This window comes from Corylus avellana, chromosome ca7 (assembly GCF_901000735.1).
Source record: "Corylus avellana chromosome ca7, CavTom2PMs-1.0".
Taxonomy (NCBI): domain Eukaryota; kingdom Viridiplantae; phylum Streptophyta; class Magnoliopsida; order Fagales; family Betulaceae; genus Corylus; species Corylus avellana.
The window spans coordinates 21,470,576-21,540,946 of record NC_081547.1 but is presented as its reverse complement, the minus strand read 5'-3'; the positions used below and the strand labels follow the sequence as shown (position 1 = coordinate 21,540,946).

At 35.7% G+C, this 70,371-nt stretch overlaps 4 protein-coding genes and 1 pseudogene across 6 annotated transcripts; 4 read left to right on the top strand and 1 right to left on the bottom strand.

Annotated features, from left to right (window-relative positions):
* The first annotated feature begins 2,381 nt into the window (after positions 1 to 2,381).
* Positions 2,382 to 14,709, top strand: LOC132186785 (formamidopyrimidine-DNA glycosylase-like). Of its 2 annotated transcripts, none has more exons than XM_059600846.1 (10): positions 2,382 to 2,691; positions 2,924 to 2,975; positions 3,974 to 4,031; positions 4,762 to 4,830; positions 4,940 to 5,065; positions 7,441 to 7,491; positions 11,422 to 11,499; positions 11,757 to 11,856; positions 14,022 to 14,056; positions 14,145 to 14,709. In XM_059600846.1, exons 1-10 carry the CDS (start codon positions 2,463 to 2,465, stop codon positions 14,544 to 14,546), a joined length of 1,200 nt encoding a protein of 399 aa, XP_059456829.1. In that variant the 5' UTR covers positions 2,382 to 2,462; the 3' UTR covers positions 14,547 to 14,709. The 2 variants fall into 2 exon arrangements, with proteins under 2 accessions (XP_059456829.1, XP_059456830.1); XM_059600847.1 differs by lacking the exon at positions 11,757 to 11,856 and adding an exon at positions 11,604 to 11,703.
* Positions 14,710 to 15,387: 678 nt separating this feature from the next.
* Positions 15,388 to 25,914, top strand: LOC132186782 (formamidopyrimidine-DNA glycosylase-like; annotated as a pseudogene).
* Positions 25,915 to 27,974: 2,060 nt separating this feature from the next.
* On the bottom strand, positions 27,975 to 36,106 carry LOC132186783 (uncharacterized). Of its 2 annotated transcripts, none has more exons than XM_059600844.1 (12): positions 35,726 to 36,106; positions 34,669 to 34,744; positions 34,494 to 34,579; positions 33,566 to 33,659; positions 33,412 to 33,488; positions 33,031 to 33,158; positions 31,875 to 31,946; positions 30,704 to 30,774; positions 30,546 to 30,621; positions 29,088 to 29,231; positions 28,888 to 29,013; positions 27,975 to 28,170 (listed from the first exon to the last, which is right to left on the bottom strand). In XM_059600844.1, the coding sequence occupies exons 1-11, from the start codon at positions 35,999 to 36,001 to the stop codon at positions 28,974 to 28,976; spliced, it is 1,140 nt and encodes a 379-aa protein (XP_059456827.1). In that variant the 5' UTR covers positions 36,002 to 36,106; the 3' UTR covers positions 27,975 to 28,170; positions 28,888 to 28,973. The 2 variants fall into 2 exon arrangements, with proteins under 2 accessions (XP_059456827.1, XP_059456828.1); XM_059600845.1 differs by lacking the exon at positions 27,975 to 28,170 and adding an exon at positions 28,181 to 28,807.
* A 2,367-nt stretch (positions 36,107 to 38,473) lies between these two features.
* Positions 38,474 to 41,246, top strand: LOC132187039 (protein FAR1-RELATED SEQUENCE 8-like). The gene is made up of 2 exons (XM_059601192.1): positions 38,474 to 38,587; positions 39,092 to 41,246. Exons 1-2 carry the CDS (start codon positions 38,519 to 38,521, stop codon positions 41,201 to 41,203), a joined length of 2,181 nt encoding a protein of 726 aa, XP_059457175.1. The 5' UTR covers positions 38,474 to 38,518; the 3' UTR covers positions 41,204 to 41,246.
* A 1,973-nt stretch (positions 41,247 to 43,219) lies between these two features.
* Positions 43,220 to 58,236, top strand: LOC132187996 (uncharacterized). The gene is made up of 7 exons (XM_059602418.1): positions 43,220 to 43,320; positions 46,109 to 46,417; positions 47,064 to 49,110; positions 51,326 to 51,570; positions 51,898 to 52,042; positions 52,222 to 52,298; positions 56,132 to 58,236. The coding sequence occupies exons 2-7, from the start codon at positions 46,394 to 46,396 to the stop codon at positions 58,136 to 58,138; spliced, it is 4,545 nt and encodes a 1,514-aa protein (XP_059458401.1). The 5' UTR covers positions 43,220 to 43,320; positions 46,109 to 46,393; the 3' UTR covers positions 58,139 to 58,236.
* Positions 58,237 to 70,371: the final 12,135 nt, after the last annotated feature.

The window sequence follows — 70,371 nt, the reverse complement described above, 5'->3', positions numbered from 1 at the left end:
AAAAAATTATTTTTTAATTAATTAATTATATGGACATGTGTCAAACTGTGATTGGTGCTGACGTGACATTCCATCAAATTTTAGACGAAATTTTGACAGAAGAACCATATCCGTCTTTAGGCAAATCAGAGGGACCTCTTGTTATAAAAAGTAAACCCTAGAGGTTAAAAAATAAAGAAGTTAAACCACATACGTGAATAAGGTATTTAACCCTTATTATTATTATTATTATTATTATTATTATTTATTTATTTTCAATTTCTTCTTTCCTCTTCTCTTCCTTTCATTGTCTCCCCAAACGCACAAAAATACTTCATTCTAGCTCCCCGTTAAGAAAAGACAAGTTTTGAATATATGACGTTAAGAAAAAAGATAAATTTTGAAAAATATGACCATTGGGAAAATATCAATTTTTTTAAAATATGACCGTTAAAAAAATACAAATTTTCAAATATATGAATGTTGGAGAATGATTAAAAAGGCAATAAAAAAATATTTAAATTAAATAATAAAAGTGAATATATAGCTTGAAAAGCCTGATGTAGCTGGTCATTTTAACTAATTATTTGACTAGCTACTACAATAGTTAACAAATTTGCTGAGCATAAAAAATCAATCGGATTCTCTCTCTTGTTTGGAAATAGTGAAAAGAGAATATCTTTTGTCAGGATATGGTGTAAAGCCGGATCTGCCTACGTGCGGTAGTTATGCTGTTAAACCAACTAATGGCCCGAATTTAATCAAAAAAAAATTTAACCAAGCGTTGTCATTTTAATGGTGACATTTTCTACATTTCCTTCTCTTTCATACAATGCATAATTCCAAATCATTCCACAACCTGCAAACAGGGCAAGACCCATGATTCCCCAACCACTTGTGTATATTTCTTACCACTTCAACAAATTGACATGAATAATTTCAGTTAAAAGTAGAAAAATAGAATTTAAAAACTGATATCAATTGCTGGCCTCCATGATCGACAAGCTTAACATTTGATTTACCCATGTCATATATGTGCGTTTCTAGGTTCTTGATCTAGGATGTCCTCTGGTTGTGGGTCTCTTCTTAGGCCAACGAAGCCCAGGATGAAGGGTCTGAACTATGAACGGAGACGGGTCTCTGTTCCTCACCAGCCTTTCAAACATTGAAAAAATCTCGACACCTCAGGCCTGAATGCCATATGATTGAGGTTTCGAGAGAGATCTAGGCAAGTACAAGGGGTGAAACCGTTGAATAATGGAGAATTTTTTTTTTAGTGTAATGGAGATTAAGAGTAGACGATATAAGGCCAAAGAGGTGTGCGCCCCAATCTTGTGAGCACCATGCGAGAGGGAGAGAGAAGGAAATTAAAAAACTTTGGTGAAGAACCACTAAAAACGACGACGCTTGGTTGATTTATTTTTTATTCTTTTAACAGCTTACATGCGGTAGTAAAATCTACGTAAGCCAGATCTATGTAAAGCCCATCTTTTACAGCATCCTCTAAAAAAGTGATACATCAGCTAAGAAAACAAAATACAATAAACATGAGAACAACAGATTTTGTGAGGAAAAAAAAACCGTAATGTAACAAAAGAAACACCGCCTCTCCTCTGCCCAAAACCATCGCCTAATGGTATTAGATCTTCAACCTAAAGCCACCACCATAGACCGATTGGAGGATTGGGAGGGGCTCGTCACGTTGCCATCCACTATCTGGCCAGATTTGCATCGGTTTGGCCATCGTTTGAGCAGATTTGCATCCGTTTGAGCAGATTTGCATCGGTTTGACCACCGTCTAGCAAGATCTGTGCCAGTTTGGCTACTGTTTAGCTAGATATGTGCCGATATGGCCACCGTTTGGCCATCGTTGCCATCCTGAGTCGATCCGCCATGGCCTCTCCATCTCTCCTTCTCATCCGCGCGTTAAGTTTGTGCTTCGTGGTGGGCTGAAGCTTGGGCGGTGCGGTGGTGTTGGGCGGAACCCGACAATGGCATTAGGTTGAAGAGGTGGTAGAGCCTTTTTATTGATTATTTATTTATTTTTTTCCATAAGATCCTGTGCTCTCATATATATTGTATTTAGTATTTTTAAATAATGTGTCAACCTCTCATTAAAGATGCAAAATAATACTTCCATCCCAATAGTAGTGCCTAAAAATCAGTTCAAGTGAAATAGTAAAATTGCATGACTAAAATGTTATATGAATTTAAAAAAATTTAATAGCAAAAATTTTAAAAAAATATTCTTTAACTAAAATTTAGATAAACATTTGCTTACTCTTAAAAAGAAACAAAAACCAATAGAATTTTTAAAGCCATTTTATTGTATAAAAATTTTCAAAATAATTTTAAAATATTTTATTGTATACATTTTTCAATTCTCAACATGACAAGCAAAAGGTCAGAAAACGCACGCGCCACTCTCACTCAGTCTGAAAAAGCGCGCGAAAGCTCCATAGCAGTCCGTGCGACGAAGCAGAATGCCGGAGCTTCCGGAGGTGGAGGCGGCGAGGCGGGCCGTGGAGGAGCACTGCGTGGGGAAAAAGATAAAGAAGGCGATCATAGCAAACGACACCAAAGTCATCGACGGAGTCTCGCCCTCGGACTTCGAGGCCGTTCTCCTGGGCAAGACCGTAATTTCAGCCCGCCGCAAGGGCAAGAACCTCTGGCTCCAGCTCGATTCCCCTCCCTTCCCTTCCTTCCAATTCGGTACAGTGCTCTTCAGGAACCCTAAAAAAATCACAGAGAAGAACCTTGTTTTTCTTTTTTAGGGCGTGTTTGGTTTGTGTTGTATTGAAAAGAATGGTTTTTTTTTTTTTTTGAGAGAATCATAATAAACTAATATGTGTTATCTGTTTCTCCAAGTTTCCCTTGATTGTACGAATATGACCGTGTAATTGAAATGTGAGGTCCATGACCTGTGTGGTCTTATTTGTTTCAGGCATGGCGGGTGCTATATATATTAAGGGTGTTGCAGTTACAAAATACAAGAGGTGAGGCATCGTTGAAAATACATTGTACACAATTTTTCTGATAACATTATGATATAGAAGCTGTTCTAGTTAGTATTCTTAGATGGTTTTCGTTGACCCCATTAAGGGCTATAATATAATAGTTCCATTAATTTCTTAATATAGGAACTGTTCAAGGCATGTTTGTCACATTTTAACTTTGAACTTAGTGACTTATTTAAATAGATTAAAAGGAGTAGGGGATTTCATGCAGAGTATCAAAAATTAGTTGATAGTAGTTTTTATTAGTTATGCATATTTTCTTGGAAAGAAAAAGACCCTGGCTTTTCCAATGTTTCTCCATAAAGGAGAGAAATCATGTAATTGTATGGATATTTGTATTTTTAAAGTATAGCTTGTTACATGCTTAACATGCGTCTCTTAAATGCCAAATTCCAGCTTATAAATCTAGAGTTTGTAAAGTTTCATGTTCAAAACAACACGAAATTTTTGTGGCATTTTTAGAGTCTTGAACTTTTCAGGGCTGAAGCTGAAAATCTTTCTTTTGGAAATATTTTCTTGCGGTGAAGTTCTTTTAAGTGACTAGAGAAACTTCTCTGGCAAATAATAGCGAAGCATGCTTACCAAATCCATGGTACTGCTTCCTAAGTAAGCCTGAAAAGGAAAAACAAAAAAAGAAAGGAAAATCTCGTGTGATTAAGGAAAGCTCTACTGATTTTGTGAAGTATAAAAGTGAAACAGGTAATTATATGATTTAATGAGTTACAAGAGTTTTTCAGGAGCATTGAACTTAGTCTACTAGTGAAGCACACCTATTGTGTCCCAATTTATTAGTTCTGCCAAATCTGAAATTTTCCTGTAAATAGACAATTTCTCACAACGTTGGTCTCAAATTTCATCTGTGTTTATTATGATAACTATCTCATATTGTTAATTGTTCCAGATAGACACCTGTTTAATGATCGCCATTTGTATGATAATTTCCAGTTGTTAAATGTAATAACGGAGTGTTTGCACAGGTCTGCTGTAAATGACACTGATGAATGGCCATCCAAATACTCAAAGTTTTTTATAGAAGTAAGAATTTTGCTCCTTCAATGTATGGGAATATTTATGCTTGTATCCTCGTGTTTTTCTTTATTAAATTAATAATATGGGGTCATACATCATTGCGATTTTGAGAATTATTGTACTCTACATGGGATCTAGTGTGGTTCAGGTCATTTATGTACAAGTTTGTAGAATTAATGTCAGCTGAACTGTGTTTTTTTAATTAATAAGGAATCACATATTTATGCATATTCGTCTATTCTCAAGTTTTTCATTAATCTGGTTACATCTTTTTCTTTTTTTCTTTTCTTTTTTTTTATTTTTTATTTTTTTTATAATAATGAAGTTCCAAAAGTCCCTTATTAGTTAGTTGTAAATATCTCTTGGTCTCAATGTAATTAGATCTAAGAAGATGCAAAAGGTCTCATGGAGCAGATAATTAGATTTGTTCCATCTAGTTGTATTCTCCTTGTGCTTAGTATTGGAGTGGGTGGGCATTTGTATTGTTTGGTTCCCACATGTGGCATTTACACTCCATTTTGTAATAATTTATGGAATGATTTATTTTTTGTTTATTGACTTTCAATTTGATTTGATATTTCCATATCTACACATAAAAGTGATGAGAAGGCCCCTCTGCACTTTATAATGAGATTAAATTACTTAAAAAAAAAAATACGAAGGCACTTTTTTCACTTTGGGATCTATTTGAACACTTAATTAGGATTGTAAATTCTCATTGAATGTCCTTGTGCAGCTAGATGATGGTTTGGAGCTGTCCTTCACTGACAAGAGGCGATTTGCTAAAGTCCGCTTACTCAAAGATGTATCATAACATCACTTGCTAATGAGCTTGAAATTTCCACTGGTGTTTTTGTATTTTTATTATCACACGAAGTAGACATTTAATATTGCCAATGGTTTTGTTAATACAGCCAGCTGCAGTACCCCCCATATCTGAGCTTGGACCTGACGCACTTTTGGAGCCTATGACAATTGATGAATTTATTGAATCCTTGAGCAAGAAGAAAATTGCAATTAAGGCTTTATTACTTGACCAGGTTAAAGCTGTTTTGCTCACTTCTCTTGCTGTTCCTAAGACTATACTGCTAAGAAATCTCTGCTTAATGGTTATTAAATAAATTTATGTGATTTCTGTATCATGCTTGCTTTGGAACATCAGATTTAGGTATTTAGCATTGTGTTCTCTTCTATTTTCTCTAAATATAGTTAGATGTATGCAAATTGTTTTTCATCTTTAAAATTATCTGTATCTATGGCTGGGCGTCGGTTAAAGTTGGTCGGTGTCGGTAGAAAAATTTTTGTTTCGCCAAAATGTTGGTAAAGTCGGAAATTTCACCGACTTATTCCGCCAAATTTTTGTCCCGACACCGATAGGCGGTCGGTAAAGTCGGTTTGGTAGAGTCGGTCGGTATGTGAAAAAATTGAAAATTATCGGTGAAGTCGGTCGGTAAAGTCAGTTCGATTAACAAATTTTATTTCGCCTACCGAACCGAATTTGTCAAAAGAAAATAAAAAAAATGTTTCGCCTACCGCCCATTGGTTAATCGGTGTCAGTAGAAGTCAGTTGGCTATCGGTCAGTAGGCGGTCGAAAGTCCGTAGGCGGTGAATTTGCCTAGGCCTATTTGTATCTAATGTGAAATGTGAACAAAATGTCGTGCTGAATTATGTTCTTGGATGCATTGGCATATACTACTATAATTTGTGTGAAGTTTCATGCTTGCATAGGGTGTTATGACTTATGTGAAGTAACTGAGAGCTAACATATGGATGGTGAGAAAGATGGTTTAGAATTAAGGATTCGTGACTAAAATTGCAACACCACATGTGTACACCGCATATTCTGCTATATATACACATGGTGCCTAATTGGAATCTTGGTTGTCCCTTTCTATAGCCAGATATGCATAACTTAATTATTTGATTCCCTTTTATGCTTGATGGATCAAACTGGTTAGAATGGAAGAATCTGTTATGTACTTGATGTTGCTTGCCCTGTGTATTTCCTGTGGCTTTCCAATATTTGAAACATGGCCTAGATTCTAGGTTCTGATAACTTGAGAAGCCACAAAATAGTTTGTTTTTAAGTGATTAAGATGCAAAAGTGTTCCCCCAAATTGCTCGTTTCCAGAATCTTCTTACATTCTTTATTTGAAGTCATCACTTTTTGGATCAGCATTCGTACTTTGGTGTTTGCTTTTTATATTCCAATGAGACGCTCTCGATGAGCTTGGCACTTAGAGCTTCTGAGAGTCTGAGATCTATGTTCATCACTTTCTTGGATCTATATATTTAACCTGTCCATATTTTCAAACATGCCTTACAAGGTAGTGAGATCATTCTCTATGTTGAACCTCCTTGCACTTCTAAGACTCAATTTCAATGACTTTAAAATGGTGTAGGTAAGCCAATCCTAGTTGATAAGCTTCATAAAACAACATTAAACTCTGGATCTTGTAGATTTATTCAAGGACAAAGTAGAAGATCGAGAAGAATTAATCTTTTTATTTTAATTGTTTGCACTGAAGATCAATCAGTTCAATGTGAGACAAGCAATGTAGTTTAAATGAAGGCTTCATTTATGGGGAAGGCGAAAGACGGGTGTAAGATGTATTCTGACCTTTCTCCCCCTCCCCACCGCTACCCCCACCCCCCACCCCCACCCCCTTGTTGTAGGTAGAATTTGATCCTAGATCCATGGTATGGCGAGATTTTACCAGTTGAGCTAATTCATAGTTGACATCCCCTGAAGTAGTGTGACTTTATGTTCTGAGTGATGGAAAATTTTCCCTAAAAGAGTGGAATGACATTATGAGATCTGTATAGCTGAACCAATAGTTGGGTTCAGTCTTTGTTGAGTCGAGATGCAGACACCTACTTTAATGCTGGAAAAGTGAAATACTACCAGCTTCTTGCTAAATTTGGGGAGGCTTTATCTGAGGGACAAGCTGAAATATTAGCACGTAAACACATCCTAATTGAACTACCATTGAATCAATTAGTCACTGAAAGGGATTGATTTTTTGAAAGAAATAAGTAGTTGTTCAACAAGGAGTCTTCAAAAGCCACGAGAAATAATCATAATTAAAAAGATAAAAAGGAAGAAAGCAAAGAAATTCTAAATCCATAAGCAGGGTAAGCAGCCTAAAATGATTCTTTGTTAATTGACTTTTGTAATTTTCAGGGTCCATTTTGTTTTTCTAGAAAATTAGTTTTGTCAGACCTAAGTGCATTAGAATTATCTCTATTATTTTTCCTTGATGATCTTGAGATCCTTGTGTACAAACTATGCAGCGAAGTAGCAAAAATTAGAATGACTTATCTAGTTCCACATGCAAGTGTTTTTTTGAATGATCATTACTTCATTTTGTATACTTATTAATTTTTATTTTCTCATTTTGTAAATCTTTGCAGAGCTACATTGCAGGTATTGGCAATTGGATCGCGGATGAAGTGCTATACCAAGTCAGTCTGCCCTTTATATCGAACATCAATTAAATTTTATTTTCAATAAATATTTTTGCTTCTGATTTTGGTGACTTTAGTTTGGGAACTCATTGTGACATATTTCATTTATGCTTTTGAGTTTGTTATTTCTTCATAATTTTCTCCATATTGATGTATATAGTTTTTCTTATGAGTAAATGAATTTCATTAAAAACACAAAGGGGCACTCAGGTACATAGGAAGTATACAAGAGAAACACCTAATAAAAAAGGAAAAAGGATAAAAAAGTCATGAAAACTAGAAATATGAGAACACTCATGGGCAACCATCCATTGGTTTGGAGTGTTGAAGAAGAAGGCCTTTAATTCCACCACCATCCTTTCACTATCTTTAAAGCTTCTCATTTTTTTTTCTCTAGATACACCACATCAAGCAAGGTGGGATCATCTTCCAAACAATTTCACTTTGAGGACTACCACACTGCCCTCTCCAATAAGCGAAAGATATATCACTCAATGGGGCATGACCCACGCTAAATCAAAGAAGCCCAAGATAGAGTTCCATAAGGCACTAGCTATTTTGCAATGAAGTAATAGGTGGTCAACAGTTTTTCCATTGTTCTTGCACATGCAATGCCAATCTACCGCAATGATTTGCTATTTTTTGAAGTTGTCCAAAGTGAGGATCTTACCTAAAATGGTTGACCAAGTAAAGAAAGCCACTCTTAAGAGGGCCTTACTCCAAATACTCTGAGGGAAATGATTGCAAACATGGATAATTAAGACACTATAAAATGATCTAACACCAAATGATCTTACCTAAAGTGGTCTGGGCAATGTCTAGGCAACCTCCTCTAGGGCACACTAGGAAACTGGGCTTCTCAATCAGAAGAGACGAGAAATCTATCAATTCTAGACCAGAAAGGAAGATCTTGATTATTCTACCAAGGGAATAGTCCCCTTACAAGAGAAAGATCTATAAGACCCTGATAAAAAATGAAATCTGAGAATTCTGTCATAGTTGGACTAAACTGGCCCTCTCTCGACGTCTCACTAGGGAAATGAGTGACCTTAAAGTTTCCCCTAATCCACCAATGTTATATTCCACCAACTAAGCAAATTTGCTAATTCATCCCTGAGAAGCCTTCTAGCCCCATTAGAATTAGGGCCATAAACACCTGTAAAAGCCCAAGTAAAATGATCTTCGACCTTCTAAATGAGCACATAATAGTAAACTCCCCCACATGCTCATTGATTTTCTCCACCACCCTCCTATCCAACGTAAGCGAAATTCCAGTAGAAGCTCGTCTAGAATCTAGACAACAACAATCTACATGATGGAAACCCCATAAACCATGAACCACTCTACAAGAGACTTATGATCTAGTTTAGTTTTCTGAAAGCAAACCACATCCGCCTTCCAATCTCTGAGCAAATTCCTTATCCTTAGGTGCTTATCCCCCGCATTCAACCCTCACAAGGATAACAAAGGACTATGTCGAGTGGTGCTGTATGTGCAAGAAGAGTGGGGAATCCGTTGATCATCTTTTGCTTCATTACAACGTGGCAGCCGCATTGTGGAATTACATTGTTTGGGATAGAGTGGGTTATGCCGAGATGGATGTTGGACTTGTTGACATGCTGGGGTGGTTCGGTTGGTTGTGGTCTAATGAGGGAAGTTTGGAGGCTGGCCTGGTTGTTCGTAATGTGGTGTATTTGGAGGGAGAGAAACACATGGACCTTTGAGGATGTTGAGCTTTTGGTGGTTGAGTTGTGAAGGAATATGATTAATATGTTGCATATGTGGATGGTGGCACATCATCGAGTGGATGTTCCTACTTTAGTAGTTTTCATGAACTTATTTTATTCTTCTTCTTATTAGGGGCTCATCTTTGTATATTCCCAGTGTACTAGGGTTGCACCCCTCTGTGCTCTATTAATGATACTGAAATTACTTACATAATATATATATATATATATAAAAAAAAATAAAAAAATTTAGGCTTCATTAAGAACTGAGAAACCTCTACCCTTACCTCATCCACGACTAGAACTTCTACCTTTAGTGTCATAATTACTAGAGCAATCCAGCCTTTTTAACTCTTTATTATCTCTATTTGCCCATTCAGAAATGGAGGCTGAATCCATACGGAACGACTTGCTTTGATGACTGTCAACAATGCTATAAGCTCCTCTTCAAAACCTTGATAAGAATGCCCCACAACACGATAGATATCTGTTACTTTTTGCAAAACTCAGTATAAATATTCCGGCTCTGAGCAATCAGTTCTCCCGAACTCAACAGGGTGACAAGGATTCAGAGGTGTGCACTGTGCAGATCATGGCCTCCTACCTATTGTGGATTTCCACATCTAGGCAAGGCAGTGGCTCACTATCAAATTGGTAGTTCCCTTTTGCACAACCCAATTCCCTCCCAAACAAAGTAGACAGTTCGTTACCTCCTCCCTATCAATAATAGCAATGTCCTCTGGCGAATTCTTAGAGGATGAAAGTGATGAAGAGGGCATGTAGTCCGCTAAAGAAATATGTGTCCCCCCTTCACCACTTTTGCCCACTCTGAAGGCTTAGGAATTTACTCAACACCCACAGGGCCCAAACTGGAGGTTGTCGACCTTGAGTCAAAAGCAACATCACCCAAGCCCTCTATTTGCCAGATTAAACGAGGCACTCTCCCAAAACAGGACACATCACCAACATTGCCAGCATCAGGGGGCCCAAACCCAAGAGCAACCAACACTACCTCTTCCTCGGCGGTATCTGAAGAGTGGGATTGAGAAAGTGGCCGAGAATGATTTTCTGGGGACAACACCTGAGAAGAACCATTGGCGAGATACCCCACTGAAACTTCGACCCCCATGACATTCTGTTTGGGGAAACCAAGGCTGCCAAGCTATTGCCGGCAAGTTCTAAACACCTCATCAAGCTTTCCTACACATGCGATGGTAGCTGCAGGGAAGGATCCAGAACCTTAGAATTCACTGGCGGATGAGTTTCCCAAAACCTCACTCAGCATGGCTTTTAGATCAACAACAGAGATGACAACACTGCATGAAGAAAATGGAGAAAATGCAGAACCAAGTGTAAATCGAGGGTGAAGGATCTCTCGTCCAGCACTACGATGAAGCCCTTCCAACCAACCCTACCATACTCTGCCACAGCTAAGTAGCGCACATGTTTATTAGAGCAACACTGCACGAGGAAGGCTGTGACCCCAACTCTGGAGGTTCTCTTAAAAAATCCTTCATCCCTTCCTATGGAAACCATGGCCTCCAAGGTGGTTGGTTAACAACCAAGCAAGTTAACCACCAAAGCTAACTTTTCCCAAATGGATAGATCGAACAATACCTCGACTCCTTTCACGAATTTGTAACATTGTAGACCCGTCCTCTGCTGCAAGCTCAAAAGATTTGGATTCAATAAAGCACTACCTCGAATTCCCCATAGGACTAACAAAATTCACTAACAAACAACTAGGACCACTGCAGCTGCCGGAAAAGCACAACAACTGAAATGGCTGTCAGGACGTGCCAATGAGAAGCCTCATTTATTTCTACAGAACAGAGAGGGATGGGGCGATGATACAGAAAATTTATTGATACAGTCTTATGTGTATAGTTCTAGGATGATCCTTAGACATGAAGATGTGTTGACATAATTTGAACACTGATTTGCTCTCTTTTCACCAAACTGCAACTTGAGATTAAATTTTTGTTCCTAGGGAGGCAAATTATGTCACATGGGGGTTGAGGCTGCGATTCTCTTTCTTTTTCTTGTTCTCTTGGAATCCTAAGAAATGTATAATCAATGGTCAGTGAAGTTTCAAAGAATATTAAATGTTTGGTGGCTTCTTCATGCTGCGATTTTTTTTTTTGTTCTCTCATCTACAATTCAATTTTTGGACTTCAATGACTAATTTAATTCCTCACAGGCAAGAATTCATCCACTGCAAGTTGCTGCCAGCCTTTCCAAGGAAAACTGCAGAGACTTACACAAGTGCATAAAAGAGGTGGGTGATAGTCTTTTGTTTTGGAGTATTTCCTCGCAATTTAGAAACCTTTCTTTTGTGGGACATGCATTCTTCATGGAATATATAGAGGACAATACATGTAGGTTATTCAATATGCGGTTAGAGTTGATGCTGATTGCAGTCGGTTTCCTCTTGAGTGGTTATTTCATTTTCGATGGGGCAAAAGGCCTGGAAAAGTTAATGGTAAGATTCTTCTGTTATATGTGATCATTTTGACAAAATAATTGATTTTACAGGTCATTGAGAAAGCAATTGAAGTTGGGGCGGATAGTAGTCAGTTTCCTAAAAACTGGATATTTCATTCCCGCGAAAAGAAGTCTAAGGCTTTTGTTGATGGTTTGGCTCCTGATCTTATGTGATATCTCATATAGAACTACAGAAACATGTTTGGATGGTATTCAATACCTCTGCCATATTTCATATCTGGTTATCTTCAAAATAAAAATCATTGACAACTTTCAATTATGAGAGCTTTCTTTCATCATTAACTTGATGAAAATAATATAATCAAACCTTAGAAACTAAGCTAGCACATTGTAGCATGTGCCTCAGATCTTTTTTCACATGGTGAAGATATTTTTTCATTGATGGTACTAATTAGTTTGCACTTTGATACTGCAAGATGATGAGCATATTTCTCCTTCTGAATCTTTTGTGCTATTCATTTTGAGCAAGTGGTCCTCTAGGTTCTATTTCTATCATATCTCATCTGTTTCTCTTGTGGATTTCTTCTCAGTTTGATGATATCTTGAGACTAATATCAAACTTGAAGGATCCAGATTATGATTAATTCAATAACTTTCTTTTCTGCTTCAATTCTTTTCATAAAGGAAATTGCATATAAAGTATTTGGGTGCAGTTATGTTTACAGTTTGATTTGTTTAGTGGCATATTTTAATACTGGGATTCGATAGTCAACTGCAAGAGAAAGTGGCACTGAAATTGCAAAATTGAAAATTGAAAACTTCAGTTGTGAAAACTAATGGAAGATTTGGGATGCACAACAGAGGAAAGGTTCCATTTTTGGATCTGATAATAATACTGTTGTCTTGCCATGCAATAGGGCTTGATTGTAGTTGCTTAGGGTTACGCTGACAAAAAGAATAAAAAATTATTGAGGAGTAATCTTTCAGTAAAAATAAGGGAAGGAGATTAAAAGTTCTTGTCTCACGTGGGAAATTTGCTTCCTTGTTCTATAAATTAAAGGGAAATGGTACCAATGAGCTTGAGTTCAAATGGTACTTCTTCCCTTTGTAGCAAGGTGGAGGAGGGTGAGGTCCTGGGTTCATGTCACCAAGAGCATGTGTATGTGTAAAACTTACCAATCAAAAAAATAAATTAAAGGGAATGGTTTTCATGAGTGTTTCTTGCTATTTAACATGCTATTGGAGATATGTCTTCGAAACTTTTAGATCTAGATGATACTTACATGGAGCTGTTTTTTATATTTTAAGTTCCTTTGAAGCATCTAGTTACTTATAAAAACAAATTTCTTTAATTTCCTTTAAAGCATCTAGTAAAATCATTTCAAATTTAGGTTTTACCGACACTTTCTTGATGATTTCTGCCTGTTTGATGCACCTTTTCTGGTTTGGGTTTTCTTTAAGTTTCCCAATCATCTCCTAATTGTTTTCTGGTATGTGCCCTCATTCAATAAAGGAGTTAGCTACTGTTGATTATTTAGATTTACAATTTGAAGCCGATGTAAAAAATGGCCTATGTATTAGATATTAAAAACAAAGTAAAAAACGACCTTATTAGATATTAAAAACAAAGCGAAAAAAGGTATGCCACTTTCATGAAGTAGCACGATAAGGGATCATAAAAATTTTTACTATAGAAGACAGTGAAGCATGTGATTGAAGATTTCCTTAGTCACTGTATTTTAGACTAGTGTTTGGTAACGATTATGTTGCCTTTTTTTTTTCGTTTACGTCTCTCTCTCTCTCCAATTAAGTGTGAAAATGGATTTCTTTCTTTTTCTTTTTACTTGGATGATTATCTATGATTATCACTCCCTACTAGACCTACTTGTTTGTCCTTGGCATATGAGTTGAAGATTCGATTCTAAGTCTAGAATACTGGCCTAATGCGCTCATTTGAGATCCATGTATACATGTTTGAAATTAAATGGTATTGATTATTATGAAACATGAACTTGACCCAGTGTTTAATTTATATCAGATATATTATGATGTAATATATTTGAACTTTTCTTCTATTCTTACACCTACCTTTTCCTAATTTAGAGAACCTAGGTAGTCCATCTCATATAAAGATTCAGACTTTTCTTTACAAAGAATGATATATTAACCTTTTAACATGCTAGTGTTGAACATCATTCTTTTAATAGGCTTTATGTTAGATCAAAGATACTAGGTTTATTTAGGACCAAGGAATAATCGTTCATTTTCTTATTTTATTTCTTGAGCACATTTTATCCTATTTGTTTTATAGACATCTTGAGCTACAAATATTTATGAAATTCCATGTAATGGCAGGGAAGAAAATTGATTTCATCAATGCTGGTGGCAGGGTATGTCATTCTCAAACAGCACCCTTTAATAGTTATAGCTTTAATTTGCGGTTCATGTGATGAGAATGTTTTTTTTTTTGGGTCTTAGACAACAGCATATGTACCAGAGTTACAAAAGCTAAGTGGAAACCAAGCTGCAAAAGCAGTGGGTGAACCCAAAAAGAGAACTTCAAAGAAAAAAGGTGGTGGGAAAGATGACAGTGATGAACCAGCAAACAAGGAAGAGGAAATTATTGAAAGTGATGAACTGAAGAAAGGACCTAAGCCTAGAGGTCGAACTAAAAAGCCTCTTATGAAAAGAAAAATTGAGGATAGTGACGATGATGAGGGAGGTGATAATGATATTGGCGGTGCTGCTGCTGCTGATAGTGATAGTGATGAAGTTCAAAAGAAGAAAATGAAAAAAGCAACCTCTAAGGCAGAGAAGGCATCCAAGAGAAAGGTGCAAACCAGTCAAAATAGTAAGAAGGCAAAGAAGAAAGCAAAGTAGGTAGGTAACAAGATATTGAGAAGGTTGTCATCCCCAGTGCATGTTGTGGAAGAACTGAAGGACCAGAATATTTTGTTTGTAACTGTTGTCAGTAGGCTGACCTATTTTTTTCATGGAACTGGTCAATCCTAACCTTTTTGTCATGCACATAACTTCTATCATGGATGCACAGGACTTCTATATGGTACATGGAAGCATGGCATTACTTCATACAACATATGTTCTTTTACAAGTATGTATTGGAGAAAGTAGAGCGGAGGGAATGTCCCCATGCATCGAATGTATCCAGATAGTAGGTCCATACCCTGAGGATATTTTTTTCTAAGCAAAAAGGTAGGCTGGAAAGACCAATATTGGCTATCCTACCGCCGTGACTATAGTGGCACCTACTTGCTAGGAGTTGCATATGAGAGCCTTCAACGATGAGAACTGCCAGTGTTTTTTCAAATGCAACTACCCTGAAGATTAAACCTTTACTTATTGAAGAGTGCAGGTTCAATCTGGTTCTTCACTTAGAAAGCCCAAAATAATTTTTAATGACATATAAGAACATTTAATTAAAAATAATAATTAATTAATTATTAAGGTATTTTATTATATAAGAATTTCAAATATGAATTATTATTTTAAAATGTTTTATTGTATAGATTTTTTTTTAAAGAATCAATGTTATATGTTAATATTTATTAATCTTTAAATCACGATAGATAATAAATAAAAAATAATAAATACGGATAATTGGATAAAGACAAATATTTTCTTAATCTCGAATTAAGAAAATTCATGCGAGCAGAAGTATTTTAAGGGCCACAAATAAAAATTCACAAAACGCCCGCGCCACTCTCACTCTTGAGTCTGAATAAGCGCGCGAAAGCTCCATAGCAGTCTGTGCGACGGAGTAGAATGCCGGAGCTTCCGGAGGTGGAGGTGGCGAGACGGGCCGTGGAGGAGCACTGCTTGGGGAAGAAGATAAAGAAGGCGGTGATAGCAAACGACTCCAAAGTGATCGACGGAGTATCGCCCTCGGACTTCGAGGCAGCTCTCTTGGGCAAGACCGTAATTTCAGCCCACCGCAGGGGCAGGAACCTATGGCTCCAGCTCGATTCCCCTCCCTTCCCTTCCTTCCAATTCGGTACAGTGCTCTTCAGAAACCCTAAAATAATCACATAGAAGAACTTCGTTTTTCAGTCCACAGGGCGTGTTTGGTTTGTGTTGCATTGAAAAGCGTGGTTTTTGCTTTTTGAGAGAATCATAACCACTTAAGTCTGATACGATACTTTGGTTTATTTTAGCTCAGATGGTAAATAGATCTACATAACATTCTACAAATTTCAAGCTCTTAAGTATCATGATTTTCACAATAAACTGATTAAAGAAGATACCAGAATCCATGGTGAAATGAGATTTCACAAGAATTTGAATAATTATGTGATTAAATTAAATTGGGTACTCAAGGATAAGATGGAGTGAATTTAAAAGTGACAGTTTATGAGGTCTTTAATTTAACTATGGAATATTTCATGGAGGAATTAAAAGTCAAGAATAAGAATTGTCTGATGGATTTATTGCTTTAATAAAAATATAAAGTAGAGTGCAATTACAATTATTTGTTGGATTCGATTGTAACTAAATAGCAACTTGTGAGAGCATTCTTTACAGCCTCACCAAACTAGTGAGGGCATTCCTTTTTTTTTTTGATAAGTAATAATGTTATATCAAAAGCGCAGAGGGGCGCAACCCCGCCTAAGAGGGAGAGAAATGAAAGAGGAAGTCAGAAAAACTAATTACTAAAGGAGCTAGCCAAGCGGCCGCCCAAGAGTAAAGAGTAAAGAAGAAAAGATGAATCAATTCCTCTATAGTCCTAGTAGAGTCCTCAAAACATCTAGCATTTCTTTCAATCCATATACACCACATAGAACATAGAGGGATCATCTTCCAAACTACCGCGCTTCGAGCACGTCCTCCTGACCGCTAGCAATAGTGAGGGCATTCCTTGCTAGGTTTACATGATATATATGCTCTAGCTTGAGGGGAAGTGTTACAAAGTTTGTTAGGGTTTAGAGTACATGTGTATTTTAGTCATTGTAATATTTTTCAGCCTATATAATAAAGTATGTGAGGCTACGTGAATGTAATGTGGCTCCACTTCTCTCTAACTTTTCCATGCAAGCTACAACAAAAGCCTTCTTGAAATCTTGATTTGAAAGCATAAACACCAGAAAACGGGTTTCTCTTACTTGACCCTCTTAAGTTACACTAAACTAACCCCAAGAGGTTGGCTCAAGTGGTAAGGGCTTTGGTCTTGGTGGTCTTTCCATCATGTCTAAGGTTTGAATCTCCTTGGGTGCAAACAATTTCTTGGGGCCAGCCCATTGATGAAGCCGAAGTATTACCCAATCCGTGTAGAGGGAGCGCTTTACATGGGTTCGAGGTTTATCCAACAAGGGTAAGTACACGAAGTGACCCTGCTTTGGAGGGGTTCCTCGTAATAAAAAAAATGTTACACTAAACTGATGGATGATGTATATATTTATAGGCTAGAGAGAAGACTGGTTTTCTTAGTCAACTATAACTCCACTTCCCATCAAAGTAGGATTCCAATGGGAAACTACTTCTCTTAATGGACCAACAGTTTAATAGAATTAGGATTAGATAACGTTATAACATTATGAGTCTTAACAGTTTTTCATATGTGCCATGTCATGTGGGTCATTAAATTCTTACACGTGTTCCTGTTTCTCTAAGTTTCCCTTGATTATACAAATATGATCATGTAATTGAATTGTGAGGTCCATGATCTGTGTGGTCTTATGTATTTCAGGCATGGCGGGTTCTATATATATTAAGGGTGTTGCAGTTACAAAATACAAGAGGTGAGGCATGGTTGGAATGCATTGTACTCAATTTTTCTGATAACATTAAGATATAGAAACTGTTCTAGTTAGTATTCTTAGATGTTTTTCATTGACCCCATTTAAGGCATATAATGCAATAGTTCCATTAATTTCTTATTATTGGAACTCTTCATGGCATGGTTGTCATACTATATTATTTTTAACTTTTTTTTGGGTGAATAAAACTATACTATTTTAACTTTGACCTTAGTGACTTATTTAAATAGACTAAAAGGAATAAGGGATTTCATGTAGAATATAAAAAAATTAGTTGATAGCATTTTTTATTATTTATGTACATTTTTTTTAGAAAGAAAAGGACCCTGGCTTTTCCAATGTTTCTCCATAAAGGAGAAATCGTGTAATTGTATGTATGTGGGGCTACATAGCTGTATATTTGTATTTTTAAACTTCAGCTTGTTATATGTGTAGAGAGCTGGTCATGCGTCTCTTAGATGCCAAATTCCATCTTGTAAATCTAGTGTTTGTAAAGTATCATGTTCAAAATAATACTAAATTTTGGTGACATTTTTAGAGTCGCCAAAAACTTGTTGTACAAATTATATTAACTCGCAAGTGCACGAATCGATTGTAGTTAATGGATTGCAAGTGAGAGGTCAATCCCATAGAGAATTGTATTCTTGAAAACAAATTTATATCTAAATCAATTGAACCCTAACCTAATTCCAAATTTTTTAGAGATTATAGTTTGAATGAAAAATCAAAAGCAAAAGCAATTTAAAGTAACTGTAATCTAATGACGAAGCACTAGGGTTTCGGAATTCGCACTCACAAATTCATAGGAAAATAGTTCTATGATCTATAATCTTTCCCAAAGTTCTCACATGTAAATCTTAGGTTTGTTTTACTATTGCTTCAAATAATTAATCAAAACTTCTCATGTATCCATTCATAACCCAAATCACAAAAGAAATTCAATATTTAATTAAATCATTAACTGTATCCGTAAATCACAAGAAAATATCCAATTTTTATCAAAACATCAATTGTATCCAGAGAATAAATCATAGGGGAAATCCAATTTTTAACGAAGAAAACCAAGCAATCAATTGCATTGAATAATCTTAAATCATCAAGTATATTCTTGAATCACAAAAGATATCCAAGAATTATTCAATACAATTGATTAGAAGTAAAACAATAGGGCAATTAAATCATTAAATTGGGAAACACTACATATATGGAACAAAGTGCTAATCATAAGTGAGGCTAAACCTTCGACTTTTCAGGGCTGAAGCAGAAATCTTTCTTTTGAAATATTTTCTTGGGGTGGGTTTGTAATACTACTGGCTTTTAATGGAAAAGTTCTTTTAAGTAACTAGAGAAACTTCTATGGCAAATAATAGCGAAGCATGCGTACCAAATCCATTGTACTTCTTCCTATGTAAGCCTGAAATGGAAAACAAAAAAAGAAAGGAAACTCTCGTGTGATCAAGGAAAGATCTACTGATTTTGTGAAGTATAAAAGTGAAACAGGTTATTATGTGATTTAATGAGTTACGAGAGTTTCTCAGGAGCATTAAACTTAGTCTATAAGTGGAACACGCCTATTGTGTCCCAATTTATTAGTTCTGCCAAGATGATGATTTACAATTGTTAAATGTAATAACAGAGTGTTTGCACAGGTCTGCTGTTAATGTCACTGATGAATGGCCTTCCAAATACTCAAAGTATTTTATAGAAGTAAGAATTTTGCTCCTTCCATGGATAGGAATGTTTACGCTTGTATCCTCATGTTTTACTTATAAATTAATGATACGGGATCATAATCCTTGCAATTTTAGAATTATTGTACTCTACGTGGGATCTAGTGTGGTTCAGGTCATTTATGTACAAGTTTGTTGTTTTAATGCCAGCTAGACTGTCTTTTTTCAAAAAAATAAAAAATAAAAAATTAAGGACTCACATATTTAATGCATATTCATCTATTCTCAAGTTTTTCATTAATCTTGTTACATCTTTTTTTAAATGGTGAAGTTTCAAAAGTCCCTTATTGGTTAGTTGTAAATGATCTCTGGACCTCAATGTAATTAGCTAAGATGCAAAAGGTCTCATGGAGCAGATAATTATATTTGTTCTTTCTGGTTGTATTCTCCTTGTTCTTAGTATTGGAGTGGGCAGGCCTTTGCATTGTTGTATTCCCACATATGGCATTTACACTCCATTTTGTAATAATTTATGGAATGCCTTTTTTTTTTTTTTTTTGGGCTTTTAATTTGATTTGATATTTACATATCATACACCTAAAAGTGATGAGAAGGCCCCTCTGCACTTCACAATGAGATTAAATTACTTATCAAAAAAAGAAAAAAGAAAAGAAAAGAAAAAAAACAGTGATAAGAAGGCACTTTTATCACTTTAGGATCTTTTAGGATCTATTTGAATACTTAATTAGGATTGTAAATTCTCATTGAACGTTCTTGTGCAGCTCGATGATGGTTTGGAGCTGTCTTTCGCTGACAAGAGGCGATTTGCTAAAGTCCGCTTACTCCAAGATGTATCATAATATCACTTGCTAATGTGCTTGAAATTTCCCAAGGTGTTTTTGTATTTTTATTATTATACTTAGCAGGCATTTTATATTTCCAATGGTTTGTTAATGCAGCCAGCTGCAGTACCCCCCATATCTGGGCTTGGACCTGACCCACTATTGGAGCCTATGAGACTTGATGAATTTATTGAATCCTTGAGCAAGAAGAGGAAACAATTTACAATTAAGGCTTTATTACTTGATCAGGTTAAAGCTTTTATGCTCGCTTCCCTTGCTGTTGCTAAGATAATACTGCTAAGTAATCTCTGCATAATGGTTATTAAATAAATTGATGCAATTTCTGTATCATGCTTGCTTGGGAACATCATATTTAGGTATTTAGCAATGTGTTCTCTTCTATTTTCCCCAAATATAGTTAGATGTATGCAAAACTATTTTCATCTATAAAATTATCTGTATATGATGTGAAATTTGAGCAATATTTCGTGCTGAATTACATTTTTGGACACATTGGCACATACTACTAGAATTTTGGCGAAGTTTAATGCTTGCATAGTGTGTTATGACTTATGTGAGGTGACTGAGAGCGCTCATATGGATGGTGAGAAAGATGGTTTAGAATTAAGGATTCGTGACTACAATTGGAAGACCACGTGTGTATATAGCATATACTGCTATAGCCAGATATGCATAACTTAATTATTTGATTCCCTTTTATGCTTGATGGATCAAACTGGTTAGAATGGAAGAATCTGTTATGTACTTGATGTTGCTTGTGCTGTGTATTTCCTGTGGCTCTCCAATATTTGAAACATGGCATAGATTCTAGGTTCTGATAACTTAGAGAATGGCCACAGAATAGTTAGTTTTAAAGTGATCTAAGACTTAAAAGTTTTCCCCCAAATTGCTTGTTTCCAGAATCTTTTTACATTCTTTATTTGAAGTCATCACTTTGTGGATCAGCATTCATACTTTGGTGTTTGCTTTTTATATTCCAATGGGATGTTCTTGGTGAGCTTGGCACTTGGAGCTATGTTCATCACTTTTTTGGATCTTTATGTTTAACCGGTCCATATTTCCAAACATGCCTTGCAAGGTGGTGAGAGCATTCTCTATGTTGAACCTCCTTGCACTTCTAAGACTCAATTTCAATGATGACTTTAAAATGGTGTAGGTAAGCCAATCATAGTTGATAAGCTTCATAAAACAACAGTATATTCTGGATTTTGTAGATTTATTCAAGGACAAAGTAGAAGATCAAGTAGAAGAAAGCTTTTTATTTTAATTGTGTGCAATGGTGGTCAATCAGTACAAAATGAGACAAGCAATGTTGTTTTCTAACTGGTTTCAGTCTTTGTTGAGTTGAGATGCAGACACCTACTTTCATGGTGGAAAAATGAAATACTACCAGTCTACCAGCTTTGGGCAAAATTTGGGGAGGCTCTATCTGAGGGGCATAAGCTGAAATATTAGCACGTAAAAGTATCCTAATTGAACTACCGTCAAATCAATTAGTCATTGAAAGGGTTCAATTTGAAAGAAATAAGTAGTTGTGCAAGGAGTCTTCGAAATCCATGAGAAATAATCATAATAAAAAGAATAAAAGAAGAAGTCAATGAGAGACGAGAGTCTTAAATCCATAAGCAAGGGAAGTAGCCATAAAATGATTCTTTGTTAGTTTACTTTTGTAATTTTTTTTCAGGGTCTTTATTTATTTTTTGTCATATCTGAGTGCATTAGAAATATCTCAATTATTTTGCCTTGATGATCTTGAGATCCTTGTATACAAACTATGCAGTGAAGTTGCGAAAATTAGAAGGACTTATCTTGTTCCATTCCACATGCAAGAGTTTTTTTTTCAAATGATCATTACTTCATTGTGTATGCTTATTAATTTTTCTTACTGTGTAAATCTTTGCAGAGCTTTATTGCAGGCATTGGAAACTGGATTGCAGATGAAGTGCTATACCAAGTTAGTCTGCCCTATATATCTAACATCAATTAAATTTTATTTTCATTAAAGAGTTTTGCTTCAAAGTTGGTGACTTTAGTTTGGAACTCAACAACAAATCAAAAAACGCAGTCACCAAGTCCACATCCCAATCCTGCACAGGTCTGATAAAAGATAAATTCTGACAGATCAAGAAAAATATTTGAGCAGTAAGGTAGTCCAAAACTTGAAAGTAGAGGCTTCTCAATGGTGTGTGTAGGCGCATTAAGTCAGTCATCTCAGTTGTTGTGCTTTGTCGGCATAAACCGTGGTTCTAGTTGGTTATTAATGATTGTTGTTAGTCCTATGGGGAATTCGATGTGATGCTTTATTGAATCTAAAGCTTTTGAGCTTGTGGTGGAGGGTGGGTCTACAGTGTTACGAATTCTTGACAGGAGTCAGGGTATTGTTTGTTCTATTCATTTGGGTAAAGTTAGTGTTGCTTGGATGGTATCCACCGTGGAGGCCATGATTCAAGAGGAGGGGATGAAGGACTTCACAGGAACCTCCAAAGTTGGGGTCACAGGCGAGGATTACGCTCTAATAAGCATGGGTATTATCTGGCTGTGGCAGAGTACGGTGGGGGTGGTTGGAAGGGCTTTATCGTTGTGCCAGAAGGAAGAGGTGGAAAGGGGTGGAGTTCCTTCTCCCTTGAGTTGCACTCAGTGCTGTATCTTCTCCATGAGAGTCACAATGGTGGGAGTAGACCTCAGCCAGTTGGGATTCAAAGAGGTGGCCATTTTTCGCATCGTTTGGTAGGGTGTTGTTGCAAGCCTTGAAACTGCCGGAAGAGGTGGTTGGGTATAGGTGTTATGTGGAGGTTCTGAAGGAGCATTCGGCAACATCCTCTTCAACAAGGGGTGATTCTGGAAATTTTTCTTCAACCTTGATGAAGGGAAAATTGACTGGGATGGCTGCGCTTGGCTATGTTTGCTTTTGGCTATGTTTGCTATCCCAATATGAATACTCTCAGAAATGTATAATCAATTGTAGATGAAGTTTCAAAAATATTAAATGAATACTCTCCTCTACAATTCAATTTTTGGACTTCAATGACTAATTTAATTCCTCACAGGCAAGAATTCATCCACTGCATATTGCTAACAGGCTGTCCAAGAAAAACTGTGCAAACTTAGGCAAGTGCATAAAAGAGGTGGGTGATCGTATTTTCGTGCAATTTAAAAACCTTTGTTTTGTGGAGCATGCATTCTTCATGGAATATATAGAGGACAATACGTGTAGGTTATTCAATATGCAGTTAGAGTTGATGCTGAATGCAGTTGGTTTCCTCGAGTGGTTATTTCATTTTTGATGGGGCAAAAGGCCTAGAAAGTTAATTGTAAGATACTTATGTTATATGTGATCATTTTGACAAAATAATTGATTTTACAGGTCATTGAGAAAGCAATTGAAGTTGGGGCAGATAGTAGTCAGTTTCCTAAAAATTGGATATTTCATTCCCGCGAAAAGAAACCTAAGGCTTTTGTTGATGGTTTGACTCCTGATCTTTTGTGATATCTCATATATAACTTCAGAAATTTGTTTGGATGGTATTCAATACCTCTGTAATATTTCATGTCTGGTTATCTTCAAATAAAAATCATTGATTACTTCTAATTATGAGAACTTTTCTTTCATCATTAACTAATAATATAATCAAACCTTAGAAACTAAGCTAGCACATTTAGCATGTGCCTTGGATCTTTTTTCATATGGTCAAGATAGTTTTTCATTGATGTCACTAATTAGTTTGCACTTTGAACTGCAAGATTATGATCATGATTCTCCTTCTGAATGTTTTGTGCTATTCATTTTGAGCCAGTGGTCCTCTAGGTTCTATTACTATCATATCTCATCTGCTGCTCTTGTGGATTCCTAGTCAGTTTGATGATATCTTGAGACTAATGTCAAACTTGAAGGATCCAGATTATAATCAATGCAATAACTTTGTTTTCTGCTTCATTTCTTTTCATAAAGGAAATTGCATATGAAGTACTTGGGTGCAGTTATGTTTACGGTTTGATATATGTAGTGACATTTTTTTATACTAGGTAATGGATATTCCACTGCGTGAGAAAGTAGCACTGAAATTGCAGAATTGAAAATTGAAGACTTCAGTTGTGAAAACTATGGAAGCTCTTGGGATGCACAGCAGTGAAAAGGTTCCATTTTTGGATCCTATAATACTGTTGTCTTGTCATGTCAATAGGGCTTGAATTTGATTGTAGTTATTTAGCGTCATGCTGACAAAAGAGTCAAAATTGTTGAGTAATCTTTCAATAAAAATAAGGGAAGAAGAGTAAATGTTTTTCTCTCATGTGCGAAATTTGCTTCCTTGTTCTATAAATTAAAGGGCAATGGTACCAATGAGCTTTAGCTCAAATGAGTTCAAGGTGTAGGGTGAGGTCGCGAGTTCAAGTCCCACTGGGTGTGTGTAACTTTTCACTCAATAAAGGAGTTAGCTACTGTCGATTATTTAGATTTACAATTTGAAGCCGATGCAAAAAATGACTTACATATTAGACATTAAATACAAAGCGAAAAAAGGTACGCCACTGTCATGACATAACACGATAAAGGGTCATAAAAAATTCTTACTATAGAAGACAGCGAAGCTATGTGATTGAAGATTTCCTTAGTCACTGTATTTTAGACTAGTGTTTGGTAACAAATATGTTACCCCTTTTTGTTTATGTCTCTCTCTCTCTCTCTCCAATTAAGTGTGGAAAGGGATTTCTTTCTTTCTTTTTCTTTTCCTTTTTACCTGGATTATCTATGATTATAACTCCCTACTTCACCGTCTTGGTTGCCCCTTAGCATATGGATTGAAGATTTGATTCTAAGCCTAGAATGCTAGCGTATGTGCTCATTTGAGGTCCATGTATACATGTTTGAAATTAAATGGTATTGATTAGGATGAAACATGAACTTTGCGTAGTGTTTAATTTATATCAGATATATTATGATGTAATAATATTATAACTTTACTTCTATTCTTACACCTACCTTTTCCAAATTTAGAGAAACTAGGTAGTCCAACACAGTATCTCATGTAAAGATTCAGACTTTTCTTTGCAAATAATGATATATTAACCTTTTAACATGCTAGTGTTGAATATCATTCTTCTAATAGGCTTTATGTTAGATCATAGATACTAGGTTTATTTGTGACCAAGAAATAAATGTTCATTTTCTTATTTTATTTCTTGAGTACGTTTTGTCCTATTTGTTTTATAGAAATCATGAGTTACAAATATTTATGAAATTCCATGTAATGGCAGGGAAGGAAATTGATTTCATCATTGCTGGTGGCAGGGTATGTCATTCTCAAACGGCACCCTTTAATAGTTATAGCTTTAATTTGTAGTTCATGTGATGAGAATTATTTTTGGGTCTCAGACAACAGCATATGTACCAGAGTTGCAAAAGCTAAGTGAAAACCAATCTGCAAAACCAGTGGGTGAACCTGAAAGGAGAACTTCAAAGGGAAAAAGTTCTGGGAACGATGACAATGATGATGAAATTGATGAACCAGCAAACAAGGAAGAGGAAATTATTGAAAGTGATGAACTGAAGAAGGGATCTAACACTGGAGGTCAAGGTAAACAGCCTCCTATGAAAAGAAAATTTGAGTAATAGTGTTGTTGATAATATTGGCGGTGGTGGTGCTGCTGCTGATGGTGATAATGATGAAGTTCAAAAATAAGAAAATGGAGAAAGCAACTACTAATGAAAGAGCTAAGACAGATAAGTAGGGATGTAAATGAACAGAGCCGCTCATGAACAATCTTGAACTCGGCTCGGGATTGGTTCATTTATTAAACGAATCGAGCTTGAACAAAAATTTATACTCGTTTATTAAACAAGCCGAATTTGTATATACTCGGATTGGCTTGTATGACTTTTTTTTGTTATTCGCTTATTTGTATAATATTATTTATTATTTTGTAATGAGAACATTGTTAAGATTTATTATTGTGTGTAATAAATATATATACATACTATAAGATAAGCATATAAACTCGAGTTTAGAGTGCTTAAGATTCGAGTTAATTTATTTAATTATTCAAATAATAAATCTTAACAATAACTAAATAATTAATAATTAGTATGAATTTACAATAAAAAAGAAAAGAAAAGAAAAAAAATGAATGAAGAAGTTAATTGAGTAGTTTGTGAACAACTTCGCTTTAACATATTATTTAGCTCTGTGATAGTAGGCTAACCTTTTTGCCATGGAAACAGATCAATTCTAATTGTGTCGCTTCCTCTCTAGTCATGCGCATGACTTCTATCATTTATGCACTGCATTTTATATGGTGCTTGGTATCATGGCTTTACTTCATACAATTGTACCTAAGAAAGTGTTTGGCCTTCCATTTGTGAACGAGTCAAATTTAATCCGAATGTAATTCATTGAAATCAAGAATCTTCCTGGATTTACAGAAGACAGATTGTTTTGTATTTGTTTTTTAAAAAAAAAAAAAAAAAAAAAAAAAAATTAATATTATTATTAATATTTTTTTATTGTAAGTGACATGTGTCACAATATAATTGGTGTTGATGTGACACATTAACGGATACTGTCCTTTTCTAACGTTGGAGACCTATTTGTTTTTTTGCTTATCCTAGAGTCTTTAATCACCTTTTAAACCTCAGTGAGCTATTTGTCAAAATTAGGAACAAGACAAACCAATTTAGCTTTTCTTTTCCTTTTCTTTTTTTTTTTTTTTTAATCCTCAAACGCTGAAATGCATATATCCTTTCTAATCTTTTTGGGGGGATTGATTGGATCCTAAAACAAATCAAACTTTGGCAGGCTGCAAGGTAGTATTTATACTAGGTGTTTTTCTAGTGTTCTCCTGATGTTTTTTAAATTATGATATGACTTTCAAAATCACCGTTGAATTTGAAATTATCATTATTGACTTTTAATCTATTGGTAATTTTAAAAGTTACGTTATAGTTAAGAGTACACAAAAAAACACTAAAAAAATACATAGCATTTCCCCAATAAAATAGATGGGCATACCATCTCTTATATTCTTCATGAAGAAGCTTGTTCTTAAGTCCTGGACCCTTCCTTGTTTCTGAAGATTGATTTAAAACTCGTATACTGTCGGTACCGTCCACAAGGAAAATTACAAAATTCCCCTTTTCCCCTCTCCCACTTTTACTATATTACTAAATTACTAAATTTAATGCAAATGGTCTATTATGGTATTAAAGCGTTGCAGATGCCCTCCACAAACTGACTGAAAATGCAAATTAAACAGCTGTGGAAACAAACCAATTTGTAAAGCAGTCCTCTTCTCTTTTACCTTGCTTCCTTCTGTTCACATGACTCTCAAATTTTATAAACTTGGGTCATTTTTTTTATAGAAAATCGAAAGAAGTAATTCTTTTTGTCAAAAAGACACCTAGATTCTCCTAGACAACCTCTTACATAAAAGTGTCGGGACTAGAACTTTGAACAGCTCAGAATAATAAGAACATTTATAATCTTGGAGCTGTATAAATAGGGGTGAGCAAATTAACTACCTACCGATTACCGACCGCCTACCGACTATGACCAAACCGAAATTAACCGTCAACTGACTTATGTAAGTAAAAAATCAGTATGAATTTTTTATACGGATGTCGATTTGATTCGGTTAATCGGTATAAAATTTTTGTTGTCGGTTAACGGAACCGAACCGCCAAATTTGACATGGATTAAAGCTGTGACAAATGGACTTTGTGGAGTGATATTTTGTTGAAGGTATTTGGTAAGTTTTTGGCATCTTATATTCTTATTGTTTGCATCTTATGTTTAGTAAGTTACTTTAGTCACAAAAAACAAAATTTTGGGCCCCCAAAATAACTAAATTTTGGCCCATTTAAAAATAGCATTGGCTTAATTAAAAAAGCTCACGGTTAACCGATTAACCGACCAAAATTAACCGAAAATTTCGAAATAATTTGTTATCGAAATGAAATCGGTGAATTAACTGACAATTTCAGTTAACCGACCAAAAATGAGTCTACCGAACTGAACCGATATCCACCCCTATGTATAGATAAGAAATGAGTACAAAGATTATACTCAAAAGGTTCTTAACATGATTCATCTTTCTTTTGGTAATGTGCAAATGGAAAAGACAAATATATATGCACATGTATTGCCAAGATCAAACCCGGAATCTCTTCAGCAGTTACACTGTTTGGCATAATTATGTAGCGGATGATCTGCAAGAAATCAGATTGCCAAGTAGGAAATGTTACTGCTCATGCTGAACTAGCAGATGTGTGTTCGGTTAAATGTAACAGGTATTTCTAATTTCAAGGTGTTCAAAAGTTATCTGAATCCATGTATAAGAAGAAAATTGATTGCGAAAAAAATTGCTCTACATTTTTTTGGCAGGAATAAGTCTATCTGAATCCATGTCTATGGTAATTTCTCAAGCTTGTGGGGCCATAGGAGAAAACTGTAGAGTCAAAATGTTGAGATTGGAGGACTTGGGGGCGCCATGCCGGCCTCCCCTTGTAAATCTGTCCTTGATCGGCTTCAATCAAAAGGGACCAAGAGGTTGTTTCAAGACAAAATCAGTTATTAATCATATGAGCCTAGTAATAAACTAGCCCCAGATACAGGATCTACCTCAAAATGGAACATACTATAATCAGAAGGTAATGACATTTTCAGAAAAGGGGCATATTTCATATTTCCAAGGTGTCCAAAGAAATAAAATATTGCTCAAATCAATTAGCATCAGCTATTACCCTTGGTAATACCTAGGTTTGTGCAATGACAATGATTTTGACCATAATGACAAGGAACACTTTGGAAGGCTGATTATTTCTTTGCTCATGAAATAGGTATTTCCTAGAGATCACATGAGAAAAATTGATAAGAAGGACAAGGACTTTCAAGTGAAACATACACAGGGAAGAAGCTTTTCTTACCTACAAACAAATGGCAGCACATTTGGATATTAATACTTGGCAATGAACCAATCTTAAGGATTATCGCTTTGATTCATGCGTTGACATTAGAAAAACACCCTCAAAGAATCGACCACTTTCTCGGGCCTGTCAAAATATAAAGGTCATAATTTTTCACAAGGAGTTGCAATTCACATAAATGCTCTGAAAAGGTCACTTACCAGTCCTCTTGTGGCATATGACCGGCACCTTCTATTAACTTAAGCTTGATAGTAGTGGGATTTCCTTTCTGAAACTCTTCTGCCACAGATTGAGGCAGATACTTGTCTGATATTCCCCAAACAAGTAGTACAGGTTTATCCCATCTGCAAGTCCAGAATTCATTGATTCATAATTTATTGGCAGAAAGTTGAACACAATATTAGTAGCATGAACAATGTGCAGTTAGTGAAGTGCACAATACTGCCTCTCTTATGCTTTGGAAGTATTGACCATAACTTGATAAGAAACCATCCACAATGGATGTTGAATATGGCCATGGGTATGACTACCTTGATCATTGTTAAGATAACTATAACCCTTGCATGTACATGTATATATCTATTTAAAAGATGGACATGCATTTCTTGCCTTCAGTCAGCAGGGTTGACACACAACTTCATTGTACTCAAACTCAAGCTCTATTCTAGTAAGCCCTTGCAAAGTATGATGCGCACCTCAAGATGCCGGCTTGACAAATAAGTGAACTTTCAGATGCATAACTCATTTTGAAGTGAAAAGTTAAACATATTAAACATCATGAAGGGATGGAAAATATGGAAATTTGTCACCATTAAAACACCCATATAAGGTCATAGAATCCCAGCATTGAATAAGAAAGGGCATACTGAATCTCTAATACAAGTCAAACATAAATTAGGACCTAGAATGCAAGACTTTGTGAGCATACACAGTAACCAAAAGGTAGCTAGGAGATACAGGCACTTGAGCTTGGAGGGGTTTACTCATCTGGAGAGCAGGTTTCTTCCTGCTTTGATGTGGGGTATTTGATCACAAAGGAAAAAATGGGCGTTTAAGGGCAAGGGGAAGTTATATAAATGTGATATCCAAGGACATCACTTTCTTTGGTTTTTTACTCATAAGAAAAACACACAGGCACCTGAAAAAAATAAAAAATAAATAAAAAAGAAAAGAAAAGAAAGAAAATCCTATCCTCATTTTGCAAGCAGCAGCATCTAATTGGAACTTCATAAATGACATTGAATCTTGTAGGTTTCTACAACATAAGATACATAAAAGAATAACTAAACGCTGAAACTGCAGTTTAGTACGTATTAGCACATTAAATAGCAGAGATTGATCACTCTTTTTTAGTTCCAGAGCATTTGATCTCATTCCCTGTCACTAATACACCATCTCAATAATATTTTACTGGTTAAGTATTCGTACAGTCATTGATTTTTTGTTTCTTTTTTCTCTTTTCTTTTTTAAGGTCAAAATATAGATCTAGAATATTTTACACCAAATATAAAAAGGAGTTTTTAGATACTCTTATCTTCAAGCGTTTTGAAGTTCAAATTAACATGTCAGAAAGTATATCACTTTCCTCTCTCTAAAGCCAAAGAATCTGTGCTATAAACATGTAAATTTGATTCTCCAAGAGAAAAAAATATTTATACCTTCCAGATGCAAAGCCTGCTGCTATTTGGCTTAAGATATCTCTGAAATTAACCTTTCTTGCAGCTTCGAGCAGAGCTGAAACAGCAACACATAAAACTTCAATACCCATAATTTTCATGGGTCAAAATCTTGTCAAAAGAAGAAATGGAATACAAACCAAATCCAGGTCCACCACTTGCCAAATATGGTAACCGATACACATCGGCCTTTTCCAGCTTCAAGACATAACTGTCAAAAGGATAGAAAGAGAAGCACACATATAAATAGTAGTTATTATGCTACAATGCAATCCTTATATATTAAGGAAATAACTTATGGGATGAATAATAGAATTCCTTAACAATGATGTTGGTACTATTTCTTTGATAGCATATTGGCAACAAATAAAACTATAATTTCATTTATTAACCACTTAAATGAATAATGACTGAAACAATTTCTAATGCACCTCTGGCACATATATGCATGCAGCTTCACTTAAAGGTTATTAGCAATTTTTTAAAATATTGAACATGATACCTAACGCCTAGAACCAGGTACATGTGTGTGTGTATATTTAGCTGCTAGTCATAATAAATCGAGAATTTGCAATTGATTCTGCTTATGCTTTTTCTAGATTAAGGTGCCAGTCATTCTTCGACAATCAGTTTTAGCTTTTAGAGATGTATGGATGTAATGTCCTTAACATCAGACAGGAATTATTATTATTAGCAAGTTAAATGGTAAAGGTTGATGCTTCCACACTCAGCTATCTTGCTTCTCTGGTTATATGACCAATAGCAGTCTGCTTTTCTTTGTCATCAGGTAAGGAATTCTCTCTAAATTTTTAGTCTTAATTTTTGTCAGCTTCAAGCATATTACATAGGATTTTTTTTTTTTTTTCAACCATGAATCCTAAAGTTCTCCAAATAGAAATGAAGTATCATTCAGGCAGGAATGATGCGTCACTCCATTTTGCGCTTGAGAAAAGTTCAATTTACAGCATGCTGACATATTCTTCTGTTCCAAGAATCTAGAAACCAATAACTTGTGAAAGCACAAGGATGATGGCAATCATTATGTTTGCATGCCCCGTTTAACATAGTATACACTCTTCTTTCCTAACAACATTGTTGAAAATAAACAAAGCCATAGAGGATGTAATGCATGATGTTACCATTTATCGCAACATCGCTCTTCCTCTAAACAAAGCCTTAGAGGATGTAATGCATGAAGCTCTAATATTAAAAAAATCTAAACATATATGAGACAGAAGATGTTGATGACTAAAATCAGAGGTTAAGTTTAAAGTAGTATCTCAAAGAACTAGATACACTTTTGATACATACGGGCTACCTGCTTCAATAAAGCGCTCAGCCATAATAGCATTCTGGCATGTGAATTCACCATAAAGAGGGATTCTAGAAAGAAACCAAGAAAATGAGAATGAGAACATGTAATTTAATAAATAAATTAAAAAATTCAGAAACTGTAATGCCTTCGATAAGTTTAGATGGATTAAAAAGGTGAAGAGAGTAGCAGGAATAGGCCTTCAGTTTTAGTGCTCATCGTTAGTGGGAAAATAAATTCTGTCAGACATCAATCAACAAAAAGGGTCTATTAGCCAAACACATCATACATCAATTAATCTTCTTATGACATTTTAAGGTACTTATGATTTGGAAATAGAGTAAAATTATGCTGGTGAAAGATTGAAGAACTAAAATTTATAAAAAAAACTTGCTATTTTAGATACAAAAATCCAAGAATGAATTCATATATCATTCTGCGTCAGGAAAATGGTCATTAGAATCTTACATCAAGGGAATATGAATGCAAAGTACCCAAAAGAAATGGATAAACATGAAATGAAGGACCAAAAAGAAACTCAAGCAGATGATCTAATAATAACGTGATAGAAAGGATGAGAGTTAAGACATAGTAACTACATGATGAGAGAGAATCACTTAGTGAACCAACCAATAGTACTAATATATACATATTAGTAACTACATGATGAGAGAGAATCACTTAGTGAGTCAACCAATAGTACTAATATATACATATTTTGATACCACTCTAGCCCAAAAACCTAAGTTAATGGGCTTGGGTTCAGTTAAGTATAGTAAGTACTCAATTTTTTTATACTTTGTCAATGTGGAATACAACATTCATAAGTGCACTCACAACAGTACTGTTGTGGCCAATGGGGTTCCATGGATGGCCTAATAACTTAATCAAGACCCTAAATTAAACCTTTATGCAGAGCATAGTCCCAATCCCAACTGTAATGAATGGATATACAAGATCAAAGTTTCAAGGACATATTGACTAAAACAAAATTTCCAGGACATATTATAAAAATATTTCACGGGTATTTTTCTATCTGCATTTGCATTGTCATTGCTTTGAGTGTAGCCAAAATGTTTTGTGAACCAAACATAATCTGCAAGATTATGAAATATAAACATTCCATTAGTAGAATAGGTAATATAAGAACTGAACCTTAGCTGTTGAAACAGTCCAGGAATGGGAGCTGAAACTGTCAACGGACTGTTCAAAATTGCAAGCTTTGATATCTTGCTGGTGTTTTTCAAGGCCCAAGTCAATCCATATGAACCGACAAGAAACCCCTTCATGTAAAACGTGAGGAGAACATGTTAGATATAATATTTAACTGCAACATAAGCTATAAGATCATGTAGTTATAAACTTGACTTGACACTTAGTAACTCTGCCAACCGGCATATCCATTGCAAATTTTGGGTGCTTTTGTACGTTATCCAACAAAGTAACATGATGCAGTCAATTCTATTGATCATACACACACACAGTTTCATCAGAAATAACAATCCTCTACCTTTTTCTCTACTAGTTTATACAAACCTGAACAACGAGAAAAAAAGGAGATTTGACACTGAGAACATCGAGTAATCTATCAAATGCCTCGTGGAACTCCTTTTCTGTAAATGCCAAATATGAGCTCTATGAAGGAAGAAAAATATCATATGACAGTAATCTTATCAGAAAATATTAAAACCTGTGTAATCGAAGCCATATCCTGGCTGTGGCTTGTCACTGAAACCAAATCCTATCCAATCAGGTGCAATGCAGTGGAACCCAACATCTGACATCTATGCAAGATGAAAGAAAAGATAAATATCATTTGAACAATAAATATGCGATAAAATCACTTGAGGACAGCTAACAGAAACAAAATCACAACAAATGGATGGACAAAGGCACTGACAGAAAAAATTAAATATTCAAGATCTGGTAATGGCGGCATCTTAGCGTATGTAGATGGCTTGAAGACAAAGTGTAGATGTAACGACCCAAGAAAAAGTGCTAACTACATCTGCGCTATGACCCAAAAAAACTAGTCAATTTGGAACTTCTCTAGAATTTCTTACAAAGTCTAGTTTCACCAAGTAACTACGCAATGTGGAACTTAGCACTCATGACTATCTTTATAACCTACCCACTCTATATAGGCTACTCCCCATCTTCCCAATATGGGATCGGGGTGTTACAATAACACATAGCTTGGCTTTATTAGGTATTTCTGATACCATTTATAACGATTCAGAAAAAAACGTTAACCATATCTATGCTATGACTCCAAAAAGACTAATCATTTTGGGGTGATAGCGCAGATGTGGCTAACATTTTTCTCTGGGTCGTTACAATAGATAAAATCATATATGGTTGTTTAGTTTCTGATATATAGCAGCAATGAAACATAAACCAAGCAAAAAAAAATAAGTAGAGGCCACCTTGCAGCTCCTCTGGCAATAGTATACCAGCTTTTGACAAGCTAGAAAGCCAACTTCTAGACTCAATCTTGTGTCAGACTGAAAATCCTTTCTTTAAACAGGAAAATTTAAAAAGTTCTATGTTTCTGGTAGGTAATCTGATAAAAATGTGGAGATATGTCATAATGTCGAAAAAAAATTCGGCAAGACAACCTGAGACATAACAACTCGATAGCTATAAGATTGTGTTGGGGCCCCATGAAGGAAGACAATTGTTCCACGTCGGGTCTCAGCTGATCCTGCAAGGACAGAATATCCTTTTTTGAAAATCTAACTTGATAAAAAAGAAAAAGAAAAAAGGAACTAATGTCGCTGCAGAGAAGTTTACCAGTTTCCCTTACAAACCATCTAAACTTCCCAGATTTTATGTATGAGCCATATTCCTTTCCCTTGTCTTCTATCCTCTAGAATTGGAAAACAAGCAAGTTACACAATGGCAATGGATACAGCATGGATCCAACACGCTTCAAAGAACAGGAAGAATTCATCAATGTTTACAACAAACACCAAGATGGAAAAAGCAAATGGGTATTCAATCTGGATTAATTGATGCAGTAAATAAATAACAACATCCAGGCATCATATTGTATGGTGTTTTAGTGAGATCATCAACAAAAAAGTTCCTACGGAAATAGCAAACCAAGGAATGCAAGGTGGAATAACCATAAACTCTACATTAAAAAAAATGAGTTTATTATATATCAGCAAATTCCACCCAGACCAAATAAAGAGCTCAGAAAGTTACAAGTATTACAAACTTATATTCAATCGTTTATAAGAGGAAAATGATTAAATTGAGCCATTTCTTTATTGAGCAGCTAAAATTTTTGGGAATATTGTATACAATTACAGCATTTGAAAAATGGGCTGTTGAAATTCGGCTGAATAAAATGAGAAACCCAACAGAATATTGAGAAATTAGTCAGTTTCAATAACTATTTAGGCTGTTTAGCCCAAACGTTGGGAATTTTGATTGAATTTTTAAGGTACTTGAGAACTGGATCTTGGAATTGGTGAATTAGAAAAAAAAAAAAAAAAAAAAAAAAAAAAAAAAAAAAAAAAAAAAAAAAAAAAAACCATTAAAGAACCTGAAAAGTACCAATCTCATTCTGCCAAAGCCTGTGGATGAGAACCCTGAATTTAAAGTACAGAATGTCATGAATTCCACAAACACACCCTCTCATTTCCAAGAAAACAAAATCAAAAAAACATAATAAAAATCTCCAACGCTTAATAAGGTCCAAAAGTCCTAAACTGCAAGAATTAGCTCACTGATCATAAGAGCTTGATTACACAACCCCAGAAACTCAACAAACATAAATGATAACAATCTTTGAAGGCTGAAGCAGAGTAACTTCAATAATCAATCAGCTAAGTGAACTTACATTAAGCATTTGTCCAACATTGCCGTCCTCGGCGGGGTTCTCCGGAAGCTGGATAGAACTCCGGCTTGAAGGGTTGTCTGTTACAAAACCAAAGGGATTGAAGGCAGGGCTGTCTTTGTCCTTGTCCTTGCCCTTGTCTGCAGCATTAGCTCTGATAGTTGTTCTTCTTCTTGTTGTAGCGCTGCTCCACTGTCTGCTGTAGTTGGTCTTGGCGTTGATGGTGGCGTGAGAGAATGGGACGTTGATCAGTCTGGGAGAGAGGAGAGCCCAAGCCATTTTTGGGTGATTCGGGTGGAGAGAGAGAGAGCTTCAAAGCCAACATATAGCACGAGCCACTAGCTCCTCCTTTTGTATGTTCTGGTGGATGAGGAAACATTGGCAATTGGCAAAGCTACAATTTTGAATATTCTGTGGATGAGGAATGCTCTTATTCAATCATCCCAACTACATTAATTCAGGGAATGTTAGGCGCTATTCTCATGTTTTTTTTTTTTTTTTTTTTGGAATAAATGTAAAATTGCTCTGGCCTAAATTATAAATTACTCATTATAATGTAACAAATAATTTATACGTCTTTGTAATTGCCTAAATTATAAATCACTTTATGTGGTATAAAAAATAATGTATAAGTTCTTAGGGTAGGCCAAAATAATAGTTTACTGCTTAAAATCAATTTTCGTTAGGTAATTTAACAGAATTCATTACTTTGTCACGTCATAGTACTATAGTAAATTAGCATAATCTCTTCTATCCCCAAACTTTTACTATGTTATTTTCCTTGCCACAATTTGAGATTATTTTGGGAGAATTTGATGATTGCATTTTATAAAGCTGTTGACAAATATGAAGATAAGGAAAGGTTATGCACATGGTTAAGTTTTGGGGATATAAAAAATTATGTTAATTTACTATAGCCCGTATGACGTGGAGTAAGAATTGATGTGTAATCTTAACTAGCGTCGTAAATAATATGAAAAATCCTAATTGTCATTTTTGAAAGTTGAAAATTAATAATAACATATGTCGCGTTTTTATTGGGTATGACGTGGCAAAGTAACATATTTTGTTAAGTTATTTAACGAAAATTGATTTCAGTGAGTAAACTGTTATTTTGGCATACATTGAGGATCTATAAATTATTTTTTATGCCATAGAGAGTGATTTGTAATTTAGGCTAAATATAGGGACCTATAAATTATTTTTTATACTACATTGAGTGATTTGTAATTTAGGTCAACAACAAAGACTAATTTTACATTTATTCCCTTTTTTTATTGGTATTTTGGTTTTAGGTGGATATTATTTTTCAAAAATAGGGTGAGAGAAATAATGACCTGTTTCTTTTTTACTATTTTATAAAATAATATTTACCTATGACCAATAAAATACTAAAGTCCCGTTTGGTTTGCGGAATGAGTATTTCATTAGGAAAATGGATAGGTATTACTAGGAATAAAAGATGTTGGAATGAAATAACTATTTCAATTCTTTACTTTGGTAGCAATACATATTTCATAATTGAACTTAAATTACTAAAAAGCCTATTTTATTTCTAATTTTTCCAAGACTCAAATTTTTTTTTAAAAATGGATAACATGTGGTGGCTGACCACCCCAATAGGTGGCCGGCCACCCACAGTATCGCCACCCCCAGAGGACCTAACATTTCTTTTATACGAGAAGAACACCTAACATTTCTCTTATATTTATAAACTTTGATTCACCGATAACCAAACCTATAAATTATGAAAATGTTTTAAAATATACCTTAACTTAGATTTTGCCGTTAGTTGGAATAAAAATTTGAACTCATGAACCATTCATTCTACAAATGGTCGAATCTAACTCAAAGTGTAACTCAAAATAATTTGATAATTTATAGGTTGAATTGTTGTAGTGTGTTACAAACAATAATTCTTTACCGTTTGATCACTTTAAATTTTACAAAATTTTACCTTATGTCCGGTTGTCATTAACACATATTCGTGACCCTTAGAAGAGTCATTATCTACTCACATATATAAAACAATTAACACATGAAGTGAAACATGTGTGCGACATATGTTGACAAAAGGCACATTTTGTTTCTAGAAATCAAAACTTCGTATATACAGAGGCTTTTGTCCTATACTCTCTCTTTAGCAAAAGAAACAAGAAATTCATCTTTTACATTCAACTCCTCAACTCTACATTTTATTTGGCCAAAATCATACAAAGCATTTCGCCTTCACATTTAATAGAAGTGAAAATGCGGTTACGGTTAGTTGTTATCAGTTAAAATCACTAGCCGCAACTGTCGAGACACTTAGTAAAATCGATTAACTACGTAGGAAGACAACCGACGGTTTGCCGTTATTTAATAACCACATTTAAAAAAGAAAAAAAGCAAAACGACTTCATTTTTAGAGTTTTATTAATTTTTTATATATTTAAACACCAAAATAACTTTGTTTCATATGTATAGGTAATTAGCAGTTAGCAATTAAACGAATATTTTTAACATCTTTCTAAAGAGATTAGATGATTAACATTAACGATTAAGGCGGTTAATTGGCAGTTAATCACTACCGGCGCGAGTGCCATCCGTGAACACGCTTTGTATATTCCCTTAATCCCTATACCTTCATATAATTCCAAGAAAACCCCAAACCTTTCACTTTCTCTTTGACAGAGATCGTAGTTACACGGAACCACAAGGACCTAAAAGCAAAACAAAATAACGAAGCCAAAGCAGTTTAGGGCAAAACTAACCTCTCATACTTTGACGCAACGCGTGTGAACCTCTCCGCCAAGCATGACCGGCGATAGCACGTTTTCTCCGACCGACGATGCCTTATCACCGCACACCAACCTCGACATCACCGTAAGTACCCCATATTCCCCTCTAATCTCGCCCTGTTGTTCTTTAATTCAGTACTTTCTCGTGTGAGATTAGTATCTCTCTTCCCAAGATCAATCTTTCCCTAGGTTCCATTTTCTCTTCATCTTTAATGCTAAATTTCAGTTTGAATTTTATTTTCCAAATTGAAGCTGATTAATTAGTTTAATTCGCTCACTTTTGTATTTAATTTTCGTTTTATGTGTATAGGATGGTAATTATAACTGAAATGGTTTGGTCCATCAGTGAAAGCGGGGGATATGAATTATATATAATGATTTTGGATGGGATGTAAGTTAAGAATTACAAATTTATCCCAAAAATGTTGAATTCTGCATGATGTTTGTATTTTTTATTTGTTTTTTGAAATACGACGAGTAAATGGTTTGTAATTTCAAACACAAATGAGATTTATGTTGTTTTTCTGTTTTTTTGTAGATGTTATCTTTTGAAACATCATTGATTTTCATGGTTTGTTTCTTATACCAGCTAGAAGAAGGTTCTCAAAATAGTGAGCAACTGCTTGAGCATGATGATGACCTCGAGAATGACCATGAAACTGAGCAATTGTTTGAGATTGAAGGAAATGACCATGAAGGCAATGATTTTGAGAATGAGTGTGAGCAATTGTTTGAGATTGAAGGCAATGACTTTGAAAATGACAGGGATGATACAACCCTAGATGATGGTCAAAATGGGTTATTTGAAAGAAAGGACTATCCTCCACCAGTTGTGGGGATGGAGTTCGAATCATATGATGATGCTTACAATTATTATAATTGCTATGCCAAGGAACTCGGATTCGCTATCAGGGTGAAATCTTCTTGGACGAAACGCAACAGCAAAGAGAAGCGTGGTGCGGTGCTCTGTTGCAATTGTGAGGGTTTCAAAACAATTAAAGAAGCAAATACTCGAAGGAAAGAAACTAGAACCGGTTGTCTAGCAATGATAAGGTTGAGGCTAGTGGAATCGAACAGGTGGAGAGTTGATGAAGTGAAGCTTGAACACAACCATTCATTTGATCCTGAAAGAGTGCAAAATTCCAAGTCACACAAGAAGATGGTGACTGGGGATAAAAGAAAGGTGGAACCAACTGTTGATGTAGAAGTACGAACAATCAAGTTGTATCGAACACCTGTAGCAGATGCAATGGGTAATGGAAGTTCAAATTCCAATGACGGAGAAACTAACGACCATGTCGATCGGTCCAGGCGCTTGAAGCTAAAAAATGGAGATGCGCAACTCATTTGTGAATTCTTCTGTCGGGTTCAGTTAACCGATCCGAATTTTTTCTATGTGATGGATTTCAATGATGAAGGAAATTTGAGGAATGTGTTTTGGATTGATTCTAGGTCTAGAGCTGCATACAGTTATTTTGGTGATGTGGTTGCATTTGACACAACATGCTTGTCAAACAATTATGATACTCCACTCTTTACATTTGTTGGTGTGAATCACCATGGGCAGTCCGTTCTGCTGGGTTGTGGTTTGCTTGCAGATGAGGGGCTAGAGACATATATTTGGTTTTTTAGGGCATGGCTGACATGTATGTCCGGTCGCCCTCCGCAAACTATTTTAACAAACCAGTGTAGGACCGTGCAAAGCGCAATTGCAGAGGTGTTCCCCAGGGCTCACCATCGATTTTGTTTGCCGCATGTCTTTCAAAGCATTCTTGAAAATTTGGGAGACTTGCAGGAATATGGGGTATTTCAGACAGTATTGAGGAGGGTGGTGTATGATTCTATAAAAATGGAAGAATTTGAATTGGCTTGGGAAGATATGATCCAGAGATTTGGAATAAGGGAACATGAGTGGCTTCGAAATCTGTATGAAGATCGAGAGCGTTGGGCTCCAGTATACTCAAAAGACACATTTTTTGGTGGGATGTTCGACTTTGAAAAGGGCGAGTCCGTGAGCCCTTTTTTTGATGGTTATGTGTATCAACAAACTTCTTTGAAAGAATTTTTGTACATGTATGAATTAGGTCTACAAAAGAAGCATCAGAAAGAAACTCTTGATGATCTCGAGTCAAGAGATTCAAGCCCCATTTTGAAAACAAATTGCTATTATGAGTTGCAGCTCTCTAAATTGTATACAAAAGAAATATTTCAGAAGTTCCAAGATGAGGTAGTGATGATGTCTTCCTGTTTTGGCATAACACAAGTTCATGCAAATGGGCCAGTGGTAACTTTCATGGTTAAAGAACGTGAGGGAGAGGAGATTATGAGGGATGTCAGAAATTTTGAAGTTATGTATGATAAAGCAGGAGCAGAAGTCCGCTGCATTTGCAATTGCTTTAACTTGAAAGGCTATCTTTGCCGGCATGCTTTATGTGTCCTAAACTATAATGGCGTTGAGGAAATTCCTTTTCAGTACATATTGTCAAGGTGGAGGAAGGATTTTAAGCGTTTCTATGTGCCAGATCTTGGCTCCAATAATGTTGATATTACAAACCCAGTACAGTGGTTTGATCATTTGTACAGACGAGCCATGCAAGTTGTTGAGGAGGGGATGATATCCCAAGATCATTATATGGTTGCTTGGCAAGCATTTAAAGAGTCTTTGAATAAGGTCCGCCTTGTAGCAGATAAGCATTTGTAAATTACAATAAGACTAATAACAATGTTGATAACTCCTTCTGTCATCTCTTGTTTTCTCCTCTCTTTAATGTGTTCATGCAGGCTGCACTGCTTGCTGCCTTGGAGTTGGATGTGCTTTGAGCTTTGTCTTTTCAAAAGTAAAATAAATGAAGGAAAGTATATACTCAGGCAAAAATTATATATAACTGTGAATTCCTCTGGGTGATCTATACGTGATTTGGCTTAGCAAAGCTTACATTCACATGCGGAAATGGTCATAGGACTTACGAGGAAGGGGTTCATGATGTGGATGCATACCGTTAGGCTATTGAAACAAAGTTGGAATCTATGTATTCCAAGTTTCGAACCAAGTTTGGAAACTTCTAAAGGCTCAAAACGCAGAAAAAAAAATCCTATAGGATGTAAATGGTTCTACAAGTGGAAGAGATGGGTAGATGGAAATGTTGAAACCTTCAAACCAGGTTGCAAAAGGTTTTACTTGGAAAGAATTGATCGATTATGAGGAAATATTTTTGTTAATTATGCTGAAGACTATTCGGACTCTCTTTTCCGTTGTTGCTTATTATGATTATGAGATTTGTCAAATAGACGTGAAGATGGCATGTCTTAATGGTCTTAACGGTAACATCTAAATGATGTAGGCAGATGGTTTTTCACTCGTTTGGTTTGCGGAATAAGTATTCCAGTAGGAAAAGCAAACATCCACAAAGCGGATATGAAGTATTGATTTGTTTGAGAGTAATAAAAGAATCGGTTTCATAGAGTAACACAAAGGAGTCATGATTGAGAGAACGCGGCGTGCTTAGCATGCCGTGAAGGAAATTTTTTTTTTTAATATTTTAATGCAATAAAAAAAGAAAAAATTTGCACTGGCGTGCGTGCCCTTTTGTTTCACCCAACACAAAGAGATTCAAGTAACACAAAATAACAAAGAAAACAAATGGGGGAGAAGAACGAACAATTCTTTTTACTTTTTTCTTCTAGATTATTTTATTTTATTTTATTTTATTTATGTTTTCAATTTGTTTTTTATTTTTTAAATTTATAAACAATATTAATAAATCATGGGACATGTGTCACGTTTTGAAGGGCAATCATGTGTACTTTCGTTAGTTTTATTGATAGAAGATATATGAAAGTACCATCCCTGTATTTACTTATAAGAGATTATCAACATAATAGTCCCAGGAAAATATTTTCTATTTGACCAAAAATATTTTTCGTTTGACCAAAATTCTTCTTTAATTTTTGGAAAATAGTTTTCATTTTTAAAAACTATAAACTATTTTTTGAGTTTGAGTATCTCATACTCAGATCGATAGACCTAGCTGAGACGTCGTCGGGACCCCACCAAGACCCCATCTGGACCTGCCCAGGACTTGATTCGGACCTTGCCAAGAACTGACCGAGACTTGACCACGACCTGCATGGGACACAATCGAGACTTGATCAAAACCCGTACGGAACCTGACAGGACCCCATTTGGGACCCAGTTAGGACACCACTTGGATGAGGTTGGGATTCCACTTGGACTCGGTCGGGACTTGTGGGATCCAACCAGGTCACTGCCGAGACCTAGTTGGAACATTTTTGTAATTTAAAGTTTAATAGGATTGAATGGAAATATATATCTAAAATACTTGTGATTTTGCGTACACACCAAACACTGAAAAATATTTTCTAGAAAATCTTTTGTTAGGAAAATGCTTTTAGCGGAAAATATTTTTTGACGAAAAACATTTTATGTCGAAACAAACGGAACCATGGTTAAAAAAAAAAAATCATTTAAACCCATGGACCAAAAGGACATTTAACCCTTTTCTCTTATTTTATTTTATTATTATATTTGTATTTTTATGAGAATTAGTCATGAACGTAATTGGAGCAAAACCGTAAACAACCAACCATAGGGTAGCCAATGAATTTTATTTATTTATTTATTTTTTAAATTGTGTTTTTTTGATGTGGGGGTAAAAACGGAAAACGAAAATACGAAGGCTCCACCCAGTAAAAATTGAAAAACAGAAGCAGAGAAACTTGAGACTCTGATAGAGTCCGACCGGCGACTCTGCGAATTCTCAGGTCGGCGGATCCAACTCTCAACTCTAACACTGCACTGTAAGCACTCACAAAATATGCTTTTCCCTAATTTTCATTTTCTTCTTTTAATCTTTTTCTTTTTTATTTTTGCTCTTCGGCCTTCTTATGATTAATCTTTGTTTCTCTTGATATATTTTGAACTGTTCTGTCAAATAGATTTTTTGCGTTTGATTCCCGAGAAAAGGGAGGAAATGGAAAAGAAATTATATGAAAACTTGAGTCTCTTGGCTTAAGCTTTCAATATTATAGTTTTCTTTTGTTTTCTTTTATTTTCTCGCTTTTTTAATTTTTTTTTTTTTTTCTGCTTCCAAACGCAGCTTAATGTAATATAAACAAAAAAATAAAGTTGGCTTGACAAATTTTTAACCTCCGATGTGGTCTTGCTTGTTTGATTTTTCATGTGTATATTTATAGAGGCTAATTATTATCTCAATTTAGAATCGTGTTCTAATGCAAAATCATTTTCAGTATTTTATATATATATATAGATGGCATTTTCAATGATATTAGTATTAGAGAAAGATAAGTTTGTGGGTTTATTTGAAGTATAGCTGTGCATGTCATGAATGTTGAAGGTGTCATGGAAACTTTATGATAATTTTTGGTGTTAAAGTGTAACTTACACTAATTAGCTCAACTTAATTTAGTTTTGCTCATTGGCTGTAGAAACAAATCATTATAGAACTTGCATTTTTTTTTGATAAGTAATCGCAAGTTCAATAAAAAGCGCAAAAGCGCAACCCAAACTAATAAGATGCATACAAGAGAGACACCTAACTAGAAGAAGAGGAGAGATTTAGAAAATACAGCAGCTTAATGATAAAGTGTCTTAAGGAAAAAAGCATTTAATTCCACTGATGCTACCTCACGGTCCTCAAAGTTCCGATAATTTTTTTCTCTCCAAAGACACCAAATTAAGCCACATGATGGTCTAGGGCATCATTTCCTAAAAGGATTACCAACTTCCATAATTTAAACATAATAAACTAAAAATAGAGGTATCGGAGTACCAATTTCATTTCTTGCTATTAGAGCAACCAAGAGTAGTATCATTGGCTTATTGGATAGATTATACATTTGCACTTGAATCCCTTTTTTGGTGTTCAATTTTGATTTGAAAAATGCTATTTTTTGGAGTGCCCCATTTCAGATCTATCCAGAAAGATGTGGTAGGGAGTATTTAGAAAGTAAGAAGTGAATGCTTTTTTTTGGATGAAAGGGAAGGTGAATAGTTGCATCATCGTTAGACTCTTTATAGGGAAATTCCTGGATGTATGACAGTGCTTCTACTCAGAATCCGAAGAAAGAAAGGGTTTTGGAGGTGTGGGGGGTGGGGTTGGGGTTGCCTGCGGGAGGGTGGGGAGGAGGTGCTGTGGGTGGAAATAAAGTATGACAGTATTGGTGGCTTTTGAGTTTAAGCTAGTGCATGGACCCATAAAAAAGTTTATGTTATTGCATTGTGTGATGTAAGAAACTGTCCAGACATACATACATATGTAGATTGGCAAATTGGAAGTGCCATTTAAGCAGAGCTCATTGGCAAGAAATTGTAGAATAATATTAAAAAAGGTAGATGGGATTTAAAGATGCTGCCTTGACCATTGCAGATATTTATGGATTTTGGCATCAAATGGGCTATGAGATTTCCTCTGAACAGTGAGAAAAAGTGTGGTGTCAGTGATGATATAGAGCTACTATTATTTGTTTTGGTCATCTTGTGAACTGCAGATCTGAAGGTATTTCAAAACTCAAGTTTGCCCTTTTCTGCAAGGGAAAATCTTGTCCAAGCCCTCTTGCAATGAGTTTTTTACTTTTATCTCAGACAATTAGGCACCAAAGTTGACAAATTGTGTGTGCCTGTGGTTATTTTTCTCACATAGAATGCGTAACTTTATTCTTTTCATTTTTTATTTCTTGGTTATTTTCCCAGGATTTATGATCTTATTAACAGAAAGAGGAGCACTAAGATGAATAGAATGAGGGATTCTGTAGAATACCACATGAGAGGAGGTATAAAGGGGTAAAAACATGGGTGACGCTTTATCATTATAGTAGACTTTAATGTTTGGCCTATATGCATCGTTCCTAGTTCATATGTTCAAGTCTTGGGGAGCATTGCCCTATAGTCCATATTGAAAAAGGGAAGTAAACATTCTGGATGGTTAGCCAATAGCAGAAAAGGAATATGTAGCCGTGCTTTGCTGAGAGATCTGTAGCCTGGTTGCTCTCTTGATAAGTATGCTACCATATGGTGTAAAGAAGTGTCTGCAGATTTCAGGAGTTGGTAACACAAAAGCATCCACCGTAACAAAGCGTGAATTTTTGGCAAATGACACTGATATCACACAATACTGATATACCCATATGGCTAATACTGATATACCCATATGGCTAATACTGATATCACACAAAAAACTATAGTGCAGCATATTAGGGATATGCTAATAAATGAAATGTACATAAATTATTTTCTGTTTATACAATTTTCAATATTTTGATATGTGTAACTAAGTACCTCAGAATTTTAAAAGGATATATAAAAAGGAGAACAAATATTCTGGCATAACAAGTTTAACATCTCATACAAATTACATTCTCGCTAGTACTACATTTTCCCCTTTTAACTTATTTGCATGCTAACCGCATCTTTTTTGCATGTACAAACCATAATCAAAATGCAAAAACAATATTATGTGTGGCTAGCTGTGTTCACCAGTATGCTACGCATGACAAGTCATGTAGCACCTGTATCCTATGTGTTTCCAGCTGTGTCTCCTTAATACAAAATTTTATTCTTGTTACATAGGACACTTTTTGGACATGTCGGTGCATCTCGGTGCTCCAAGTACCCAGCATGCCATGCCACCTCCGAAGCAGGGTGCTTCATAGCTTCTAACTGATTTATGCTGATATCAGCAGCTAATGGAAGTCCATCATGCAGGGTCCATATTTTGGCTGCGATACTGGACCCAAGACCTATATTACGCATAAACCCACAAACCCCTTTCCTCCATAATCAATCCTCAAGCACCCCTTATCTCATGCTTTTTCATAACAGAACCATCAATGTGGAGTTTAGACCACCCTGAAGATGGTGGGTGCCCTAAATATGATGGTAGGTACTGTAATTATTGTTCTATACCTGACTCAACTTTTACATTCTCCCTGGAAGTTTTTTTTAGAGTGTTTCTCTCTTTCATTTGCCCAAAATAACCATGTGTTTGAATTTTGACCAGTTTCCAAAAAGCCATTTTGAACTTCCTGGTGTCCATTCGAGCCACTAATTTTAAGTTTCTCATGCTCTAGGAATCAGTGCGAGGTCCTTAGGGAATTTCTAATTATCAGAAAGCCCAAATGTCCTGCATGCCCCTCCTCTGTAATATGTATATAGTGTTTAATCCCCTGCTGTATCTGATTGCTTTTTGGTCTTCTGCTATTTTATTTTATGCATTAGTCATGGCGCATAAAAGTACATTGCCCAAAAGCAAGTTTAATGGGACCCGAATGATACCAATTTATGTACACCATGATTCACCTTACAAATTAAGGCATTAGGTTGATGATTATATTCTCGATATTGATATTCTGGGGTTAATAGCCTGATGTATTACCAAAAACTGATAAGGTTCTTCACATCTTACAGAACTATGTATTCTATGATTCTCCCTTAATTTATAAATGGCCTATCATCTCTGTTGTATGTTTAGTTTACTTTTCAGATAATACTTCACTTATAGTTGCGATTTGATATTGTATTGCAGATGGAAGAACCCTCCCTTAACAATAAGGAAGTGCCTGATGATGAATGCAATGAGATTCAAAAAGAAGAAGATGGTGTAATGACAGAATTAGATTATCAAAATGGCCTCTCTGAAGGAAGGAAGGAATTCGTTGCACCTGCTGTTGGAATGGAGTTTGAGTCATATGATGATGCTTACAATTATTATAATTGCTATGCAAAGGAAGTGGGGTTTCGTGTTAGAGTGAAGAATTCATGGTTCAAGCGTAATAGCAGAGAGAAGTATGGTGCTGTACTTTGTTGCAGCAGCCAGGGTTTCAAAAGAATCAAAGATGTAAATCGATTAAGGAAGGAAACAAGAACTGGTTGCCCTGCGATGATAAGAATGAGGTTAGTTGACTCCAAAAGGTGGAGGGTACTAGAAGTTACACTTGAACACAACCATTTGTTAGGGACTAAGATCTACAAATCAATTAAGAAGATGGGTGGTGGAATTAAAAGGAAGACAGAGTCGAATTGCGATGCAGAAGTACGAACAATCAAGTTGTACCGAGCACTTGTGATTGATGCAGGGGGGAATGGGGGCTCGAATGCTAATGCAAGAGAAGTAGGGAATTTTACTGATCATCCCAGTCAGCTGAATCTGAAAAAGGGTGACACACAAGCCATTTATAACTATCTCTGCCGTATGCAATTGGCTAATCCAAACTTCTTTTACTTGATGGATCTCAATGATGAAGGGCGTTTGAGGAATGTGTTCTGGGTTGATGGTAGGTCTAGGGCTGCATGTGGTTATTTTGGCGATGTTATTTACTTTGACAACACATATTTGTCAAACAAATATGAGATTCCTCTTGTGGCATTTGTTGGAATTAATCACCATGGCCAGTCGGTGTTGCTTGGTTGTGGCCTACTTGCAGGGGAGATGACAGAATCTTATATTTGGTTGTTCAAAGCCTGGCTTACATGTATGTCAGGACGCCCTCCACAAACTATTATTACTGATAGGTGCAAGGCTCTGCAGAGTGCAGTTGCAGAGGTGTTTCCAAGATCTCATCATTGTTTTGGTTTGTCACACATTATGAAAAGAGTTCCTGAAAAACTTGGAGGATTACGTAACTATGATGCAATCAGGAAATCAATGGTTAAAGCAGTTTATGAAACTTTGAAGGTCATTGAATTTGAAGCTGCATGGGGATTTATGATCCAGCGCTTTGGAGTTGGTGATCATGAGTGGCTTCGATCTTTGTATGAAGATCGAGTTAGGTGGGCACCCATTTATCTGAAAGACACATTTTTTGCCGGAATGTCTGCTGCACGTCCAGGTGAGACCTTGAATCCTTTTTTCGATAGATACGTGCATAAACAGACTCCTTTGAAAGAATTTCTCGATAAGTATGAATTAGCTCTTCATAAGAAACACAAGGAAGAAGTCCTTGCAGATATTGAGTCAAGAAGCTCAAGCCCCACACTGAAAACAAGATGTTCTTTTGAGTTGCAGCTCTCAAAAGTGTACACAAGAGAAATATTCAAGAAGTTCCAATATGAAGTGGAAGAGATGTATTCTTGTTTTAGCACAACACAGTTACACGTTGATGGGCCAATCATAATATTCTTGGTCAAGGAACGTGTTTTGGGTGAGGGAAATAGGAGGGAGATCAGGGATTATGAAGTTCTGTACAATAGAACAGCTGGTGAGGTTCGTTGCATTTGCAGTTGCTTTAGCTTTTATGGGTACCTGTGCCGGCATGCGTTGTGTGTGCTTAATTTCAACGGGGTGGAGGAGGTCCCTCCTAAGTACATTCTGTCACGATGGAAAAAGGATTACAAGCGGTTATATATTCCGGATCTTGGCTCTGGTAATGCAACTGACCGTTTGCAATGGTTTAATCAATTATACAGGAGTGCCTTGCAAGTTGTGGACGAAGGGGTGATCTCTCTAGATCATTACAAGGTGGCATTGCAAGCTTTTGAGGAATCATTGAATAGGGTTCATGATGTAGAAGGCAGGCAGGCATTGCAAGCTTTTGAGGAGTCATTGAATTTGGTTCATGATGTAGAAAGCAGACGTGAATAACTTGCATTGTGATGATGGTCCATGATAGCTTTCACTACATTTGTTGTCTTATTTTTATTCCCTCTAGGGTTGTTTCAATCTCTTCTTCGTGCAGAATGTCCATAACATATATAGAATATAGATAGGCGATGTGAGGTCCACTTGTATGTTACTTATTCTTCTTCGTCTTAGTTTAAATTGTTCTTATTTTTTCAAAATTTCGGATTATATTACCTGTTCTACCTTCCTCTATGGGCAAGTAACTTTGTGTATAGCTTGTTTCTGGGATAATGTAGGCTTCTCCTGTCCCAGACTCGTTTCTGGAATTTGATGTATATATTGATTGACCCCTTCTGTAATCTTTTATTTCTGTTAATATAATCCTCATGTTTTGAATCTTAAATTTTCCACTCGAATGTTAATAATTTGGCTGCATTTTTTTTTTTTGGGGTCTGAAAATTTTGACTACACTGGCCAATTTTTGGTTATAAATGCATCAGTCCCTTTTGAAATTGTAAATGCATTGTTTATATGCTGCAGATATTTAGGTTAACTTTGTTTATTTTTCGATATTTGGTTAGAATATAAAATACTGATAAAAAAAAAAATAATTGTATTTTTAGGTCAATAACAAATTTGACACTTTAGGGTGAAAAATATTTTCTATAGTCTGTTTCTTCTTTTCTCCCGTACCTCTCTTTCAATCCCCTTTTCTCTATCTGCGGATCTTTTGGCGGTGGAACTTGGCGTGCAGGACGGAACTAGAATTTAGATGTAGAGGGACAAAATTAAATTTTTTTGAAAGAGAAATGTGATTTTAAAAGAATTATAAAGGTATTTAGAAAAAAAAAAAAAAATTGGGGCTTAGGGCCTTAGAGCATTCCCAATAGCTACGTGATCATTTTCTCTAAGTTTAAAGATCCAAAATACTTTTTACTTTTCTATTCAAATACGCATCATAATTGTTTCTCTTTATAGTTCCCTATAATATTAAAATATTATTTATTTTACTTTTGTTTTGTTTTTATATTCTTTTATTTTGCATAAAAAAGTGTGAGAGGAGAGAGAATATTATTTTATGATTATAATAAACCATGTGGATTGGTACAGTTGAACCCAATGTATTGGGTATTGGGTTCAACTGTAGTAATTATAATGTATATGGAAGATATATGGATGCGAGCTCGCTCAGGATCGGCTCATATAAGCTCGGCTCGTGCTCAATTCGATTATTAAATGAAACGCTTCGTGAACACAAATCATGGCTCGAATATTAAACGAAGCAAGTTCGACTCGACTCGGTTAGACTCGTGAGCAAGCTCATATAAGCTCGTGTGTGTGTGTATATATATATATATATAAGTAACACATAATTAATTATAAATCTCATAATTATTAAAATCTTAAAATTTCATTTATATTTAAGCGTTAGAAAATGAAAATTCTAGACCCTTCGTGATCAAAGAGAGAGAGAGAGAGAGAGAGCAATTCTTAAAAAGACCCCGATTCAATTAGAGCAAACCTGATGCAGATTGCATAGCTGTCGGTTTGTTTTATTTTCTAAATCGACTTTATGTTGTTATTTTATTAGGGTTAGGGTTTTGAAATTTTTTATTTCGTTATTTTATTAGGTTTAGGGTTTTGAGGATATTTATGTCATATTTTATTAGGTTTAGGGTTTTGAGCTATAAATATATGCTTATAGCCTCTATAGTAAATCAATTGTTGTTTGTTATTGATTTTGGTGAATAAGAATTACTCATAGGTGAATTTTTTTTCATATTTTTCCTTGAAATCATAGATAGCCTCTATATTTTGAGAAAAATTCTTAGGTTATTGATAGACTCAAGATCTAGAATTATTTATCTGCTGCTTATTGATGTTCTTCACCGCAGCCCACTAAGTCACGCTGCATTAGTTGCTATTAGAGCTCAATTACTTTCAATGAATGGGGAGGAGCAACTGCTTTACAGACATGAACGAGGTGCACGTGCGCACGGAGGCAGCACGTAAGGAGCAATCGGCGATTCGTTTGCGACACACAGAGGAGAGGTTTGGTGGTCTAACTATGAGGAAGAAGGGGCGTGCGTGCACCCAACACGGGGTCCCTATCGATCACTTGACCGATATGGATGGCCCGAGCGTTTGTCATCATCAACCAAGATTGCGGTACGTGGGAGCGAAAGACAAATTTATCGTTGATGGTGAACCTATCAATCCTTATGCAGGGCGCAGAGTGCGGAATGAATTTCCAACAGCACAAGCCCATGCTATATCATGGGACGCAGGCGTTAAGCTTGACACCCAAAAAGAAAAGATAGAAAAGTCTGGAAAAAAGAGGGTGCCTAGGGAGGCGATGGAGATGACGAATCAATCGGCGATTTGTTGGCAACGCATGAAGGATGATGTGGAGATACTGCGGAAACAAATAGAGGATTTAACGACCCGAGTTAACAACATGGGTGGCCCTAAAGTTCGTCACCATAAAAAAACTCCACGCTTTGTGGATGAAGATAATGTGGTTGTCGCTCATACGGCTCAATTTCAACGACGGAGGGCATGGATTGAGACGGAGATGCCGCGACAGGCCAACTTGACCATTATTTGCGAGCCTCAAATCCATAAACCAAATCCATATTCTGTGGAGGAGGAATGAGAATTTGTGGATGAAGAGTTTCAGGAATCTGAATTTATTGATGAAGAGTTCAGACATGAAGATATTGAAGATCCTTTGCAGGGATTCGTGGATTGGAGTTCTCCACCAACCTATGATGATGAGCCCGAAGAAGATGACTTATAGGAAGAGGAAAGACCCACGGAGGAGCACAAAGAAGATATGGTTTTTCCCATGTTTGGCGGTCTCTATCTCGAAGAAGACGACCCATTGGAAGAGGAAGAACCCACGGTTGACATTGGCGATTATGAACAGGTTGCAGACCTTCCAGGTGAATTACCTAATTTTAGTGATGAATAATTAAGTATGTTGATTTCCTTGGTGTAGACGATATCTTATCCGATTCTCATAACAATGATTGTGTGAGTTTTATGTGGATCAAGAAAATTATATGCTCACAAGGGAAACAATGGTTGACCCGTTCTTGAGTATTTTCATGGCACATGGAAGGGAAAAAGAGCGAGAGAAGTACAGTAAATCTAAAGTATTGCCAAGTGGTGTGTGGGGCCGTCACGACAACCGTTAAGGTATTCCGATGATGAGGAGCATCGCGCTTATTATGAGGTGTTGTCTTGTTTTAATCTTGAGGAAAGGTGAGTGGAACGAGTTGATAGGGCATCCGAAGAACCATGGAAAGAACTAGCCGAATTCGAGGACGAATTCTCTCAAACAAGGGGAGAATGATGCAGAGTGTGTAGCCATCAGTTTGTTTTATTTTCTAAACCAACTTTATGTTGTTATTTTATTAGGGTTAGGGTTTTGGGAGTCTTTATTTCGTTATTTTATTAGGTTTATGGTTTTGGGGGTATTTATGTCATATTTTATTAGGTTTTGGGTTTTGGACTATAAATATATGCTTATAGCCTCCATAGCAAATCAGTTTATGTTGATTATTGATTTTGTTGAATAAGAAACGTCAGAGTTGAATGTTTTTCTTTCTTTTCCTTTAAAACCTAAAGAGTATCTAGCTTTTGTCAAGAAGATTTCTTTTATCATTGATAGAATCAAGATCAAGTATTTATTCGCTGCTTATTAATGTTCTTCGCTACAGCCCACTAAGTCACGCTGCATCAAGATCCAAACGAAAGGAAAAAAAATCAAGCAGAAATTATTGAGGGAGATTGCGAAAGACAGAAACTATTGAAGGATCAAACAGACCCAAACATTATCACTACCTGTTTGGTGAACGAGAGTAAGAAAGTGAGAAATGAGAGTTCAGGTAGAAGATGCGCTATGACTGGTGAGGGAGATTGAGAGAGAGATGTTGAAAAAAATATTTTTTTGTAGGGGCGTTGTCCCAATGTAATCTAAATACAACTTGTTAACTTGTCCCATATTACTAAGAAAACATCAATCCCCAAGTTTGCTTATCTATAAAAAGATGCATATCCTCTCTCTTTGAAATATAAGAGCCAGCTTGCGAGCTAGTTCGACTCGATTTATTATGAGCTCAAGTTCAATTTTTTTGGCTCGCCCTTAAGTTCGGCTTGAGCTCGAGCTCGAGTAAAATTTAAACGAGCCAAGCTTGAATAAGGAAAGCTTGCTCAATCTCGGCTCATTTACACCTCAAGCTGTAGGTGAATTTTTGTGATTTTTTTGAGATTTTCCTTTTTTATAGGGAAGGGAAGCAGCTTTAGTTACACCTATTGGTGTGGTTCAACAATTTTGGGTTGATTTTTTAGTTACAATGAAAATTAATGTTAAAATAATTTTTTGAGTAAATCAACGTTAATATGAGAAAGGATTTCATTTATGGACTTTAGCTAACAAAACATAGTTAAAATTGTTTTTGTAAAATATTAATAAACAATTAAAAATCAAAACACTTAAAATTGTGTTTGATTTTATATTTAAGCTATGATTTTCTGAGCTTTTGCTTTGTGGTTTCACCTTTAAAAAAAAAAAAAAAAAAAAAAAATTAGATCATTTAAAAAAGAAAAACAAAAAATAAAAAACATTTCCATTATTCTTCTATCTTATAAAATATTGTTTTTTTGGGTCAGTCATCCTTATACTTAAACTTAAAAGCTCTCCCTCACTCCGGCGCACAAAATCTCCGGCCACGCGAGGTGGAAATCGTTGGGTTTGGTCATATCTCTCTCTCAGATCCGGGAAGGCTCTCTCTCTCCTCCACCGACGGTAAGTGGTCCCTTTCTCCTCCAGCGGTTGGGTTTTAGGTTAATTTTTCTCTGTTATTCCATTATGAGAGAGAACTCCGTACCCCTTTCATTCTCGTATTCTTTTTATGTGTGTGTGCGTTTTTTTTTAATTAATGTTTTTGGGTTTTAGTTTCTCGGCAAATTTGGTTGTGGGTATGGTTAATTCGCGAGATTGTTAGGCATAATGATGAGAGATTTCGATCGATAGTTTATGTGATGAACTAATTACCTCCTACTAATACTGAATGCCTGATAATAAATCTTTTTTATTATTATTTTATCGTGAGATTGTCATTCTTGTTTTTGGTCAAGAATCTATTCAATCCCACAATGGTTGAGTAGTTGCCAGAAATTGCCGTTGTTGGATTTATCATGGAATCATTTGGGTGGAACCATTCCATCTTGGTTTGGATTTGGAATCTCTTTTTTACTTGGATTTGTCAAATAACTCTTTCAAAGGGGAGATACCATAGAGCTTGACCCTTCTACAGACCTCATAAGTGGGAATATCTAACTTGAAGAGCCTGTTTCAAGCTTTCAGCTTTCAATAGTTAGATAAGGTGGGCAAAGCTTGAGAGCACATTCCACCTTGTAACCCACGCGCCCTGCCTGCGCTGCGAACTGCACTCTCATCTCCTCTGGCGACTCTCCGGCGAGATCTGTGACCAGGTAAATCAAGAGACCAATCAAATTCAAGCCAACTGTATTGTTCAAATTTCCGTTTCTTTCCCGAGAATATTTATGAGTCTTGTATTTTTTTTTTGATTTGGTGTCTGGGTTTTGACAGTGCAGCTCAGCTCAACTCAACTAAGCTAAGCCGAATTCTTATTGTATTAGGCTCCATTCGTTGAGGTTCGAGGCTCTTTCCTCCTCCTATTTATTTATTTGTTATTTTTGTTTCTCAGAAAGCAACGTTTTTGGTTGTGTAGAAAGTGGAGGAAAGTTGAATCGTCTTGTTCTTTCTGGTCATAAGCAATGTAAGACAGTCCCTAAAAATTCAAATTTCAAATAAACAGTTTGGAATGTTTATTTGTTTTACTTCATTGAATGTCCACGATTGGAAAGAATTGCTATATGCAACAAAGCTAATACTAGAGAATGAAATTATTGTAGTTCAATTTTTGTTCTTCAATACTAGAGAGTGGAGAATGAAGTTCAGATGAATTCATATTGAAAAATTGTGGCTTTATATGGACAAGATAATCGTTGAGGCTTAGTTTTTCAACTAGGTTTTTGTTTCGATCTTAAGTGTCTCACATAACTTATGTACAAGCTTAACTATGTGTATATAAACTATTGGTTACCCTTCCCTTGCAATCTGGTTTTTAAGAGTGAATTATACCCAAAATTTGTATCATTTGGTATTAAAGCCAGCCATCATGTCGAATATGGTGGTTGGCTCTCATACCAAATGATATAAATTTTGGGTAGAACTCATTCTTTAAAACTGGCTTGTAAGGGTAAGGTGCTTAAGAACTTATATACATATGGTTAAGATTGTAATTAAGCCATTTGAGACACTTAGGATCATAACAATTTTGCTGGGGGTATTGGGTAAGAGTTTTTGCTCAAAAAGAAAAGGGGTTTGGTTCCAAATGGAGAAGACCAAAAAGAAAACTCATTTTATAACTCAACCCTAAGAATAATGGTTGAGAATGTAACTAAATAAACGAGCGAAAGTTGACAATTAAGATGGAGGATGTAATGTTATTTGTTTTAATATACTTGAGATGGTTTGTGATTGATAAGATCAATTTATTTAAGTACTGCGACAGAGCATAATTTCTTGACACCATTTGTATAGTGAAATTTGATGTTATCTGTCAGTGCATTGTATTGGTGACTGTTTAAGATACCACCATGCATCAAGTTGCAATTGCTTGACCTCAAAAGTAGAGGTATAGTTATTAAAAGTATACCCAATGCTGATGAGCTCATTAAAAATAATAGTCGGACCAAAATTTAACTTCTGAAGTGTCCTTAAATCTTAGTGAATTTATCCATGGAGAATAAAATGTGGAGTCCTGTAAAAGATCTTGATTGTGCAACTCTCTCTTGATTCTAATTTTCTTTTCCTTTTTTTTTTTTTTTGTCAATTTTTTGTTGTTGTTGTTTCCATTGTTACTACAAGTACTAGGACTGTTGTTGTTGTTTGTTCTGCTATGCATCTATTTACGGTTCTGTGATTTCTCCTCTTCTAGATGGATGAAGTTTCTCTCAACAGTGAGCCAGTTGGTGATGATGATGCCGATGAATTTGAGATAGAAGGAGACTGGACAATGACAGAATATGTTGGTCAAAATGGCATAATTGAAGGAGAGAATCCTCTTCCTCCTGCAGTTGGAATGGAGTTTGAGTCTTACGAGGATGTATATTACTATTACAATTGTTATGCCAAGGAACAGGGATTTGGGGTTAGAGTAAGCAACACATGGTATAGAAAGAGTAAGGAAAGATACAGAGGAAAACTTAGCTGCAGCAGTGCAGGTTTTAAAAAGAAAAGTGAAGCAAACCGCCCAAGGCCAGAAACAAGAACTGGTTGTCCAGCAATGATAAAATTTAGATTGATGGACTCCAAAAGGTGGAGAATTATTGAAGTTGAGCTTGAGCACAACCACTTGATTAGCCCTAAAAGTGGAAAATTTTATAAATCTCATAAGCACCTGGGTCTTGGAACCAAAAGAACGTTGCAGTTAGATGGCAATGAAGAAGTACAAAAAATTAGGCTGTTTCGGACAGTGGTTATTGATGCTGAGGATAATGGAACCGTAGATGTTGATGAAGGAGAATTTGGGAATAATGTTGACTACTGCAATCAATTGAAGCTTAAAGAAGGAGATGCTCAAGCATTTCTTCAGTACTTCTGCTGCGCGCAACTGATGGATCCAAACTTCTTCTATGTGGTAGATCTCAATGAGAAGGGATGCTTGAGGAATTTGTTTTGGACAGATGCAAGAGCCAGGGTTGCATATGGCTATTTTGGTGATGTAGTTACAATTGACACTACATGTTTGACAAAAAAATATGAAGTTCCCTTGGTGTCTTTTGTTGGAGTAAATCACCATGGACAATCCCTGCTGTTAGGTTGTGGTTTACTTGCTGGTGAGACTACTGAATCATATACATGGTTGTTTAGGGCATGGCTTACGGGTATGTTAGGACGCCCTCCACAAGCTATTATTACTGACCAATGTGCAACCTTACAAACTGCTGTTGCTGATGTTTTCCCAAGAGCTTCCCACTGTCTGTGCTTATCAAATATCATGCAGAAAGTTCCTGAGAAACTGGGAGGATTGTTGGAATACGAAGCAATTAAAGCAGCATTGAGTAGAGCAGTTTATTACTCGCTGAAGGCTGAGGAATTCGAAGCAGCTTGGGAGGACATGATGCTGCGTCACGGACTGAGGGAACATAAATGGCTTCAAGCATTATATGAAGATCGGAAACGGTGGGTTCCAGTTTATTTGAAGGAGATATTCTTGGCTGGAATATTTCCCACCCAACCAAGCGATGTTGTATCTTCATTCTTTGAAGGATATCTTGACAAACAAACTAATTTGAAAGAATTTTTAGACAAGTATGATCAGGCTCTGCAGACCCAACATCAGCTTGAAGCCTTGGCAGATATGGATTCAAGAAACTCAAGCTATATGCTAAAATCAAGAAGTTATTTTGAATTGCAGCTCTCAAAATTGTACACGAATGACATATTAAGGATGTTCGAGAGAGAGGTGGAGGGAATGTACTCTTGTTTTAGCACCAGACAAGTAAATGGTGATGGGCCAATCTTCACGTACATTGTGAAGGAACAAATTGAAGTGGAGGGAAACAGGAGGGAAACAAGGGATTTCGAGGTGGTGTATAATGCACCTGAAATGGAGATCCTTTGTGTTTGTGGGTTATTCAACTTTAAAGGTTATTTATGCAGGCATGCACTGTCTCTCCTGAACCAAAATGGCATGGAGGAGATACCAGCTCAGTACATTCTTTCAAGGTGGAGAAAGGATATTACACGAAGTTATGTTGTTGATCACAGCTCCAACGGTATTGATGCTAATAACCCAGTTCATAGGTATGATCATCTCTACAAATGTGTTGTTCAGGTTGTGGAGGAAGGGAGGAAATCACAAGAACGTTACAAGGTTGCAGTGCAAGCGTTGGATGAGATATTAAACAAGCTTCATCTTGTAGAGGATCAGCCGGTGTAGTTTATGTAACTTGTAGTAGACGTTTGTACATATTAATGTAATTTTTTATCTCTCTCACTTTTCATTTTATTATTCACTCTGAGGAAACATTTAAACAAGTCCACAATCTGCCACACAAATTTCCTTTTCTTCTTTAAGAATTTTAAAGTTGGAGTTTCTTAAACGATTCTTAAAATTAAGGAGGTTTTCTTAGTCAACCGAAAATGTTTTCGATTTTACCAAGATTTTCGATTGTACTAGATACCGAGAAATAAAGAAATCCTATTTCAAAAAAGAGTTTACGTCGACAAAAACGGATGTAAATAAAAATATTACAACTTTTGTGTCACCTTCTCTTCTGTGCCTTTGGAAATGGATCCCACTTTAGTTTGATGTGTGGTGCTTTTGGGTAGTGACTAGCTAATATAAGAAAAGTTGAGTTTTAAGTTAAAATTTGGAGAAATTTTGGCTAGTTCACTAAGGCTTTGTTTGTTTAGTGTTAAATGTTTTCCGTCGAAAATATTTTCAACAAAATTATGTTTTGGTGTTTAGATTGTATTGAAAATGAGTGATAGTGAAAAACGGTCGGCGACTTCTTGCAACCTCCGACGGAGATCTAGTTGTGGTTTGGTGGCAGTTCAATAGAGAAAGAAATTCAAACTCGAAAAATAATTTACTTTAAAAAAAAAAAAAAAACCTTTTCCGAAACTAATGGGAAATACATGTAGAAAATATACACGTAGACACCAGAGTTCGTCTCTTTATGATTGTATAAGTTTTAGAAAATTGGAAAAGATGAGACAAAAAGAACTACTCTTTCATTATAGTTACAATATACATATATTATTATTATTTCCTGGGTAGTAGTCTATTTAGTTATAGGGTCACACGGTCTCTTTGGTGGTAAAGATTAAAAAGAAAACCGAAAAATCATATCTATTCCTTTAAGTTTTTATCTAATTTGAATTTAGTTATAGTATACACTTTTTCGGTTTTACCCAAACTTAAAATAGGTCAATCTATCACATTATCATTAAAGTCAACGATTTGTCATCTACCACATGTTTCATTTAACACTCCATAAACACTCAAATGCAAGGACACGTTAACAAGTGTTAATTCATTCATAAAAAAATAAAATAAAAAAGGCCAAAAAAAAAAAAAAAAATCAATCTGACACAGAATTGAGATAAACATATAACCTGAGAACGTAAAGAGCAAACTCACAATAACAAAAGACTTATGCTGTTGGTGTGACATTGCATTAAGGTGTTGAGATGGACGTTGACGTGTCAAATGAGACACATCATAGAGGGCAAACAATTATTTGACAGTAAAGTGCTAGAGTAACATATTTTAAAATTTGACAAAACCTAAAGCCTTTATACTTGTGTTGATTGTGTTGTATTTGTGATGCTTTGTTCATCTTTAGTTTATTTGTGTTGTTTGTTTATCGTGGAGGTAGACCCAAAGTTAGGGTTTTTACATGTGGTAAAGTAACTATGTTAGTCCATAACTTAGTAAGCAAACAGTCAGTGAACTTAGCCCATATATTGACTCCGGTTTAGCTGGAAATAAGTATACGTGTAATACCGTGGTCTTAACCATAGCTAAGACATGGAGTATTTTGAGCCCAAGGGTTAGTAGCAATCAAGTTTGGATGGTTCGGGGGGAGTTTCTAGACCCAGAACGATCCTCTATGCAAAGGATTGATCCTCAGCCCAAGAGAATCGATCCTAGGGGCCAAGAAACCCTAAGGATCAATCCCCCATTTAACGGTATTGATCATCTTGAGTTTGAATACGATTTTAGGGTTTTTCGAAGCCCTAGTGCAACCTAACACACACACACACACATATATAACATTCTCTCAACCTATTTGAATGACTTTCAAGGTACCAAGAGGCTGCCAAAGAGCCGTGGTGAAGAGAGAGTTCTTGTTTCGTCCGTTTGAGAGTGTATTTGAGAGTTTATAAGCCTCGAGAGGTTAGTGAGATGATTCGTTGTAGTATTGTTTTTTTTTTTCGTTGGTCAGCACCACAATACAAGTGAGTTTGTGTTTTTAAAAAGAAGAAGTAAAAAGATACATACAAAATTCATATGCGTGAATCATAAGTCAGTAGTAGTGCCACGTGGAATATGAGTTTATAATTATTCCATTTTTTTACTTGTATAATTAAGTGAGGGCGTCACATATAATATAAAATTGGTTTCATTTTGTTGTATTTGATTTTAACAATAAACATGAACTTTGATTGGAAAACAAAACTCCTCCTTTCCAAGAAGCACCAGTTGGAAATTGCTATTCCTAACTTCCAATTACTAGCTCAACCAAGAATCACCAAATAACCCTTTTTTATTTGTAAAGGACTCACAGCTACCTAAGGGGTGAAGCTTCCATCTAACCCGATGACCTATTTTATATTTATGTGTTTCAATATTCAAGTGTCTTTTCATTTTGAATACATGTTACCCTTTGATTGTCATTTAATTTGCATATGTAAAGTTAATACAAATTTACAAAATAACGTTTTGAATAGCTTATCATGCTAGTAATACAAAATCTGTCACGAAAATTCCATAACTCAATATCCACCCTACCTTGCAAAAAGCCATTTTTCTTAAACAACACTTCATTTTTTAATTTTTATTGTTTGAATAAAACATACCGTTATATGAAAATTATTACTATAAAATGCCTATTTTAATCTTGAAGAGTTCATTACGAATTTGTGAGCATCCACTTGAATAGATGTTACCTTTTGATTGACATTTAATTTAAATATCTAAAAATAAAAAAGGGGAAACTTCACTTTGGATCCCTGAACTTTCAATTGCAGTCAATTTGAACCATTTCGTTAGATTTTAAACGTTAAAATTTAAATAATGACGTTTATACCCCTGATTTTTTTATAAAATTTTAAATTTACCCTTAATTTCAAATTAAAAATTAAAAAATATATATTATATATTAAAAAAAATCAGTAGGTGACCAACGGTTGGGCCACCTTGTGACCATTTTTTTCAATTTTTTTTTTCCTTTTTTTTTCTTTCAATTTTTTCTTTTTTTAATAAAAATAAAATTGAAGGGTAATTTTGTCTTTTTAAGAGTTTTAATGGCAAAAATCGGCAAAAATTCAATTTGGGTTTCGGAGTCCAAATTGAGAGAACAAGTAGTATTTCAAGGGTCTAAAGTAAAGTTTTCCCAATAAAAAATTATAAGATTACATTTCGAATAATTTATCATGCTAGCAATACAAACTCTATCACAAAAGTTCCATATGTCAACTAGTTTGCCAAAAGCATTTTTTTTTTTTTTTTTCTTCTTAAACAACATATTATTTTATTAAAACTTTTTTTTTTTGAATAAAACGTAGCTTTCTATGAAAATTATCAAACAACTCTAGCCTAGGTGATTGTGTTCAAACTTATAAATTAGGACATTGTTATTCAACTTTTAAATTGTGCAACTACATTTTAGGAGTGGGAAAAGAAGTATAGATAGAAATAATATGACGTTTGTGGGAATGATGGTAGTGTTTTGCATTATTGTTTCCATTATAGTGGAAGCCAATGACGATCGCGAGCGGCATCCCACCACCCTCCCAGATTCTCTACCTTCATATCGCCTTCTTTTTTCCGCTGAATTCCCTAAGTCTCTCATATTCGATTCTGATTGCATAGGTGATTGCTCCGAACCACTTCAAGACGGAGCTCGCAAAAAGGTGCCAAAAAAGAAGCACCCTCCTCCCGCTCTCCCTCTCAAGCTCCCTTCTCTCGGATTCAATGTTGATTGCTTTGATAATTGCGTTCAGAAAAAAAGGTGCAACAAAAGAAAAACTCACTCTGAAAAAGAGAGATGTAGGGGAATTTGCAGAGGTGACTGTATTGAACCCTTTACGGGACATGGTCACCTATGGAAAAGGACGCAACAGAAGACAAAAGCTCATGAGCACAAGCTTCGAAAATGGTATATATATATATATATATTTCATTAATCATTTGCATGATTATTCATAGTTTAGTTGTAACCTTATTTTCCATGATAAATGCATAAACACATGAAACATCTCCTCTAGTGGAGTTTTAGATTGATGACCCGAAACTTGTCTTTTAACATTCTTATATTTATGAAAAAAGAAGTTCAAGAGAGAAATTATATATAGCAAAGACAAGTATTTGTAAAAGTCTTTTAATTTTAAACTAAATCTCATCTCAAAATTCCTGATCCAAGCACCATATAAATTATTCTTACCATGGCAGATTGAGGGAGTACAGAAGAGTTGTAGCTGAAGGAGAAGTGTTCGATTTGGAGACCATCTTTTCAGTTGCCCACCCATGAAGATGAAGGACTCATTCGGGGACTAAGACGTGCAATACAATTAATTGTTCTTTAGCAATGTTTCCATCTTATCATACTATCTTTATTATCCATTAGTTAAAACTATCTTTATCTATTTCTCATTTTGAATAAGTGGATCAATATATATATATATATATATATATATATATATATATAGTGCCATGCATGTACATAAATTAATGAAGAAAGCTATCTTTTAGTCACACTCTTGTGAGTTGAGATAACTCTAGTTTTTTCCTTCCTGTGCGACATTGTTTGCTATTATTTTGTGTTGGTCGTTTTGTTTTCACTATTTCTTTGTTGTGCTGCGTCAATAGCATGAAACAACACGACACGATATAGTAAATTAAGCGACAGCTTAATACCTTTTGGACCCAAAAAAATCTTGATCATGACTGTTAAAATATACGGAAAATATAATATATTTTCTGTATATTATATTTTCCGTATATTCTATAATTAGATTGATATCAAATATTTTCTATTTATGGGTTGATCCTAATTAAATATTAGGATTAGAATCAAATCAAGAGAATTTGATTACTATACTTGTATTTAGACACTACCCTATAAATATGGACATTTGTATTGTAGACAAGTTAAGTTAATGAGTACAATGTAACCCTTAGGGGTATTCCGGTTGGTGGATGTAGGTGTCTAACACCAAACCACCCAGACATCTTTGTGTTTATTTTCTATCTTGCTTCTGCTCATATTTCTGCTATAATTTTCACATCATAATTATTTCAACATGGTATCAGAGTTTATATATTTCTACATTGTATCAGTGCCACTTTCTTGTGGCCTTCAATAATCACGCACTGCCTTCGGCCACCACAATCCGCCCAATACTTCTGCTTGTTCTACCACACGTCACCACATTCCATGAATCACTCCGGGTGTCACCCCATCTGTTGTTCACAATTACCTATCTAAATTAATAGGCAAATAACTGGATGTTTTACCCGCAAGTGCATGAGGTCAACATAGCAGTATAGTGTGCAAATACGGAGTCATTCCCACGATGATTGCTAAATCTTGTCTAAAATCAATTCCCAAAGTAAAATAAAACAGAGATTGGATTTAAATTGATAATGATAAAAATGTAGGGCTTTGATATCCACCATTAATTATATTAAGCTAATATATCAATATGCCAATGTTTTGATCAAGTTATGTCTATCTAATGTTTGTCAATCTAAGGGCATGGGTGTATACTCAAGCTATAGATTTTTCTAAGCAACGGGTTAGGCATAGGTGTATACTCTAACTCTTTTCTTTCCTAAAGGATTTAGCATGGTGTATACTAAGTTGTTCTCTAGGAAAGCATACATTCTGTGAAAATCGATAAACACATGAGGCCTAGGGTATGGGTGTATACTCCCGGTTCCCCATGTTGATTAACCCAAGAACCCGATGTGGATTACTTTTGTTACTTATGTTAAACTCAGGACTCGGTCATCCAAATTGATTTAACTAACTAGTCCATACCACATGCACATGTTGATCAGGCACACACATATGAGGAATTCATGAAACTAGGTATTAATCAAGTTATATATCATAACAAGATCATCACAAAGGCACCAATATTGAATATTAACAAAACATAACTAGGGCTTCAATCTAGCCCTACTAATTAAATTAGTTACACATAAAGTTGATGTTAAACATCTTCATAAAATAAAAGAAAAGAAAGGAAAAGAATAAACCCGAAACTTGAACTTGAAAAGCTCAAATTCTTCTCTTTACCAAGTATACCTATTCTAGAGGCTTAAGGGTTTACTTATACGCTTTAGAAATCCTTGACAAACTAGTAAACTTAGGAATTTCGTAGGGTTTCAAAACCTATTACAATTGGGAGTTGGAAAACCCTAAGATGGAAATACTGGCATTCTGGCCGCAGGTTTGATGTGTCTCCTACGCACTGGTGTGATCGATCGCAACCCGTGTGCGCTCTACGATCGAGCCTCTCCTGTTGTGCGCTCGTGGCTTGCTTCATGCTTTGTCTTCTCTGGTACTGTGCTCGATTGCAGGTAACCTGTGATCGATCGCAGTGTCAGGGGCACCCACTTTTCTCATCTTCTCTCTTTGAGCCCAAATCTTCCAAATTTACTTCATTTTCTTCCAAAAGCCTACAAAAGTATGGAAAACACAAAAGGGAATTAAAATGACCTAATTAACTAAAACCAAAGGATTAAAACATGTAAGTTAAGGGCTGAAAATATGAATATTTTAGCACTTAACACACCCCCAAACTTACATATTGCTAGCCCCTTAGCAATACAAAACTAACAACAAAAGTGAAAAATAGAGAACAAAAAGATAAATCCATCTTTCGTGGGATGTACGATTGCATTTAGCATATGCAACAAGCCTTTTAAACCTCTAGGAATTCCCTAGAGGACGAGTGAAGTTTCGTGAGGGTTTTTCAGAAATGTTACCCATAAACATCATGCACAGTTCATGTTATCCCAAAAATTAAATTATCACTTAAAGATTATGATTTTCATTCATAAGCAAGCTTAAAAAGATGAACTCCATCTTCACAATGAATTGGAACCTCAAAGTGTAATTACTTACAAAGGGCATACTAAATAATCACAAGTTTGAAATTTGTGTACAGTGAATTAGCACAAAATTATGAGGCTTCCAAATCTTTCTAACATGTAATGTCTCCATCTCTCAAAATTTATTGAAATCCCTATTATAATGAACAACCATGGCATATTTCTTTTTCTCTCTTTTTTTTTTTTCCTTTTTTTTGGTTAGGTTGTGCAATGCTTAGTTCCTTTAAGCTTTCTAATTGACCAATTGTAGCGAGTGTTAAGTCAATGACTCCCAAACCAGATGGTTTTAGGAAGGGCTGGCAATTTTGACACGACCCGCGAACTTGACATGAACACGACATGAAGTTAACAGGTATTGGGTTTTGGCTTATCGGGTTCGGGTCTACCCGATTAAATTCGTGTCTGGCGGGTTGACCCGGCGGGTCCACCCGCCAGACACGTTTAATAAATAGGTCTGGGGGGTCAACCGGGTTTGGCAGGTCAATCGGGTCTTGTGGGTCAACCGGGTCTCGGGTTACCCGCCAGACCCATTAATTATTATTTTTTTTTTTAATAAAAAAAACTATGTCTAAGTTTTAATTAAGTTAACCCTAACACTTACTGACTCACTCACGGCTTCACTTCATTGGCCTATTCTTTGTTTTTCTGTTACTTTTTCTATGTGGGTCTATATATTAAAACATTCTCTTTTAAAACTTTTTATTCTTCTTGGACGTTTAGGATAAATTTGACTAATCTTTTGGCCCAAGAGATCCCTTTATTAAATTATTTTTTTCTAATTTTGATTAAGAGTTTTTTTTAACGAGTCGGGTCGAGATACCTGTTTAGTGCGCTAGTCGGGTCGGGTCGTGTCTACCCGATATGACCAAGTTATGATAAACGGGTTAAGGGGGTCATGTCAGGTTACCCGGATATTTTCCGTGTTATAATCGTGTCAGACCCGCTAACCCGTTTAGCTAAACGGGTCGTGTTCGTGTCTCGGGTAATCAGGTCGCGGGCCTTAACAGATCCTAATCGTGTCTACCCGGTTACCCGTTTTGCCAGTCCTAGTTTTAGGGCATTAGGTGTAGAGACACTCCTAAGGACCTACTAACTTGAATGAAAAATACTACAAAACCAAACTAACCATGACATTAATCAAATTAACATTTTTCACCTTTTGATGTGAACACTCAATGCTTTGAGGCAAGAGGTCCTGTTATTCAGTGAAAAGCCATCAATGATCATTTATTTCACTTTTTTTTTTTTTTTTTTTTTACAATATATATGCCATAGTGTCCTCTAATAAGTCATCCAATTTCATCCAAGATGCAGAAACACACATATCAGACCTCATGTCATACCTCACAAATTATGTGCTAATGTGCTTGTGTGATCAGATCAAACATGTGATTTTTTAACTGTCCTCAACAAGTAACCAAATTAACAGATTCACTCATCAGATCATGTGTTCAAAATTTTAAACTCACTGATGAATTTAAGCCACCATTCTTTTAGATCAACTTAAAATTTTAGGGCAAACATGAACATGCATAATTTTTTTTTTTTTTTTTTTTTTTTGAATATAAACAAACAAACAAACACACAAACAAATGACTTGAAATTGGGACAAAGTGTGTGAACAATCATGTTTGTCCATACCCCCAAACTTAAATGACACATTGTCTCCAATGTGTCTAAATAAAGGAAGGAGTGTACCCGGGAGATGGTCGACATGATCTAGGAAAGCATGGCTCATAGCACACCCCAAACTTGAAGTGAAGCACACTTGTCCCTGCAAAATAAGAAAACACACAAACAAGTAAAAAGGAACAAAACTAAAGATAAATAAAAATCTTAACTTAAAACATATTTAAACAAAACAAAATATAAGGATAAACTATGGGTTGCCTCCCATGAGCGCTAAGTTTTACGTCTTCAGTCAGACGGTAGTCCCTGCTCAGTGCTGTCCAGAAGTAGATGCACTAGATGGTGGTGGCAAACGGCTAAGTATGGATCGCATCAATTCTTCCAAGGCAGCTAATCGTTGATCCATCAGTGCTTTATCTTCCCGAGCTTCCCTTCTTTGATCAACCAATTCTCTTCGAAAGCCCACCATTTCTTCACTAAGGGAGCGGTACTGTGCTGCTTGAAAAATGATCGGGGCCTCCTCCTCCTCTGCTGCTATCGGCTTAGCTACCGGTTCAACTTCGGCCATTGGCTCGGCCTCACTCTCTCCTTCACCAACTGCTGGTGCTGGGAGTACCCGGGGCATATGGGAGCAGCTCTTGTTCCATTGGCGAATGCCAAATATGGGAGTAGTGGTAACTGGCTCGTCTGCTGCGGTGCCCTTGATGCCTTTTTTCCAAAAAATATACGTGATTAGGTATGAGAAAGGCAACCCCTATGGCTTTTTTGAATTTTGAATTTTGTGAATAAGTGATATATTTGATATTTTCATAACACTCACTTTTGTTATTCCATACTGATATGTCATCCTCTCAATGAAAGGCACAAAAAACTTGATTTATGGCAAGTTCCTATAGAAGTTATTTTTATTATTAGTATTATTATTTTCTCTCTCCCACTCTCTTTTTATCCTATCCCTCAATAGCAAAAATTACATTGAAAAATAATATTTAAATAAAGTAAAGAGTAAAATAAATAATAGGGAAAAATACATTTTACCCCCCTGAACTATCCACTCATTTGCAGTTTGACCTCCAATGTTTAAAAAGTGACACTTGACCCTCCTCCAAACCTTCCAAATTGTTGCAATTAGACCATTCTGACTTTTTTTTGTTTCCAAAATGCCCACATCCCAAGTTAAGAAAAATTAAAAAATTAAAAATTAAGGGTGTTCGGTCTGGGGTGGCCCAAGCCACCCCTTAATTTTAAATTTTTTTTTTTAGGCATTTTTGGGAAAAAAAAAATGGTCAAATTGTAATAATTTAGAAGTTTAGAGGGTCAAGTGTCACTTTTTAAACATTGGAGGTCAAACTGCAAATGGGTGAATAGTTCAGGGGTAGGGGTGTAAACCCTTTCATAATTTCCGATTATTGGCTAAAACCAGGAACTGGAACCAAGGAATCTGGTTTTTCATTTTTGAAAACTGGAACCGAAACCGGGTACCCCAGTTAACCGGTTATACAATAACCAGGTGGTTCCGGTTGGTACCCGGTTATCCAGACCAAGAAATTGGGTTTTAAAATTTTTTATGTTTTGAGCTTAATCTTATATAAATTTTACACTTTAACAAACTAACACAATTAAAAAGCCAACTAGCTTGCACATGAACTTGTACCAAGTTGTGCATTAGCTTGCATCTAACCCATCTTATTTATAGATAATAAATGTTGAGTGGTTGTTTTAACTAAGCAATGTGGGACAACTAGTTTTGTGGGAAAACTATGGAGAATTTTGCTCTGCACAGACTGAGGATGAGCCACAGCCCACTGGTTGGGTTGAGCTTGTTTTATTTGCTGAAATCCATCCCAAATGAGAGCTTTCTTGTTGTCATTATTTTACAGAGCTGGGAAGCAGCAACTAGGATGAAGCGTCGCTGACTTCCCTTTCTGGAAGTTGCTTTAGCTTATCATCATAGTCGACCAAGATTTGCTCCAGTGAAAGCAAATTCACCTTAAAGAATAACACTTCGGTTTCCTGGTTCCGGTTCCGGTTTCCCGGTTTTTTTTTACATCCCTGAATAGGGGGGTAAAATGGATTTTCCCCATTATAAAAAATAAAAAATAAAAAATTGTCTGCAATCTTGTAGCTTTCTGCCTTTGATGATACTAACCTTGAATTTGAATGTTGTTTTTAATTTTTTTTTCAAGTAAAAATTAGCAGCCAAAAAAACCAATCTTTTAGCACAACATAAAAATATTCCCATTGCATAGGATGAGTGAGTGATGATATATAAACTGACATTTCTGTCTCTCATTCTCCTCTTAAGGCATTGCCTCCAACCACTACCTAAGAAGTGAAAACAGAAACAGAAAGGCAGACTGTGCTTTCTATAGGATTGCTCCACAGGGTGCTTGCTTGATTGTGATATTTCAATTCTTCATTCCCGGTTCTTGTCAGACTGATAAATCAATCAGTCTACATTGCAGGCTTCCTGTACTTGACCCAGGGTCCAGTTGAAGGGCAAATGAGTTCAACATCAATGGTTAGTTTCTTTGGCTTTAGGAGTAAAATGGTCACTATGATATAATTAACTGATTGTCACTCACAGTTGCAGGGCTCTATGCATTTGTTCTACTTCACCAATTGTATTTTGCATTCGCAAGCTCTTATTTCTTTGTCAATATCACAACTTTCCTGTATGGGTGAGGGTGTTGCAGTCCTATGAATGATTGCAGTAGTATTTTAGTTGGATCCTTCAATTGTAGTAGAAGTCTCTGTCAATTGTTAGGAGTCCTTTCAGTTTCAATTGTGTCTAGGGGTCTTGAGTTTATTTTACATTAGGATTAATATGGTTGTAAGCCCTTATAGAGAGAAATTTATTCTTAAACCCTTGGTCTGAAGGAGGTCCAGATTTCCTCTAAGAACCTTCCCAAATTATCCCGTTACTGACTAAGGATCAGAGGGTTTGTGGATTTATGGTTCTATTTTCCAAAGATGCCCTGTGCGGGTATCCGTATCTTGCCCATCAGCAATGACAACAAAGCCAAAATGGCTAAGGAACATGAGTACATGACGAAATTTGTCATGCATGTCATCTTTATTCCAACTTGAATAAACTCCATGATTTTAAGTGTTAAATATATTGGATAATATATTAGAAGCGGAAAAAAGAGAGAGAAGAGAGAGAAAGCGAAAGCACACAATGGACTACATTGTATTGACTTTTATAATAATAATGAATACAGAGACCTCTATTTATAGAGAGGCAAGTAACCTAATAGATTAAGAAAAGGTAAACCTAGTAGAATAAGAAAAGGTAAACCTAATAGACTAATAATACCTAAAGAAGTAAATAACAAGTAATATTCTTAACATCCCCCCTCAAACTCAATGTGTAAACTTGAGTTTGGATAAAAGAAAAGGGAAAGAAAAATTGTAAGTCGCCAAAAAAGCTGCTTGTGCCAAAAGAGTTGCCGAAGTAACGCCATAAAAGTTGCTAGAGACCGATGGATTCTGCCTGAATTGAGCTATGCATTTAAGCTGGAGCTTGGTTCATTTGGTGGTAATTTGACTTGAAAACCATATACTAGTAATGAAGTAGCTTGCCTGGTCGGCTGAGAAAAGTAGGGCCTGTTAAAAGGGGCTTGTTTGGCCCGTAACCCTTGGACTGTCTTGCCTGATCGGCTGAGCTAAAGTCTGACCCAAAAATTCTA

Bases quoted from the DNA above. Each gene is read 5' to 3' on its own strand.
- LOC132186785 (XM_059600846.1), top strand. From the start codon at position 2,463: ATGCCGGAGCTTCCGGAGGTGGAGGCGGCGAGGCGGGCCGTGGAGGAG. The intron at 2,976-3,973 runs GTGAGGCATCGT...GTGTTTGCACAG, and splicing joins GCAGTTACAAAATACAAGAG to GTCTGCTGTAAATGACACTG. The intron at 4,831-4,939 runs GTATCATAACAT...TTGTTAATACAG, and splicing joins AAGTCCGCTTACTCAAAGAT to CCAGCTGCAGTACCCCCCAT.
- LOC132187039 (XM_059601192.1), top strand. From the start codon at position 38,519: ATGACCGGCGATAGCACGTTTTCTCCGACCGACGATGCCTTATCACCG. The intron at 38,588-39,091 runs GTAAGTACCCCA...TTCTTATACCAG, and splicing joins ACACCAACCTCGACATCACC to CTAGAAGAAGGTTCTCAAAA.
- LOC132186783 (XM_059600844.1), bottom strand. From the start codon at position 36,001: ATGGCTTGGGCTCTCCTCTCTCCCAGACTGATCAACGTCCCATTCTCT. The intron at 34,580-34,668 runs GTAAACTTCTCT...CTGTCCTTGCAG, and splicing joins ATGGTTTGTAAGGGAAACTG to GATCAGCTGAGACCCGACGT. The intron at 33,489-33,565 runs GTTTTAATATTT...TGGCATTTACAG, and splicing joins ATATGGCTTCGATTACACAG to AAAAGGAGTTCCACGAGGCA.
- LOC132187996 (XM_059602418.1), top strand. From the start codon at position 46,394: ATGGTGGGTGCCCTAAATATGATG. The intron at 49,111-51,325 runs GTGAATAACTTG...ATCCTTATGCAG, and splicing joins TCATGATGTAGAAAGCAGAC to GGCGCAGAGTGCGGAATGAA. The intron at 52,043-52,221 runs GTGAATTACCTA...GGCACATGGAAG, and splicing joins ACAGGTTGCAGACCTTCCAG to GGAAAAAGAGCGAGAGAAGT.